Raw genomic sequence first — 72,089 nt, forward strand, 5'->3', positions numbered from 1 at the left:
GGGTAGTGCTGTGTCTCTAATGAGAGAGAGTGAGAGAGAGAGAGAGAGGGGGGGGGGGGGGGGAATTGCACCACTCAGTTCACACGTGTGTGATTTTTTAAGAACGACTGACATAGAAACATAGCTTTTTAAGAAAACTGTCAGGATGTAGAAGACATTTTTAGAATCTGATCTCAGGTCAGAATGGGTTAAAGAGGGGGGGGGGGGGGGGGGGGGGGAAATAGTAAAAAAAAACAATCCCAGGAAAAAAACAGGGGGAAAAAAATCGTATCCCCGCCCCTACACTCCCCCGCCTCAGTCCGTGGACGACATGGTGCGTTCCAGCCAGCCCAGGAAGTTGGTGACGCGCACGTAGACGCCGTAGAGGTCCTGCCGTGCGCAGCCCCGCCCCCAGCTGACCACGCCCGTCAGGAACCAGGTGTTCTTGTAGCGGGTGACGAGCGGACCGCCGCTGTCGCCCTGGCAGGCGTCGCGGCCGCCCTGGCGCAGCCCGGCGCACAGCATGTTCCTGGTCATGGGCAGCTGGGTGTGGGCGCGGCACTCCTGCATTAAAGGGATAGTTCAGATTGTTTTAATTTAAGCTGTATGAAATACTTGGCCCCAGTGCCCACCACAAAATGACCGGAACTACTTAATATTCACCAAAACAAAACCAGAGCAGAACTCCCACCACGGGACTCGGGCAATCAATTAATACAGTTGCAACCAATATATAAATGTAGTATTTATATAGTATTTCATACAGCTTATGTTAAAAAAATCTGAACTATCCCTTTAATGAGTACATTATAGGTCAGGGTACATTTGTATAATTGACTTATTTCAATCTGAATCCAACATATATTAAATATATATTTAAAGAAATTTTGTTTTTATTGTTGGTTCAATTTGAATACAGCAAACAGAAATGTGCAAATAATTGAGAAAAATCACAAAAATCTTGGCACCTTAATTATATTTTATATCCAGCAAAGAGACATTATTTTGTGAAAACTTTTTTTGTAACAAAATTACAAAAAATGGCACCTTAGTAGAATTATGCAGTATATACTTTGCAGTATTGTTACTTTTACTTATAAGTAAAACATTTGAGAACATTTTCCACCACTGGACAAAAGTAACAGTGTTTAAAACCCATTTTGGGCGGGAACCCCTTTTGGTGTTAGCATTATGTTATGATTTAGCTATTGAAAAATAGACCTACAAGCTCATAGCGCGCCACCGAGTGGCGCGCTACGAGTTTGTAGGTCTGCTATTTTTGAAAAATCGTGAAAATGTGCCTCAAATGTGGAAAATATATTTTTACGTTTTTAACTCAAATCTTTGCTTCTGGGGGGAGGTCCCTGGAACATCATATTTTCAGATGGGGGGGTCTCGGAGGCCAATTACAGATCATTTTTGGGGTCCTTGACATGAAATATTGAGTGATATATAGGCCTAGAAACATAGGTATTTCAGAAAACTGTCAGGATTTAGAAGAAAATCCTAATAGGCCTAAATGGGTTAAATTATGTATATATATATATTTTTTTAATTATTTCCGAACCCATACAGTACCTGCAGGGGGACCCTGGGGATCTCCAGGCGCTGGAGCAGGTTGGCGGGCGGTCCGACCTGCGCCAGGCGGCCCCAGCCGCTCACCGTGGACACGCGCACCGCCGCCAGCGTGCGGGCGAAGGTGCCGCGCGCCGCGGGCAGACACACGGGCACCACGTGGGGTCCCAGGGGCACGGCGGAGCGCAGACGCAGCAGCGCCAGGTCGCTGTCGGACGTCGAGACGTTGTACGACGGATGGACGATGGCCGAGGAGACGCGGCGGGTGTGCTCCGTACGCTCGTCTACCGACCGGTCATGTTCTCCTGGGAGGGGGAACATGTATAACATGTACAGTATATCCACTCTGTATATAAACCATCATGATTCTGAACAACACCTGAATCCATCGCACACATAACAAACGGATGTAGTGCATACAGAAACTTGTATATTGCTTGCCACGACCGGATTGTTGACCTAGTGTCTGATGCAGTTCCAATAAAGAAATCGTGTGTGTGTGTGTGTGTGTGTGTGTGTGTGTGTGTGTGTGTGTGTGTGTGTGTTTGTGTGTGTGTGTGGGGGAGGGGGGGGGGGTCTCACCCACGGTGATGTACAGGGTGTTGGGGCGCTTCCTCCACACACAGTGCGCTGCCGTCAGGATCCACTGGGGGGCGATGACGATGGCTCCACAGAGATACTTCAACGGCCTGTCGTCGTCTTCTACCGCGTTTATCGTCAGTAGAGGGGGGAGGCGCGGGGGTGGGGGGAGATGTTTACCTCTGACACTCACACGCTCCGAGAGCATGGCCTGGGGGGAGGGGGAGGGGAGGGGGAGATCAATCTGGATCAATCAGAAATTGATTATGCAAGCCGAGGCATTATTGAAGACGAGCTGGTTATTGTTGAGAAAAGAAAGAAAAAAAGACGGGTGATTGGATATACTGATACGTAGCGGGAGGGGTCTCGTCATCCTGCTTATTACACGTGCACACAATAACGAGAAATCACACCTGTATGAAGTGAGGGGCGCTCTTATCACCATATATCACAAGCCATGCTGCATGCTGGGAGATATAATTCTATAGACATGATGCGTGCTGGGAGATGTAGTTCTATAAAGGCACATGCTCCATGATGGGAGATGAAGTTCGAAAGACTGCATGCTGGGAGATGCAGTTCTACAAAAACACATTGCATGCTGGGAGATGCACTTATAAAGACACAACACTGTGCGTTCTGTGTGTGTGTGTGTGTGTGTGTGTGTGTGTGTGTGTGTGTGTGTGTGTGTGTGTGTGTGTGTGTGTACCTGCCAGGGACAGTGTCCTTTGGGACAGACATATCCGTTGACGACCCTGGGAGAGAAGTGGTGGACGATCCTCCCACACGGCACCGGGACTGGACCAACGGAGACACCGTTTAAAATGAATAATATAGAGCACCGCAGTCTGACGTCAACATCGCTAGAGGGCGCTAAGTCCACGGGTTCATGTACTTTTTATTTGCATTGTAATCCCCATAGGGGGATTTTAGATCGCCTCATATAAGAACTGTGTTTGAAAAATAAATCCCGGCCGTTTCACTCATATAGATATGAAGAATCAACTGACTGAGAGAAAAAGCTATTGTTACTGCTACTGAATTAGTTACATTTTCGCTATAGAAACAGACTGTATCAAATATAAGTGACTGACTGTCGTAAACGACACAGATCCACCTGCCGAACAATTATCGCCAGGACAGTGTTTATTTTTGGATCACAATTCTTATACAAGACGATTTTAATTAAGATCACCCCATGTTGACCCATGATGCATGTTATTCTCCATAGATTACTTCTGTGAACCAGCCGGGGATGAGCTCTAGCCAGGCATTTAACAGACTCTCTTATCAATCTAATAACATTCCATAAATAACATTCTGTACATTATGAAACTATAGGATAGCAGGTAAACAAATGAACCCATGCAGCATCCGTCCAAACAACCTTATGTAAATAACATTCAGTACATTGGATGGTATTTGAACGGGTCATCCCTGCTCAGTAGCGCCACCAGGCATACGCGCAGCACAAGCATCATGCGTTGGGCAACGAAATGGTCAGCGGGCGCCCCCGTCCCTGCTTCATTTAACCATTTACGCTAGCGTTTCTTCACCAAAATATACATCCCAGTGACCCAATAGGGCATGGTGATACTTGTAGAAAGAATGTCGTTTTAAAGGCACAAACTGCATGCTGGGAGATCATGAGATGTGTAGTTCTAAAGACACACTGCCTGCTGGAAGATGTAGTTCTATAGAAACACACTGCATGCTGGGAGATGTACATCTAAATACATGATGCATGCTGGGAGATGTAGTTCAAAAGACACTGCATGCTGGGAGATGTAGTTATAAAGCCATGCTGCATGCTGGGAGATGAAATTATATAGACATGATGCATGCTGGGAGATGTAGTTCTAAAGCAACAATGCATGCTGGGAGATGTAGTTCTAAAGATACACCATGCATACTGGGAGATAGTTCAGACCTTGAGGCAGACAGCTGGTGTTGTCGGCAGCCAGGCCATAACCATGGTGACAGTGACAGCCGTGCGTCGCATTCGGGGAATGTGTGCAGAAGTGTTCACATCCTCCGTTTTTATACAGACAACCGTAGGACGCCCTCACAGCTGAGAGAGAGAGAGAGAGAGTTACTATAGAGACAACCGTAGGACGCCCTCAGTGATTGAGTGAGTGCGCGCGTGCGTGCGTGCGTGCCTACTGTTTGCTAGACGTGAGTAATAATAATAATAAGGGTACTATTAGTATTAGTATTAGTATTAATATATTTAAAAAGTGTTTTGAGTATCAGATTACATTTTGTATCAGATTACATTTACCAGCGTTTGTGTCTGTAATCTCATCACCTTTGTCACAGTGTCGTCCCTGGTAACCATGGCGACAGATACAGATGTAACCTTTGACCTGAGGCACACAGGTGGCTCCGTGCTTACATGGTCTGGATTCACAGTGGTCCTTCACTGCAAAGCACACAAAACCACATTTACCCACATTACCCACAATCCTTCAACACAGCACAGCACACAAAACCACATTACCCAGACTCCTGCACTACACAGTGACGGCACAGAAAACCACATTACCCAGACTCCTGCACTGTCTACTCTACACAGAACAGAAAACATTACTGATGGATATTTTCTTTGGTATTTTATGTTCACATCTTATTACTATGTTAAAAATGACCTTGTATTTGGTGTACAGGACTGCCCTGTCACCCAGTGATGTTATATAAATATTTGCATTGTATTAATTCTATTATCAGCTGTCTCTCTGTCGCCCACTCCAGATTGAAAAATGGAGTACGACCTGACAAACAACTTTGCCCTAAAGATGAGGATAAAAACACCCTCTCACCCCATGAGATAAAGAGTCAACAGAATCCTAATCACGGGACGTGATTAAAGTCAAAAACAGGATTCAGACGATCGGACGCTCATGACACTGTACTCTGATAACCACCTCTCGACCTATTGCAATGGGACAGCTGAATTCTGTATCTATGACATGTTTTCCAGTATATATGTTTGTGCAAAATGATGTAACTAGGTTCAGAACACTTACAGTACAGAGAATTCTCTCTCCTACTTCCTTGACAATTCTTGTAACAACGCTTGAACCTGAAGACTTGACTAAAGATCTGACTGCTTACCTGGTATTCCTGTGTGAAATTATTTAAAGGTCTTTTCCTCTCTGGTTTCCCCAGAGAGAAATACTTTTGGGTGAATACTTTTGGGTGGTCTTCATTGATTGAGGTTTCTCATGGTTCAAAGGAAGAATAGATAAAGTGGAGTTGCAATTAACTCAACAATTACCCAGACGTCTGCACTACAAAACAGACAACTAGAAAAGCAGTTCCTGCAGAAACCCAAGGAAGCTCTGAGAAGGAAGTGAAGTGGTCACGTGACTGGGCTGCGCCATGACACTTTCATGGACACTTTCATGGGAGCCAAACTACTCGGAAGTTTGGCAGAATGCATTGTAGTCAATGAGAGTGTAGTATATTAAAATACAAGAGCTCAGTGACCAGTTCATGAACAAACATTATTTATGAACAATTGAGATCTTTTGTAAAGTAATCACTTCTGGAAAATAACAGAAGACATGCAACACATTATTGTCTGCTGTGTTGTTATTCGATGTGTACACTGTGTAATTTTTATAGAGGTATGGTATCTAAAGAGCACAAAGTACCACAAAGTATCGCAAGACTTCCCACCGTTTCCTGTCTGGCAGCCAAATATTGCGATACTTCGGAGCCAGAAACGATACCTGCTGCTGTTTAGATCCTCAGATAAAATTATATACTGTGCACATCGAAAAGTAAGTGATTAGAAAACAACCTGTGATATGTCTTCTGATATTTTCCAGAAGTGATTACTTTACAAAAGGTCTCAATTGTTCATAAATAATGTTTGTTATGAGCTGGTCCAGCCGGCTCCATTCACTGCCATGTATTCATTGCACTTCCGGTGTGAGTTTGGCTCCCATGAAAGTGTCCATGAAAGTGTCATGGCACAGCCCAGTCACGTGACCACTTCCCTTCCTTCTCAGAGCTTCCTTGCAGAAACCGCACAAAAACAATTCCAACTAGACAAAGTGCCAATCGGCACAGGTCTCCACCAGGGCAGGTCAGGTTGTGGCCTCATGGTGGCGCTATAACAGGCTGTTGAGGAAGATTTGGGCCGGAGGTTCGTGTTGGAGGGATGCAGGTACAATGTTTTTCCATGTGTGCATACATAAGTTGTATACAGATCGATGCAGTTATAGCTAAAAACAGGAATTGGCCTGTTATAGCGCCACCGTGAGGCTGATTTTGAGGAAAAAATTGTGGCATGTCGTCCTGGGCCTAGTGAAAATGTGCGTGTATAATTTAACGGAAATTGCACACTGTGTTTGTGATTTGTGGCCTTTTTTCGAAATGGACGAATCGTGTGAGCTTTGGAAGCCAATCTTAGCCAATCAGGATGGAAGATGGGAAATGGTGGCGCTCCGTGTTGATCACATGACTATGGAGATAGTGTATACCGATTTGCGTGCAATTTGGATAAAATGTGAAGGAGTAATAATAGAAAATGTGTTTGACATATGTCGGCCTCCTGGTGGCGCTATAAAGAGCAGATGTGAAAAATTCCAGGCAAAGGTTTTTCCTTGGCCTCTAGGGAGTTGGCATACAAAGTTATCCACAGATCCGTGCAGTTAGAGGTAAAAACACTTTTTGGCCAGTTATAGCGCCACCTTGAGTCTGAGTTGAAATTGTTCATGTGGCATTTCGTCCTCGGCGTAGTGGGAATGTGGGTGCACAATTTCACGGAAATCACGCGATGTGTTCATGATTTGCAGCATTTTGTTTGAAACTGAGCACTCCTGTGAACTTTGGAAGCCAATCTTAACCAATCAGGATGGAGTCTGAGAAATCTGAAAGACCAGTTTCGTTGAATGGCTCTATAGAGACTGTGTACCAATTTGCGTGATGTTTGGACAAAATCTGTAGGTGTACTGTGCAAAAACTTGTTTTGCACAAAGCGGCCTCCTGGTGGCGCTATAACAGGCCGTTCTGGAAAGGGGCAGAGGTTCATCGTTGGCATCCAGGGAGTGTGTGTGCAAAATGTGGCATCGACCGGGTTAACGGTGGCCGAGATTAGCTGCTCACGGACACACGGACGGACGGACGGACACACGGACGGACACACACACGGACGGACACACGGACGGACGGAGTGCAAAACATACTCTCCCCACATGCCTTCGGCCTGGTGGAGACAACTAAAATGGACCATTGGCCCGGCGCCGTGATGATGGATGATGACGTGTTCACTGCCACGCCCCCAGGAAGCGGCAGAGGTTTGAATGCGTTGTCATAGCAACCACAGATAGCACCTTCTATCAGTGGTTGCTATAAACCTAGAAAGATCTGACCCTTCCTCATGCAAACACTTTTACAAAAATAAACAATAACTGCATAAAGCTGAACATGTTGAAGTTTGAACTAGATTTCTAGCATGTGGAAGATGCCTCTGTAGAGAACAAGTGTGTGTGTGCTCGCTGCATGGGTGAGCACACAATACCTTATTGCGCTAGCATGAGTATCATGCACACACTCAATGAATGATCTACTGTACAATGTATGTATTGTAAAACTAACATCGTATGCATTTCTCTGAGTTTACCTGAGTATATTTTCCAAAACTCATTCTGCAGGAGAGAGAGAAACAGAACAGTGTTATTGAACATGTCATGTTGGGTGCAAACATTGATTTGGAGGATATGTGTAGTGGTCCATGTAGTTACTTCTGTTAATGAAATCTTTCGGAGAGCACTTATAACACAGTTAAACAACATAATGAGACGGACAGAGTATTGGAACCTTGTATTCGAATACGGAGCCAGCAATGAAGCGTTGGAATGGTCGGAACACCATGTACTGACTCAACACAACTCAGTCAGACTTCAGCTTAAATACATTCCTACCCTCCTCAGGGAGTAGGTGGGTCTTGACAACACATGACAATGGGAAGACCACACAAGTCACAGGTCAAATGTGACACAATCCAGCAAAAAGGCCCACAACTCGATTTTTACAGATTACAGATTTTTACAGATTATTAAAGTACAGAATGTAAGCTTTCATATGATGTATCATTAAATGAAATTGGACAATACTTGAAGGAGATATAACCATTTTAAAATGATTGGGGCCTTTCACCCAAAGCTGAGAAAAGTCCCTTTCAATGTTCACAACATTTTAACACCTAACACCTAACACATTTTTACAGGACAGTAGTGGGTGTGACAATGGGAGGGACAATAGGTACTTAACTCCACCCACAATGACCACCTTAGAACGTTTTAGCTGTCAACAGTGCAACACTAGAATTGACCCAGTATTTTAAATAAATAAAACCGACGCATCAGGCTATGATGCGTTGTGCGCTTATAGATTTGCTATTTAAAAAAAACAGATCTGCCAGTCATAATGCCTGGTTTCTATTTAGTGTGCAAGGCTTACATCCGGTTAGCCCCTCTCGGAACCCTCCATAAAGCTTTTCTGAAATGTTGATGTCGCTTTATTGTAGGGTCTCTGTTCATAACTATATTTTCGTATGGGAATTTTGGAACGCGGACATAAATATGCTCTCTAACATCGTATCTGCGGCGTTTGACGGCTTTTTTTAGTTTAAGTTATTCTGAATTCGTGAACTATAAGTACCTATACATCCCGCTGCGAATATCTCCTGTGGCGCGGAAGCCGTTAAGTATATTTAATCTTTGTTTGACCGATTTGGTCGCTTTATTTCTTCTTGTTTGTTTACCGTTTATTGTACCGCCTCCCGGTGTGCGGTTGGCTTGTGCGGCTACGTCCCTGCCTCTGATCTGCTGTGTCATAGCTATAGCGCCACTAGCTAGCCAGATAGGCGGTACAATGAGGTGTCAATAAACAAGGAAGGAAGAGAAGAATCAAAGCGACCAAATCGGTCAAACAAAGATTAAAAATACTTAACGGCTTCCGCGCCACAGGAGATATTCGCAGCGGCATGTATAGGTACTTATACTTCACATATTCAGAAGCCCTCACACGAAAAAATGTCGTCAAAGAGCGCAGACAGGCCGTTAACAGACAGAGCGCTAACATCCGGTCTAAAGCCCACCCACTGTATGCGCTGATTTCCATACACAATACATACACGATCCGTAATGTCAGTGGAGACAGAAAACAGCTTCCCATGGTTTAGTTTCCAATAAGACCATTTCTTACTGTTTGTTCAGGGAAGATGAAGACCTCCCGGGCCTCCTCGTAGGAGCATTTCTCCTCCAGACACTCTCTCTCCAGATCTGCTGCTCTCAGCTCCTCCAGGAAGTAGTTGGCTCGACGGGAACGCTGGAGAACACTGCTGGCGCCCTCTCTGTTCAGGAAGACCGGGGCTGACCAGGCAGGCAGGCAGGCAGGCAGGGAGGCAGGTAGACAGGCAGGCAGGTAGGCAGGCAAGGCAGGGACAGAAAGACAGTTCAAATAAACCTGAAAAGGTTTGAGAACCACTACAGCACTGACTTGAAATGACCCTACTCCCCTCCCCTCCCCTCCCCTTCCTGTTCAAAGCACAAAACGCATGGCTGACAAACAGGTAACATCCTTTTTTAAACACAAGAAGAAGAGGTGGTGTTCCTCCTCGTATAGGCCTACCTGTAGGAGCCCAGGTGCATTGTGGGATACACAAGAAGAGCCATAGGAGGGTCAACAGGTCTGTCCGTGGCGTGTCTGTGCGTCTGTCCGCTCTGCTGAGAGACTCCATTACTGACCGCTGAGCAAAGTTCAGCTGCAACAACCCCCCCCCCCCCCCCACACACACACACACACACACACTTCTCGCACTTTAGGCACAAACAAAAACATGAGCACATGCACACAAACACGCATGCGCACACCGAGCATGCACGCACGCACGCACACACGCCCACAGTTTGTCAACATCATGTCCGGGGACCACCAGGGGTCCAAATGGACCCTTACGGGCCCGTAACTCTGAGAATGAACAACGTCACAGTTTACGAATTATTTCAGTTTATTAATTATTTTATTATTATATCTTATAGTATAGCCAACACACAGAAACAATGCTTATATTGGTTTAAATGTTGAGGCCTTTTATTCATGGCACATTAATTCCCCAAAGTCAATAAACAACACACCTTCCCAATCGGGGCTTTGAAAACAAACAAGCCGCGGGATTCAAACCCAGGGATCATTGGACGACCCGCTCTACCTCCTGAGCCACAGCCGCTGTGGTGGCGAAAATGCGAAAACACTATGGTATTGATTCACTCTAATTACCACCTGTTCTTCACTGACAAGCTCATTAGAGACTGCCGACTCATGTGAACCTATTTCAAACTGTGTGAGACAACTATAGAATAGAGGCCATTTAAGGAATGACCTTCTCTTGTTACTCCTGAAACTCTGTACACTGCTGAAAGTATAGAATATGTGTGGGAGATGTGTGTGGGGAGTGTTGGGGGAAGCTCTGGAGGGAGACACGAGTCTCTCTCCGGTGTGATGACATATACAATAAAATCATTTTATTGTATTCGAATCCTGATGGTTGAGTCCTGCTCCTTCCTGATGTTGTTTACTTACTAATAGTAATATCAAAAACTGCGATTACACCGCCCATAGACGTGGACGTGTCTCTGTCTCCTCCTCCTCTGGGACGTGTGCGTCCTGAGAGGAGGTCAAACGCACATGGAAGCTCTGATCAAGCAGATCGCAAAAGCAAATTGGATGAATGGGGAGTCAATGGAGGGTATTGCAACTCTAGATTCAACTGTAGACCCGTGGGGACGATTTGTATACAAATAGCAGATCTACAAGCTACATGTCCACACACACACACACACACACACACACACACACACACACACACACACACACACACACACACACACACACACACACACACACACACACACACACACACACACACACACACACACACACACACACACACACACAGTAAAGTAACCAAAAATAGCCTCTGAGAAGTGTATTTTCAATATATTGAAAATCTGAAATACTCCAGTAAAAGCTTCATATCACATAACACAAAACAATGCTTCTCAGACTGAAATAAACATTGATTTTACAATATAAAGTGGGGGTCTCAGAGATAGAAATGCCATTAAATGGGGGGTCCATAGACTAATATGCATGTCAAACTGGGGGGGGGGGGTCCTTGAAATTAAATGGGTTGAGAATCACTGCTAGAGAGCCATCAAAATATTCTCATGGGGTCCCTGTCATATTTTTTCAATTGGGGGGTCCGCGGGCTAATTAGTGTCAATTTGGGGGTCCTTGGTATGAAAAGGTTTGGGAACGAGATACCTGTGTTAGGCTAATTAATTTACCAGAAGTCGACACAATTAGATAAAAAATATTTTTTATCAACGTTTGCATGTTATCTGTCCTAATGGTACCAACATCAACACAGCATGGAAGTTTGGACAAACGACAACAACATATTCTTTAGTTTTGGGTCTGAGAGGCTAAATGTCATCAAATCAAACTTTATTTCTACTTTATTTACAAAGACCAGACGGTCAACCAAAGTGCTGTAGGCTTAGGCTACACGAACATGAAACAAGCATACAATCAACACAAACAGCATAATAAAAACAACAACAAAGCAATTATCATTGCAAGCCAGGGAGAAGAGATGGGATGTAAGTGATCAAATGGTGGTTCCGTGGCTCAAATGCCCAATAAATAATGGGCCTTGATATGAAGAGGGTTGAAAACCACCACTGATCTAAATGTAGGCTACAAACGAACATACAGGAACAAAGTTTTCAAATAAATGTAGTAAAAGTAGAATATTTGGGTATTTTTCCACCACATACTTTAAAGACTATAAAAACAAGGACTAAGGACTGTATTAAAAATAGTTACTATAAATAGCTTCGACAGCAGAGCTATGATACTGGGAGCTGAGAGCTCCGAAACACCGGAACTCTAGAAATACTTTTAGAAGTAATCGAATTACAATAATATATACTCAGCTTAGCTTTAACCAGGATACTTTAAGGAAATAGCCAATATGAAAAATGTTACTTTAGGAGAATTACCTTCTAAATACCAAAATGTTTACCTTGAGTCCACCACAAGAAGAGAGGTCCATTCAGAGTGAGGTTTTTAGTCATATTTTATATTGATTCAGAGAGACAGAACCGGATCCACATACAGCATAATAATTTACAATCAGATTAGACAGACCCTGCAGGGCCGGTCCAACGTGGTCTCTCCACGCCGTTCCAAAATGGCATGGGGTATTTTTACGGTTTCAATACAAAATGGAGAATGGTACAAAATAGACATGGCAATACAGAAGAGCATCCTAACCAATGTAATGGGATATGTAGTTTTGGGAATGACCTGTAGTTCATAATTCAAGTCACTGGCCAACCTAGCCCTCCAAGCAGAACCCAAATGCTACTGAAGTTTCTGACATTTTGTTGACACAGATAGCATTGGGTCCTGTTGCACTACTACCATGCCACCTGGGACGCACCCATTTTAAAACATAAACAACATGTTTAGCGGCTCCCCACGCTCTTTGACGATATTTTTCAGTGTGAGGCTTTCTGAATATGTAAAGTATAAGTACCCATACATGCCGCTGCGAATATCTCCTGTGGCGCGGAAGCCGTTAAGTATTTTTAATATATGTTTGCCCGATTTGGAAGCTTGGATTCTTCTCTTCCTTCCTTGTTTATTGACACCTCATTGTACCGCCTATCTGGCTAGCTAGTGGCGCTATAGCTATGACACAGCAGATCAGAGGCAGGGACGTAGCCTCACAAGCCAACCGCACACCGGGAGGCGGTACAATAAACGGTAAACAAACAAGAAATAAAGCGACCAAATCGGTCAAACAAAGATTAAAAATACTTAACGGCTTCCGCGCCACAGGAGATATTCGCAGCGGGATGTATAGCTACTTAAAGTTACCGAATTCAGAATAACTCAAGGAAAATAATGCCGTCACTTGGCGCAGATCCTATTTTAGAGAGAATTTCTACATCCGTGTACTGGAATTTCCATACGAAAATATAGGTCTGACCAGGGACCCAACATAAAACTCATCAAAATTTCAGGAAAGCTTTATGTAGGGTCCCGAGAGGGGCTATGGCCAACCCAGAAGACCCTAGATCGAGAAAGCACAGAGGCTGGCGTTGCCATGGCACCCGGTTGATAAGATTCCCCGGCACTAGAGCAAGGTCATACGCAGGCAGCAGACGGTAACAAGAAGACTCACCCCGGTGCGTGCCCGTCTTTCCTCCCGGAATTTTCCCCAGTGAGGGGGATAACTTTAATATGCTATTGGCTGTTTGTATTCTTTTTGGAAAAATATAAAAAGATACTCCTGTGGAAAGGCTATATTATATTACTTATATTGACCCTATAAAGTATAAACAATTTAGTATTATTTTGTGTAAGGTTTTGCCCCCTCAAATGGTACCTCGTCAGATAATCCCCACATATCCTACAACAACTTCTGTGAACAGACTTCACTGTAGTAGCTTTTCATAAATTATATTTGTACTTAAGCTGTCTGCTGTCATGAAAGTTTATAGTTAGAGAAATTCAAAATCCAGCCGTCTGCTGTCCAGCCTCTCCCACCCCTCAGTGGGGAAAACTCTGGGAGGAAAACAGAAACGGGGTGAGTCTTCTTGTATTCCAGCAGACACCTCTCATTATTGCGAGTTTAGTGGCTGAGGCCAAACAAGGCCATAATTCAGCAAAACTATGGAATACCGGGTCATAGGTCCCAATAGCCCTCCAAGCAGAACCCAAATGCTACTGAAGTTTCTGACATTTGTTCGACCCAGTGCATTGGGTCCTGTTCCACGTCGTCCATGCCACCTGATTAAAACATTTACTGGCTCATGTTTACATGTTAAAACGCCTCCCCGCGGCATGTGACGCCATTATTTTCCTTGAGTTATTCTGAATTCGGTAACTTTAAGTAGCTATACATCCCGGTGCGAATATCTCCTGTGGCGCGGAAGCCGTTAAGTATTTTTAATATATGTTTGCCCGATTTGGAAGCTTGGATTCTTCTTGTTTATTGACACCTCATTGTACCGCCTATCTGGCTAGCTAGTGGCGCTATAGCTATGACACAGCAGATCAGAGGCAGGGACGTAGCCTCACAAGCCAACCGCACACCGGGAGGCGGTACAATAAACGGTAAACAAACAAGAAGAAATAAAGCGACCAAATCGGTCAAACAAAGATTAAAAATACTTAACGGCTTCCGCGCCACAGGAGATATTCGCACCGGGATGTATAGCTACTTAAAGTTACCGAATTCAGAATAACTCAAGGAAAATAATGGCGTCACATGCCGCGGGTCCTATTTTAGAGAGAATCTCCACATCCGCATTTAGGAATTTCCATACGAAAATACACTAGCGAGCAGGGACCCAACGTAAAACTAAACAAAATATCAAAAATGTTTTACGTAGGGTCCCGAAAGGGGCTAAGGTCCCAATGACAATCTCCTCCACCAAAACAACCGATCTACAAAAGAAAAATACCTAACAGATGTAGTAGGTAAAAGTGAAGTAAAAGTCCTGGAAATTGAAATACACCTTAAAATATTCCTTTTCTTTTTTTACTGTTGTACTTACGATAAAATGATTAAATGATGGGCCTTGATGTGTAAAAGGTTGTAAAGCACTGAGCTAAGCGAACAGGTACACCTGCAAACACTGACTCACCTGAGTTCGATGATCAGCTGATGATCTGTTTAGTGTTTCCACAGCTTCTTGTAGAAACGTTTCTTTTATTTGTCTAGTTTTTCACCAGCCTGGTAAAAACACCGTCGACTCTCATTAACTCCATGTCAATGAAAGTTACATTCCGAGGTGTTTAATATTAAAAGTAAAACAAACGGCTTTCTGTAACAAACACTGTATAGCAGCGTGGCGTGCTTGTTTGGGCGTGTGTGTCAGTGACTCTGTCTGTGCGCGTGTGTGGTGTGGGTGTGACCAAGAGGTGGCGCGCACGACCCGATGACAAATACATGCACGTGCGTCATTATGGATCCCAGTCTCACCACAGCTCAAGCTCAATCCCCCCCCCCCCCCCCCCCCCCCCCTCACTCAGAACCCCCACTGCAAAGACGCACGCACGCACGCATCACGCACACGCGCACAATCTTTTTAAATTATTAATATTTTTATTGACTGACGTACGTTATCTGGCTTGATTGAAGACTAGGCCTATATGATTCAACTTTGAACGTTTGATATTGTTTATAATTGTTTTAAAATGTTAGAGTGATATATAGGCATATATGTTTGCTGGTTTCAAATTGAACCAACATAATAATACTAAAGGTGCCTACTACGAATTTTGTGATTTTTCTCATGCGTTTGCAGCGTTTTCAAAAAACACAAAAAAGGGAACTCTGAAAATGTCTGTTTGCTGAATTCAAATTGAACAAACAATATTTTGTCAAAAACATCACTTTCTCCTAGAAACTCCATTCATACTTTATTATATTCAGCTTACTGTGTGGACACACATGCTGGAACCTTTTGCTTTGAAATATGTTGTAGTTTCTGAGTTATTTAACTTAAACGCCCAATGCATTGTCAATGGCAATAGCACACAATTAAAAATATAGGCATTTATCAGACACTCTTAATCCAGAGCGATTTAACATTAAGCAAGAAAATAAAGCATGGCAATACATAAGAATTAGTTATCAGGAATCATACATATAAGAACGTAATGGTGGAATATGTATATAGATCTATATATCCATAATTAAACTATGCATATATACTATATAGTGTCTACATAAAATGCTATCTAACTTACACCAGAGTAAGACACCTGGGGGCGCGTGTATACTATGCATCCGTCTGGGTGACAGCAGACTGCTGGGCGAGCGCTGGCATTTTGGGTCAGATCAACATAGGCTATATGGAAAGAATTCTGTACTGGCCATATATGGAGCCTTGAGTGTGTACAGGGTTTGATGAGGTCTGATCAACATAATGGAATGTCAGAACAGATCAGCTCCATATATGGAGATCTAAGGGTGGCAGTTGGGGCAGTGTCTTGAGTGTACAATTTACAATTCAGGCATTTAGCAGACGCTCTTAATCCAGAGCGATTTACATTAAGCAATAACAAAAACATGGCATACATCACATATATGAAAAGTAGTTATCATGAATCATGTAGCCTATAAACTAAGAACGTAACAGTGGAGTATCTATGTAAACTATACATACTATATATACTATAAAGTGCTATGACTACATAAAATGCAATTCTAATGCTGTCTACGTAACAAGCTATAAGTCTGTTTAAAATATATCTAAGTTTACATAAAGTGCGGGCCAGCCGGGGCGCCTGATGGAGGGGAAAGGAACTGGTTGGAATAACGTGTTCCCTCCACGCGCTACGTCCAACCAGGGAAACTCCCCCTGTCAGGTGTAAAGGAGCAACTTGGACACTCAGGCATGAAGGAAGCATGAGTTCAAGTCCGTTGCTCTCCCCTTGTCCCCCATATATGGGGACTAGGTTGGTGGAGGGTGTGTAGAGCCCAGGATCACATTAGATGATTGACACAGGGGTGAAAAATGGGTTACAAAATCGTGCGATAAAAAATATATTAAAGAAGATAAAGTGCGGGCCATGGTGGAGTCTGAAGAGGTGGGTTTTCAGACTACGGCGGAAGATTGGGAGTGAGGCTGCAGTTCTGACTGTGATGGGAAGTGCATTACATAGTTTTGGAGCCAGAAGGGAGAAGAGTTTGGTACGTGGGGTACAGGGTTTGATGAGGGCCCAGGTAAGGCCGGGCCTTAATTTTCGGGCCCGATGAGAACTCTAGTGTGGCAGCGGGGGCATGCAGTGTCTTAAGTGTACAGGGTTTGATGAGGGCCCAGTCAGACTGACATACGTGACCATATATGGAGATGTGATGTCACAATACGTGACCATATATGGAGGCTTGGGTGACTCAATATATCCATATATGGGGTATTATGTCACATGATGTCACGTGTCTGGTGGGTAACAGGTTTGGTCGCCCCTTTTCCATCTCGCCTCACTACTCTACCTAGCTGTAAATAACAAACATAATTCATGTTGGTGATTATAGCCTATAAAAGGTATTATCATATTAATGTATCATTGTTAAGTTCACTCTGTATATCATCCAAGGGCATAATAGCATGATGATGCCATTACAAAACATGGGTTTTACATGGAATAAATGTGTTTCTTTAACGAAATTAACTGCTAGAAGGTCCTATTAAAAATTAACTTAATTAAGCAGTCACTTATAATAACTGTGTCAGTTAATCTTTCTTAATTTTGTATATTATATCGACTACTATACAATCAAATAAATCTGTATACAAGATAATTTCAGATTTCAGAGAGGGAGCTATAGGGAAATACAGTAAATACTAAATTAACTGTAAAGGGGCGAGTTGGTAAAGGGGCGAGTCGTTTGGTAGAGACAAAGCGAGCAAAGCTCGATTTGTATTTATATATGTGCGAATGAAGTATGTATATATGTGCGAATGAAGTATGTATATATGTGCGAATGAAGTATTTATATATGTGTGAATGCAGTATGTATGTATGTACAAGTGAAGTATTTATGTATGTGTGAATGAAGTATGTATGTATTTGCAAGTGAAGTATGTATGTATGTGCGAATTGAGTATGTATGTATGTGCAAGTGAAGTACCTAAATGTATGTGCAAGTGAAGTATGCATGTATGTGTATGTGAGATATGCATGTATGTGCAAGTTATACCAATATATATGTATGTGCAAGAGAAGTATACATGTATGTGCGAGTTGACTATGCATTTATGGCCTAAACGGCTTCCCATATTTTGTAATAATAATCTAAAATCTACAAAGTAACTATATTGACTAAACTTTTAAAATAGCACATACAGAGAGTAATGGCACCACAACGCCACAAGAGAGCGTATTATACCATATAAGTGAGATCTGTCGGTAGAGCGCTTCTTCCCAGCACACGGGGTGGGTCGGGATGGTCGGGACCTATTTGTGGGTCGCAGAAAACATTGTTATGGGTCCCTTTATTTTGTTTTTAATGAATATTTCAATATTACATAAATAAAATAAAATAAATATAAAACATTCCCCCAAAAAATCTATGTATCATGAATTAAAAACAAATGCAATGATTTCTTCAACAATAATAAAGAAAAAGGAAACATTAAAGAAATTGTGAAAATTAGTAGTGAAAATTGCCGATCTACAAGCTCACAACGCGGCGCGAAGCGGCACGTTGTGAGCTTAGATCTGCAGCTGCTATTTTCACTAGTTTGGGTCATGGGGGAACCCCTGACTATAAATCTCAATAGCCAATATGAGATATGAGGAGTGGTCCAAGAGTGGAGAGATTCCTCCCTCGACCAATAGAAACGTTTAGTGGGTTGGACCAACATCCCTGTGTCTCTCACTCTCCCAGTTCAAAGTTTCAAATGAAAGTGTAGCTACACATATATGATATAACTACTTTATTAAACTGTAGCTATAGGGCTATATAGTATTGCTCATGGAGTCCCCGGCGGTGACAGAGAGTGAACCAGCAGCCCTGTTCAGCGCAGTCACAGTGTATTCTCTGTTGGCGTGCGGGCTGCAGCTTGTCACCGGCTACTGCTTCGCTCGGTACTGGGGCAGTAGATGTTCGTCCACCGACAGATGGGTTCTGGTCTGGTTGTTCTACGATGCTATAGTCCACATCACACTGGTGAGAGTCTTACCTGCATGCTTGAGCAGCTTGATTGATTGATTGATTGATTGATTGATTGATTGATTGAATTGTATTCACAGTTTGTAGAATGGGTACAGTAACAGTTCAAACCAAATGAAGTAACTTCGTTTACTACATTTTACTTTGAACAGTAGGCTAAGTAGGCCTACCCATTTTACAAACGATAGATAGATAACTGTAAAAATAGCTGCTTGTAAAAGATCTTTGAAACAAATGACAGGATTTTGCAGTTTGTATGTTGATGTGTGGGCACATTTTGTGTAATTTTGCATGAATAATTATGGCTGGTTGATTGATTGATTCTTCTGCAGGAGGGTCCGTTCGTTTACATGTCCTTGGTTGGAACCGTCGCCACGTCAGAAGGAATGCTGGCAGAACTATGTGAGTTTTGATCCGCTTAATTGCAATAATTTAATATCACTTACCGGTAATTTATTTATTTCACCAGTTCCTTTCATCATAGCAATTACAGAGCTACTGTGCTATGGGTCGACGATAGCACGGTTGCAATAGCATTCTATAAGAGTTGGTAAAAAATTGGTATGAAAGCATTATCTCATAATTCTTTAGTTCTTCTGATACAGTGATTCCCAGCCTGTGGCCCTGGCCCAGGCCCCAGGGCCCACTATAGTGGCCCACAGGATATTCAAAGTGGGCCCCAAAATTGGCAAAACAGGGAGGCAGTTTAGAGACCAGGATTACTGCATGTTTTTTGTGAGGGTATGGCCACTGATGATGCGGAGGAGAGAACATGCCCCCAGCGCCCACAGCGGGAATCGAATCCAGGACCTTCTAGCTGTGAGGCAACAGTGCTACAGACTGCGCCACTGTGCACCCATGCTGTTTACATTTCTAACTAATAAAGTATTCAATCGTGGACCTCTCTCTTTCTGTCTGCCCCCTCATAGGGAAGGAGTATGGGAAAGCAGACGTCAGATGGCTGCATTCTGATCCCACCATCGTCTCATTGGAGTTGTTGACGGTGGTACTGGACAGCTTCCTGGCTCTAGTGCTGATCTATGCCATCATCAGAGACACACACTATAGGTACAACACACACACACACACACACACACACACACACACACACACACACACAGCGGTGCAGACACCTAAACCTAACCTCTATATGTCTAATCCCAACCTAAATCTTTTTTTACTAACTGCATATTCTCATTTAGCCAGACAACTTCAATCCAATAGTCTGGAACTACTTGCGAAAAGCAACAGTCTGACCACGCAAGACTAACTGCAAGACACACACACACACACACACACACACACACACACACACACACACACTTGAAATCATTCCTAATGGTAAATAAATGATAATGAATTCGTATTTTCTGCTGTGCCTGCCGCCGTCCAGACATTTTGTACAGGTCAGCCTGTGTGTGTGTGAGCTGTACGGAGGCTGGATGACGTTCGTGCCGGACTGGCTGGCGGGCAGCCCCAGCCTGGACACGTCCCGCTGGCTCTACCTGTGGGTGTACCTGCTGTTCTTCAACGGGGTCTGGGTAGTGGTGCCACTCCTGCTGCTGCACCAGTCCTGGGCGGCGCTGAGACGAACGCACCATGCCGCGCATGGCGGACCGACCAGCACATCGCACGCAAAACACTCATAATTGTCATCACGTGGATTAAAGCAGTGGTTCCCAAACGTTTTCATTTCAAGGACCCCCAAATTGACACCAATTAGCCCACGGACCCCCATTTGAAAATATATGCCAGGGAAGAGAAGATTTGTATGGCTCTAGCAGTGATTCTCAAACCCGATTAATTTCAAGGACCCCCCAGGTTGACATGCATTAGTCTACGGACCCCATTTAATGGCATTTCTATCTCTGGGACCCCCAATTTATATTGTAAAATCAATGTTAATTTAACTCTGAGAGGAACCAAATGGACACTCTGAGTTACAGACCCATAAGGGTCCATTTGGTTTCAAACTATCATTTAGCTGGGGACGCCCTGGAACTCCCTCCACTGAGCCAGTGGGATTTATGTGACACTTGCGTTGGCATGTTTTGTCATGCAAATGAAGCTCACTTTTATTGAATTGCTAGAGTTTACGTGCAAGTGGTTAACGTTGATACTTGATATATATTTTTTTGTCTAGAATGCATCTTCTTTTTGTGCTGTATAAGTGAAATTATCTACATAATGTAGTCTGTTGTACAGATGCTTATGGTACACTTACCAATACTGTCTGGTAAATGTCCATGCAAAATAAAACACGTATGTATGTACAAATGATAAAAATTGTCAAATTGCAGATTGAGGCTTTACCCTTTGCCCATTATGAAATATCCAAGATCATTAGGGCTTTCTGGAATGATTGAACATGCTGTATGCAAATTATGCTACTTTGACCACTTCAAATAACATAGATCTTTAATCTTAGTAAATCTAATCCATCAAATCAGCTCTCAACACGCCGTGACACATCTAATATTTTTATATGTCCTATAGTCGCTTTTGTTGAGGCTTGTTTTCACAGAACACACAGTAGACAGGAGGAGACATAGATAAAGTTTTATTCTGGCAGGTACCCAACCGGTCCCATTCCAAAAAACACATTGTTATTATGTTACTACACAACCCTAAGTAAAAAAAGAAACCTGCTCATTTGACTGCTTTTTAAACTCGCACACAATGGCAGTGACATGATACATCAACTAACTTTATACACACACAGAGCATACATTAAAATAAAACAGTTAAAATGATGCACATGATATTTACAATGGCAAGTGTGTGTGTTTGGCGTGTGTTTGTTGTGAGAATTCATGAATTGTCTAATAATAATGTGAAATATTGACTGAATCGTTATTACATTTTCAAAAGAGAATAGTGAAAATAGCAGCTCTGATTTTGCTTGACACCATGGTGTGACAAAGTGTTAAATAACACTAAACTAACTAAACTAAAATTGATTTGTCAATAATTCATGGAATGTAACGGCTCTGTACGTGGTCTGCTCTTTTCACCCCCTCTACACCAAATCTCTTCACAGAAAATAGCTGATCTAAATAATTCACGAACATTACATATAGCTGTCATTTATGGATTTGAAATAAGAATAGGCCTGTATAGGGTTTAAGATGTTAAAACCAGTTTACCAATAAATAAATAAAATGAAAAAGCAAAAAACGTAAGAAAAAAGATAACCTAAATCTTTGACCTCTGGCCCCTTTTCCATCGGGGTTGAAACAGTTCCGTTCTTTCTTCCCAACCAAATTAATTAGTTCAGCTCTTTGGAAGATGCAGTCTATGTGTTATAAACCATCATTTAAAAAAGAACGGAACCAAAGTTATTTAGGTGGAAAAGGTGCCTCAGTGGCATTTTTAACACCTTTGAAGTATTTGTATTTAAAATACATTAATGTAAGACTTATTTAAATGAGAATTCCATGCTAGAAGGCTTTCTAACTTTATTTGTAGTCGTTACGTCCCCACCAAAGAGTTCCAGGTGTTATTTTGCGCAAAAGTGCATTATTGGCTATTTCCCCTGATATAAGCCCTTAATGGGGGTTGGGTTTTTATGTTAATTCGCTTATTTCCATCGAAATAAGTAGTAAAGTGTGCCGTTTGGGATACCATTTCCATTATGAAGAGAGGATATATACAAAAAAAATGATTTTTGAGCGATGGAAATAAGCGAATTAGCACAACACCCCAATGCCCCATTCAATTCAATGCAATGCAATAAAATTAATTGAAGGCTTATGGTAGAGGAAATAGCCAATAATGCGCTTTTGCACAACATAACACCTGGACCTCTTTGGTGGGGACGTAACAACTACAAATAAAGGTAAGAAAGCCTTCTAGCATGGAATTCTCCTTTAAGGAGCCCTGGTTACGTGCTTGACCTCCTCTTCCTCAGCTCTTCTTGATGAGCTTGCTGACGGAGAGGAAGGCCTGCGTGAGGCCCAGGCCCTTCAGAGCGCTACACGCCTGGATCTCCCAGTGGCGGTTTTTGTAGCTCGGCAGATCCAGCTGTTTCGACACCTACAATTCACAATGTAGGCATTTAGGCCAGTGGTGGAAAAAGCACTACTCACATGTTTTACATAAGGTAAGTAAAAGTATCAATACCGCAATGTCAATAAAAAGTACAAAAGTATTGGTATCTAAACATACTTAAAGTACAAAAGTAAAAGTACTTATTATGCCGAATGTCCCGTTTCACAAGTTCAACATGTATACAAATCAGTTGATTGTACAAGCTCACAATGCGTCGCATCGCAACACATTGTGAGCTTGTAGATCTGCCATTTTCCAAAAGAAAAGAAAAGAAACACACACATTCCATCATTCTGTAATGCGTTTGTTTTGTCCTGTTAAACAGTTTCATTCTGTAATGCGTTTGTTTTGTCCTGTTAAACAGTTTCATTCTGTAATGTGTTTGTTTTGTCCTGTTAAACAGTTTCTGTGCTTTATCTCCTTTAGTTTTTGACAGCCCTCCTACTGTTTGCCCAGCTTTGTGTGTACCCCATAGTGATGATTTGATTGGCTGAGCACGGAATGTGATGTAGACTGGATGCGTTTTTCGGAAAAACTCTGCTAAAAATCCAAAAAATGCAGACACCTTTATTGTGTTGTTAAAATGGGTGCGAGTGGCCCAGGCCGTAGCGTAACGGTCTGGGCACCGGACTGGTAATCCAGTCGCAGTGTGCCGCGGGTTCGACTCCCGGACCCGACACGGCCTTTACTGCATGTCATCCCCCCATCTCTCTCCCGTTTCCTGTCAGCCTACTGTCTGTCCCTTCAAAAAATCAATAAAAGGCGTAAGCCGCAAAAAAATATCTTATAAAAAAAAAAAAAAAAAAAATGGGTGCGAGTTATTAACGTTTTAAGATTTTTGTTGTCGTTGGCTAAACAGGCAGGGAACATTTTCGCTGAAATGTCACTGTTGTGCAACACCGAGGATTGCGCAACAAGCAAATCTAGGCTGTGGAGCGATGCGGTTTTGATATCACTAATTTGACGGAGATTAATCAATCTCCGTCTCGGGCACATGACCATGCACTTGATGGTGATTTACGTCATGGGCCATTAAACTGTTAAATAGCTCTACCTGTATATGGAGTGTTTGTTCAGGAGTCAGGAGAGAGTATAAACAAGTGATAAACAAGTGAAATTGGAAGAGAGACAAAATTGACAGTTGACTCACAAAGTGGTCACTGTTTTTAGTACTGCGACAATGGCCCCCAGAAATTGGCATACCCCTACCGGAGGTAGGACCAAACACAACATAGTTTTTCCTCATCTCTAAGGCCTCCCATACATGAAATGGATTCTTGTATAAAAATATTTTACTGCAAAAGTGGTGAAATTGTTATTTAAAGTTATACACCTCAAACTAAAAATAAAGCCTGTCCGTCTGGGGGTTGAGGCACTTAAAGTCATGTAGATTCACAATGGAAGCTCTGAGAGGTTCAAAACTTGGCATACTTGAAGCCAGAACATACCTCTACATTCTAGAAAAGACTGAACGTCAATATCTGAATGTCAATATGAGATATAGTCATTTGAACACATACCTACAGTAGGTGGAATTGTACATCTATGTAGATGTCTTCTCTACTTTGTAGTGACTCTGGAATGGATTGTCATAGCTACACATATGAGGGCTTGTAGGAAAGGTGAGGTTCTACTGAATCCAGCAACTGAATCCTGAATCCAGCAATTATGTAAATGTAGCTTGCATAATCGTGGAGTTATGCCACAAAACATATATGGTGTCCCAAACGGGGGGAAATAAAACTAATGAAATCTACAGTATCACATTAGTTTTATTTTTACTTCACTTATCAAGGGTCGGAAAACATAAAAAATTCACTTGAGTAGAAGTCCCTAAAATGTATGAAATGTCTCAAACTTGAGAATTGAGAAATTGTGAACAAATAGATGCCGCTTCAACAATAGTACAGAGAAATATGCAAGCCTACAGTGGAACTACTAACTATTATTATGTTGCAGCACATGACCTGGATGTTCCCTCATCAAGCTCAAATCTCAATATTATCCTCATAAATATAAATAATCAAGTTATTAATTTCTGTTATTTGAGTTATTTGGTTACAGTCAATTTATACTACAGTATTTGGCTCCACCTATGTGCATCTTATGTGATCTTATATGTGAAGTGTATCGGAAATCGGGGCCGATCATGCCATTTTTAAATGATCAGATCGGGAGCACAAAAATGTGATTGGGACATCCCTAGTATCAATATGATATCCATATCATGATATTAGACTGGATATTGTCCGTGATTTGGGATATTGTACTATTGTGATATTGGAGGAGTTGCATAAAAATATAATTTTCGGATGGGGATAATGTTACTAAATGTTGCAGAGAGATGATGATGTTCATAAAACCATGGCTCTATATACAGACAATATGCTGCAGGAATGAGCAAGTTGCAAATGTTGCCTGCACCAGTCTCATCAAGAAGACTGAATAGGGTTGATACAACATTGTTTAACATACAAAGAGATTTTTCATTTTTGTGAAGGCCAGTACAAGACCAGAACATCTGACAGCCATTATGGCTGGTACTGGTATGTGTACCAGAGACTTAAGGTCCTTCATGCAGCATCAGAAAGGTTGATGAAGTTGTACATCATCTGCTCCTCTCGTATCCAGATCTGTTTGTGTACGATGACAAATATACAATATATAATACCGGCGGTAATATGCCGGGGCGGCAGTGCCTCAGGGATAGAGTGGCCAATAGAGCGGCTGGATGGAGAACCGTGAGGTTCGCAAGACACATTTTAGTGTGAACTAACAATATACCGGTAGTACTATATCATACCATATTCTCAGTTCGATCCAGGGCTCCCCCAGAGTTAGACTCTGAACCCCTAATTGATCCCGATGTGCAGGTCGGTGCCTTGTATGGTTTCCTCTGCCATCGGTGTGTGAATTAATGTGTGAATGTAATGCACAATCTATGTAAAGTGCTTTGGATAAAAGCTCTATATACTGTAAATGCACCAATTTCCATTTACGGTATATAAACTCCTTGACTGTTATGACATACTGAAGACACTGACTCTGAGGAAGAATACGATATTGTCTAAATACAAACCCTGGAAACATACAGCATTACAATTTGTAGAACATGGAAAGTCTGATGTTGCCTGCTCTAAAAGTGTGCCATGGGAAATGGGCACAATGAGTGTTGTACCCTATTCAGTCTTCTTGACGAGACGGCATGCTCTCACTCTGGTCTTACTGGAGTAGTTTTCTCAACATGATATATGATGAGGAGAGTATATTGAATTTGGGTTTGCCAGGGTTTTATGAACATCATCTCTCTGTTGAACAACAGTTAGTATGTGTTGAAGGTCTTCTGCCGTGGTCTTTATACATTATGGGTCTTGTTTCGTGTCTTTTTCTAACTGTTTAGCAAAGATGATACAAAGATTTGGATCCAATATTCCATTTTGGTAAAATTTTAAAGATTCACTTCAGAATTTTACAGTATCTATGTTGTGCATTGCGCGCACTATTTTTAGGCTATAGTATATGTGCAGTAACCATATTACAAGTGATACTAATTAAGTCAATTTTCCATTCTGGTGAAAGAGTGTCAGGGCAGGGTTCTGCTATTGTCAGTGTAGACTACTGGACAGGCAGTAGGCTCTGTTACACTAAAGATAACTAAATGCTAGGTCACTCTCCACTCCAGTCAGCTAAATAGCTACTTGATTTGATAATCTTTTCACATTCCAAAATATGTGAAATGATACCTGTCATTTTATGAAGAAAGCCACATACTGTAGGCAATAAGATGCAGGTGGAGCCAAATACTGTAGTATAACTTGACTGTAACCAAATAACTACAGAAATGAATAACTTGCTGTTATGAGGATAATATTGAGATTTGAGCTTGATGAGGGAACATCCAGGTGCTGCAATATAATAATAGTTAGTAGTTCCACTGTAGGCTTGCATATTTCTCTGTACTATTGTTGAAGCGGCATCTATTTGTTCACAATTTCTCATTTCTCAAGTTTGAGACATTTCATACATTTTAGGGACTTCTACTCAAGTTAATTCTTTATGTTTTCCCACCCTTGATAAGTGAAGTAAAAATAAAACTAATGTGATACTGTAGATTTTATTAGTTTTATTTCCACCCGTTTGGGACACCATATATGTTTTGTGGCATAACTCCACGATTATGCAAGCTCCATTTACAATTGGTATTGCTGGATTCAGTAGAACCTCACCTTTCCTAGAAGCCCTCATATGTGTTGCTATGACAATCCATTCCAGAGTCACTACAATGTAGAGAAGACATCTACATAGATGTACAATTCCGCCTACTGTAGGTATGTGTTCAAATGACTATATCTCAGACTATATCTCAGATATTGACATTCAGTCTTTTCTAGAATGTAGAGGTATGTTCTGGCTTCAAGTATGCCAAGTTTTGAACCTCTCAGAGCTTCCATTGTGAATCTACCAAGCTTTATTTTTAGTTTGAGGTGTATAACTTTAAATAACAATTTCACCACTTTTGCAGTAAAATATTTTTATACAAGAATCCATTTCCTTAGAGGTGAGGAAAAACTATGTTGTGTTTGGTCCTACCTCCGGTAGGGGTATCTCGAAAACTAAAGCACTTTTTGACTGTTTGTTGCAGGACTATTTTCCTTTATTTGCAGATGGGTTCTCAGATTGCCAAACAGCTGAGTCTGAAGGGACAGGGATAGGGGATACCCCGGTTACTGTGTGTGTGTGTGTGTGTGTGTGTGTGTGTGTATGTGTATGTGTATGTGTATGTGTATGTGTATGTGTATGTGTATGTGTATGTGTGTGTGCGTGCGTGTGTGTGTGCGCTGTGGTTCACCTCTCGTATGGTCATGGAGTTGGGCAGGTCTTTCTTGTTGGCCAGGACCATCAGAGGAACTCCTTTGAGGTTCTCATCGTTCAGGACTTTCTTCAGAGCTCTGTGAGCTTCAGGCATCCTGCCTGCGTCGCTGCAGTCCACCACAAACACCAGGGCCTTGCAGCCTTCCAGGTAGAACCTATATATACAAAATGTTTAATACCAGGTGGAAATGTAATCCGGTCTGGATTAATAATATCTGGATATGAGACACAAGTTGATAACTTTCTTCAGCCAAGCGTGGCCTCAAAATTAATGTTTACTTTAGGAACACTATCCACAAAGCTCAGGTCGGCCACACCATGAACTAGAGATGATTAGTCATAGTCATGCCTTTGTCTCATCACACCTGGACTTTTCCAATCCAGACCTCACACTACTCTGGAAACCAGACACCTCACTAACACTACTCTGGAAACCAGACACCTCACTAACGCTACTCTGGAAACCAGACACCTCACTAACACTGGTCAGGAATCCAGACACCTCACTAACACTAGTCAGGAAACCAGACACCTCAGTAACACTAGTCAGGAAACCAGACACCTCACTAACACTAGTCAGGAAACCAGACACCTCAGTAACACTAGTCAGGAAACCAGACACCTCAGTAACACTAGTCAGGAAACCAGACACCTCAGTAACACTAGTCAGGAAACCAGACACCTCAGTAACACTAGTCAGGAAACCAGACACCTCAGTAACACTAGTCAGGAAACCAGACAAACCTCCAGTTGGCTCTCATCCGGTCTTGTCCTCCAACATCCCAGATGGTCAGAGACGTTTTCTTATCCAGGTCCAGAGTCCCTATGTTGAACCCTATGGTAGGAGATGTATCCATCACCTGCACGCGCACACACACACACACACACACACACACACACACACACACACACACACACACACACACACACACACACACACACACACACACACACACACACACACACACACACACACACACACACACACACACACACACACACACACACACACACAATGTTTAAGATAATGTGCTTTCTTTTCAAATTTGATGACATGTGAATTTACGTCAATTCAAATTCAAAGTTAGTTTTTTTTCAGCTTGTTCCTCTTCCCTGCAATTAAAGTCTTGAGAACGAATGCTCACCTTCCCCGTCAGGAGTCGGGCCAGCAAGGTGGACTTCCCAGACGAGTCTAAACCCATCAGGATCACCTGGAGAAGCATGCACGGTTGTTTAATTGCAGAAGTTAAAGTAATGCATGTCATGTCTTAGGATGTGTGATGATGTTACAGTTACATTCATTGTACTGTACATGTCTATGTAATTGTCTCCTTCCTCATAACATGCGACCATCATCACAGTGGCTTCACAATCATCTCAAACAGCCTTTGCCTCCGGAGTCCAGACACACATGAGTCTAGCCGCAATTTGCAACAATAGATTCATCATAATGAGTTGCATTGCATTGTTCCAAGAATCAGGCACCGCTTTGCAGCTAACATGAGCCTAGCTATATTAGATTAATATTATCCACACTTGAGCCCTTGTATTCTGAGGGAATCATTGGCCAAAAAGAGCAGCCAACAAGGGTTTTTTAAGCAGTTAACAACCTGCATTATAGCATTATGCATATGAGCTGTTTGAATTTGTAAGACGTGTCATTGATTGATTGATTGACTGACTGACTGACTGACTTGGGTTGCAGTGTGATGGCTATCAGTGAAATTGAGGAGCACCTGGGCCTGGGTGCAGAAAAATGTGAGCCTCACACCCCTTTTAAAGCCTGTCCTTGCTATGTAACTGTTCACTATTCAAAAGTACAATATTCATAGTATAGTATCCAGAAAATACAAATAATCAAGCCAAGTACGGATAGTTATTAGTCTGATAGTCTCACCTGTGGAGGATGTTTGAAGGACTTAGAGAAGAAAAGGCCCATGGCAAGACTCTGCCCTCCTCACAAGGATAGGAGGATTATCTCTGTCCTAATTTTATTCTGACTCGATTGATCCTCCTTTCTGTAGGTACACACTGATCAACTCAACAGCTGTTATATCCTCCTCACTGCTTCTTCTTCATGGACGACTTATAGTTATGACAGAGAGAGAGAAAGCCCTCCTCACCACAGAAAAGAATGTTGACAAACCAGTTGCTGGGTCACATGACCTGGTTTCATTGGTGGAAAACTGCCATTTTGTGGCTCTGAGCCCAGCCCACACATATCTGTGAAGATACCTACACACACACACACACACACACACACAGAAGAATCACATGGAAGGGTAATTTCATGACTAGCTGGGAACTTCCTACACTCTCAAATTGTACTCTATCCAGTCACTCTAGTCTACACCAATATGGGAACCCACTAAGAATATGTCTTGAGAGATTACTTGACAGTGACACTGGTGTGTGTGTGTGTGTGTGTGTGTGTGTGTGTGTGTGTGTGTGTGTGTGTGTGTGTGTGTGTGTGTGTGTGTGTGTGTGTGTGTGTGTGTGTGCGTGCGTGTAAACCATGAAATCATAGTTTGAGGCTAAATTTAAATTACACGTTTATTTATTCTTTAGCCTAATGATTGTAATGCTTGAATAGAAAAAGCTACATCAGTGAAAAAATCCATTTTGTGAAGTTGATATGGAACCAAAGAATAGAAATCACGAGAATGTGGAATGACCTACCAAAACCCATTAAAGATTTCGACTCCCTACCAAAACTGAAAACTAATCTTAAAATTAAAATGAGCATTGTTTAACTAATTGAGCACCTCGATAGTAGTAGCATCCTCCAGACCCACTGAGTTTTCTTCCAATATAATGTATTATTATTATGTATAGCTGATTAATTGAGTACAATGGCATCAAAGGTGATCAAGAAAGTCAACCAAAGTTGCAGTCAAAAAAGCTTCAAAGGGTCTCTCCTATACCCAAAGACAGAGACACTGAAGGAGTAGCGAGCAAGCCAAAGTTAAGAGTGCCGTGATTCTTTTCCCCCCTAAAACATGATCATCGGGTAGGCTACTATGATTATACTAGTAAGATTTCTTTCAAAAAAGTGTACAGGAAGTGTTAAAAATTATGTTATTATGTGGCCACACCCACCACCAGTTCATTAAGTATACCTGGTTTTCACCTTAGCACCAACCACCATAACTTGAAGTCTCGCCCACAGCTGTGTTGTATGATAATAACTCAAAGGCTTTCGACGAAACCAAAAATACACAGGGAGGACATATTTGAATATTCTAGAAAAAGTACCAAAATCACGGCACTCCATCTTTAACAAATAAACTAGACTTGTATAGTTTCTCAGGAAGCAGCATTGGCTTGCTGTGACGTCATTCCTTGAATACAGCAAATGAAGGAATTGAGAAATGGTATTATGAATTGGGAGGGAAAATAAAAAAATCACACATGTGTGAAGTGAGCGGTGCTCTTACATCACGTGTATGCCGGCCAATCACAATTGGCATCCTCACTTTTCTGTCATTCCGGCCAATCACAATTGGCATCTTTAGTTTTCTGCCCTCACTTTCTATCCTCAATATGTACTTTGCTCAACCACTCAGCCAATCAAATCATTGCTAATACGCTATGATTCACACAAACACACAAAGCCAGGCATAGAAAAACATGAAAAAAACGTATGCGTGCGTGTGTAGGTGTAGAATGGCCTCATATATATATATATATATATATATATATATATATATGAGCCTATAACAAGTAAATTGAGACGAAAATAAAAAGGGAACTGCAAAAATAACTCACTGACAGGCATTTGGACCTGCACTTGCCTTTCATCTTTTTCCATGTTGAGGCAAACCTCACCACGGAAACATTATGATGTCTCTCGAGGACGTTCAGGTGGCGAGTCTTTAAACTGCTCGATGAAAACCACACCGGACGGAGCGTCAAGAGGACTGCCCGATACAGCTGGAGGACCTCCTGGAGGGCGGCCAGCCCCGGTCATGTCCACAGCGCAGGGACTGTTTACCCCGACTCTCCCTTCTCTCTTCCACTGCCCTCTCCCTATCCTCCACGTCCATCATCGCTTCCTTCACCTTCTTCTCCAACTCCTCCACTGCCTTCAGCCACTCGCTTGCCATGGTCTCCCACTGGTGAACCTGCTTCTCCCTGTCGCGAAGCACCTTCTCCCACAGCTCCAGCTTCATCTTCTTGTCTTCCACCGTCTTCTTCCTCTCCTCTACCTCTTTCTTCCTCACCTCTACCTCCTTCTTCCTCTCCTGCTCTGTCCTTTCTACCTTCTGCTTGATCTCCCTCCCCCATTCGGTGACCTTCCTCACCTTTACCTTTTTACACTCGTCTACCTTCCTCCTCACCACCTTCCTTTCCAGCTCTGGCACCTCCATTAGATTCTGCTCCCCCTGGGCCTCCGCTATGCCCAGGCTTTCCCCCTCCTCCACCTTCATTAGATCCTGCTCCTCCTGGGCCTCCCCTATGCCCAGGGGCACCTTCATTAGATTCTGCTCCCCCTGGGCCTCCCCTATGTCCAGGCTTTCCCCCTCCTCCATCTCCTCCACCATCTTCTCTTCCTCCGGACTAGCTTCCAGATCTTCAGGAGACGGGGAGAACATATCGATGGGTTGAGGCTCCCACAAGTGCAGGCTTTTGTTCTCCTCCACCTCCTCCTTATTCTGCTCTTGTGGTTTCGCTTCCAGCTCCTCCGGAGACAGGGAGAACATATTCATGGGTTCTGCGATTTGGGGATCCCACGTGGATAGGCTTTTCTTCTCCTCCTCCACCATCTTCTGTTCCACCTCCTTATTCTCTTCATATGGTTTTGATTCCAGCTCCTCCGTGGACAAGGAGGTGAACATGTCAATAGGCTCTTCTACATGGAGCTCCTTCATGGGCAGACTTTCCTTCTCCGCCGCCACAGCCTCCAGTTCCTCCTCATTCTCCTCCTTTGGCTTTGCTTCCAGCTGCTCATCAGTAGACATGAATAACATGGAGAACATATTGATGGGCTTTGCTAAATGGGGCTCCCATACGGAGGGGCTTTTCTTCTCTTCCTCCGCCACAGCCTTGTGGTCCTCCCCTGGAGGAACCAGAGAACACTGCTCCTCTGGTTTATGATCAAGCTCCCCAGGAGACAAGAAAAAGGCAAACATACTGATGGGCTCGGCTAAGTGGGGCTCCCATGCAGGCAGGCTTTTCCTCTGCACTATGATCTCCCGTTCCTCATCTGCCTTCTCATTCTCTTCCTCTGCTTCTGTCTCCAACTCCTCAGGAGGCTGGAAGAAGAAGGAGAACATATTGATTGGCTCTGATAAGTGGGGCTCCCAAGCTGACAGGCTTTCCTTCTCCTTCCCCTCCATCACCAAATTATGTTCCTCCGCCTCCTTATTCTTCTCAGGTTTCGCTTCCAGTTCCTCGGAAGACTGGAAGAAATTATTAATGGGCTCTGTAAAGCGGGGCTCCCATGCGGGCAGGTTTTTATTCTTTTTATTCTCTTTCTCCACTCCCGTCCTACATTTCTGCTCTAACTCCCTGTTCTTCTCTGGTTTGGCTTCCAGCTGCTCATCAGACAAGCAGAAGGACACATTAATGGGCTCTGCTAAGTAAGGATCTGCTAAGTGGGGCTCCCATGCGGACAGGCCTCTGCCTTCCACCTTCATCTCCTTTACCAACTCCTTCTTACCGTCCTCCACCCTATTCTCCTCTGGATCCCTCTCTTGTTCCTTCGTATTTGACTGCTTTGTATCCTCTACCCTCTTCTGGTGCTTTACCTCTGTCCCCACAACCTCTTTGACCACTTGCTCTGGACAACCCTGTGGAGCTTTATAAACGTTGTGGCCCAGAGCTGGGTTGACGGGGTGGTTGCCGATCTTGCTGGCAGCGTAGATGTCAGGGGACATACGCTGCTTTCGAGAAGACCTGGGAATGTCCCGATCTTCCATGTGTCGTCTGGAGGTTTGTCCCATGTGTGGCTTCCATGCAGATGTGTGCATATCTTCAGGAGTTCTCGCTGTTGAATTCTCTATATGCTTTTCCTCTTCTGTCTTCTCATATACTCTCCAGTCCTGCTCCTTCTGCTTTCCAGTTTTCACCTCGTCTACTTTCCTCTCATGTTCCTTCTGCGTCTCCTTCTCCTCTTTGGACCCATCCGGCACCACGTCCTGCTCTCTCTTAACCCTTCTCTTCTTCTTCTTGTTCTTATAATACTCTTCTATCATCTTTTCAATCTCCGTTTTCTCCTCCTGTACTTTGCAATCCTGCTCCTCTAGTTTCTCCGTCCCCATCACCTCCACCTTGGTTGCAAGGCCGGGCCAATCCTGTGGAGCCGTATGCACGTCGTGGCCCTGAGTTGGTGGCCGGACGGGGCGGTTTCCGATCTCTCCGGCAGCATCGGCTTCCGGGGACGGACGCTGCTTTGGAGAAAACCTGGGGATGTCCTGACCCTCCGTGCATCCCCTAAAGGTCTGCCCTGTGTGCCACATAGATTTCTGTTTCATGTTTTCATGCGTTCTCATTGTTGATATCCGTTTTTCCTCCTCTGGCTTTTCTTTTACTTTGATCCTCGCCTTCTGCACCTCCATTTTATCATCCACATTCCTCTCGTGCTCTCTCTGCTTGTCCCTTTTGTCTGCCACCTGCTCTTTATCTTTGTTCCCTTCCTGTAGCGCAGTCTCTTCTCTCTCCGGCCCCCCGTTACAATAATCATCCTTCATCTGCTTTTCCTCCTCTTTTCTATCATGGTGTACTTTTCTCTCCTTCCGGTTCTCCACTCCCATCTTGGATAACAGCTCGGGACAATCTAGTGGAGCTGTATGCACATTGTGGGCCTGAGCTGGCGGGGCTTCAGATTCCATATGCATGGTTCTTTGGGAACTGCCTGTGTTCTTAAAGTTATCCTCTGTGCCAGGTATCATCTGAGTTGTAATGCCAGTTATCTCAAAAGATTGTGTATGAGCATTGCCATCGTACAGTGAGTTAGAAAGGTTCCCTAAGTGTGCAAGTAATTTCTCTAAAGTAGAATAGTAAAGCACCACGGCTTTTCCATTAGCATCTTCAGTGGCCTGTTTGTTACGTGGGTTTGGATCAAATACAGCAAACCAATTGTCTTTCTGAATGACAGCACATGTATTTTCACCAAATGTTACAAGACAAGCTTCGAAATTCAACAAAGCGTTCTGAAGTGCCTCATCGAAAGCCATCGATGATATTTCTTCATCATGATGCTCGACCTTAATCTTTCCAAGAAAGGAATTTCCTATGTGGACTGAAAATGTACCTTTCCTGGTCTTATACGTATCTGGCAATTCAGATATCACAATGTATCCAGTATTGCTCTTTATCTTATGTTTACTGAGCATTTCATTATAGAATGTTGTTCCCTCATCTAAAACATTATCAATATCATTTGTTGTCCATGTGAGAATATTCTTCATCTTACTCATCATAATTGCTGCCAAACTATTAGCAACACAGTGTTTGCCCGCATGACTTCTATAGTGCTTGTGTAATCGATGTGAGCATTGTACAGGTGGTTGATTAAAATCTTCGGCGTTGTATTTTTTCACCCTAATCTGCTTCTTAACGTACTCTATCTGCTTTTCCTCCTCTGCTTTCTCCTCCTGTACTTTGCTATCCTGTTTCTCCGTCCCCATGCCTTCCACTTTGGCCGCCAGCTCTGGACAATCCTGCGAGGCTGCGTGCACATTGTGGCTGTGAGCCGGCCGGGCGGGCCGGTTACCGATCTCTCCGACAGCGTAGGGGTCGGAGTACAGACGCTGTTTCGGAGAGAACCTGGGAATGGGCTGATCCTCCATGTGCTCCCTGAAGGTCTGTCCCGTGTGAGGCTTCCATGCTAATTCCCATGCAGATACCGGTATTTGTTTCAAGTCTTCAGATTTCCTCATTATCGAGGAAATCCGAGGAAATGATCTTACTCTCGTCTGCTCTCTGTTGTAGCGTACCTATGACTAATGAATGTCTAACTAACGAACATCGACTGTTAATGATTTGGCTGTGCTGTTCTGCTGGCTTGCTATATATGCACAGCCGCAGTGACGTATGATTCATACGTCACGGGAAGACAGGTCAGCATTATGACTGTAAGTAAGCCATTGCCAAGCCATGAGGCCCATAGGGCAGCTTGTCCACCCCCTGGACATGACGCTAGTACAGTATGTCGCAGGGACTTAACCCCAATCCAACCCTTGAGTGCTAAGCAGGGAGGCATTAGGTCCCATTTTTCAGAGTCTTTGGTATGACCCGGACCCAGACACTCAAACCACAAGGCCACTGAGATGGCATTACGAATGCCATGCATTATTGTATTATGAAAAAACAACAATACAAAGATAAGTGCTATTTTAAAAGAAATAACAGGTTAAAGGAGAATTTCGGACTAGAAGGCTTTCTTACCTTTATTTGTAGTTGTTACGTCCCCACCAAAGAGGTCCACGTGTTATTTTGTGCAAAAGTGCATTATTGGCTATTTCCCCTACCATAAGCACTCAATGGGGGTTGGGTTTTTGTTCTAATTTGCTTATTTCCATCAAAATAAGTGTGCCGCTTGGGATACTATTTACATTATGATTATTTACATTATTGATTTTTGAGCGATGGAAATAAGCGAATTAGCACAAAACCCCAAATTAAATTAAATTCATTGAGGGGCCATTATGGTAGGGGAAATAGCAGAGACATCTTAACTCGTCTCGACCTCAGCTGAGAAGAAATAGCCTGAAGAGGTAGGTTTTGAAGAACGGGAAGGGGCAGCAACAGAGAGCAACAGGGCCCTAAAAATGTGTTATTAGCCAGATTTAGCTACTATACACCTGTGAACTTCCCCTGCAAACTGCTAACCTTGCAGCCGAGAATGCAGCTGCAAGAGATGGTTTGCGAGGGATATGGGAGCACTTGTTTTCCTTACAAGGCCGAAGTCCCTCGGTTACTCGCGAAGCCCTGCATGGCAGGGGCTTAAGGAAAGCATTACCCTTCAATCATTCAGCTACAGATACTCTGGGATCACAGTAAAAACAAATAATGCACCTGTTATTGATAGGCTGATCTAAAGAGTTGATTATAGTGTCCACAGACGACAGAGATAACATTTAATATTGATATTTCATATCATTATGAGTATTGAGTTCACTTGCCTTATTTCCTTCCAACAGTCTCCTAATAGGTGGGTGCTGTCTGGCAGCAAGATCTTGCGGACGTCCTCGCGAGTGTGTTGACAGGAAAGGTCGATAACAAAGTTTCTCCTGATTTGTCACTCTGAAAAAGGCCATTTTAGTATCAGAATGTTGGGGAAAATAATCGTTCTTAAGTTCACGTTCACCTTTCCATTGGAATTAAACAGGGAACAATAGACTCCAACCTGCTTCCAGTCATGCAGAAATGGGAAGTGAACGCCAATTGGGCTGTCTTTGTTTTTGTCTTGGACTTGATGGGGGACATACTTCCACTTCCAGTTCAAGTTAGTTTAGACTAGAGGAGCGAGGACAGAGCATGTTGAATAAAAACTGAACTCACACATCCAAGTTATGTGCAATTGTTTCAAATTTTAATAACAAAATATTGGCATTACCATGCAGGGTCAGTTGGAGTTAACTAAATACTGACATTATATTTATGAATGAATGATGAATGAATTCATTCATTGATTCAATCAATTAATTAGTTTGTTTGTTCTTTCATTCATTGACAGGGTGATATGCTGAACCCAGGTCAGTCTCCGTTCACAGAAACTCATCCTTCACTTTATTTTTTATTTTACTGAGATTATTGTTACTGAGATCCAGTATAATCACCTGAGGCCGATTCTAAAAATGCCTTATAAATCCTGACAAGGGGTTCCTGTCTTGAAAGGTAATAACACCTAAAGGTTTCCCCATCCTAAATGGGATAAACAACATTCAACTAATGCAATGATTTTAGTCAGTTGGCAATTTACAAACAGTACAAGTATGAAGGTATACTAGTATATCAATAGTTTATATTATAATTAATGTTTATTAATCATTATTGTGAGATTGTCGACGTGTTTCTAGGCGAAGCCTTCTTCTACCGTCCAATCAGGTCGTTCTAAGAGCACCGATTGGTGGATGTGGTCTAGGGGCGGGACATTTGGAGAACTCTCTCCTCCAATCGGGCGTAGCGTTTCAACATCCCATCAACCACCTGGAACACACGCACACACAGAGATCTGCTGTTATTGCTGAATTGTCTGTGCATTGTGACATGTGGTTAATGTTATGTGACACTTTGTATGTGTGTGTGTGTGCGCACTGCGCGCACGTGCGTGTGTACCTGTTGTGCGCCAGGCTTTGGGGTGGCAGCAAGTTGTGGTTCTGCAGCGTTCCGTACGACATCAGAGAATGACGCACCTGACTGTGCACGCACACCTTCACACACGCACACGCACACGCGCACACACACACACACACACACACACACACACACAGTTGGAGTTTAACAGCGCCACCTGGTGGTCACCAGTTCACCAGGTCACGAAGACACATTTTAGTTGACGATTAATTGTCACTCAAATAATTGTGATTTAATTGTGTTTTTGCCGTTGAACATTGGACAACATATGAATAAATAATTAATTTCTGATTGCCTTAATTTACTAAGAAATTACCGGTAATATTATAAATATTATTATTAATATTTAAGAATTTTATACAAACAAATAGCGGAAATAGGCCTCATCTGCGATTTCTGCATTTTAAATTTTGACGATTCTGAAAAGATAATTGTGATTATCTGAAATAATTGCGATTAGACGAGTATGTAATAATTGTGCCATCCCTACGTGCATGGCACAGCCCAGACAGGCTGATCTGAGTTCAGATCTTACCGTGCATGGCTCCGTAGGCACAGTACAGAAAGGCTGATCTGAGTTCAGATCTTACCGTGCATGGCTCCGTAGGCACAGCACAGAAAGGCTGATCTGAGTTCAGATCTTACCGTGCATGGCTCCGTAGGCACAGCACAGAAAGGGTGATCTGAGTTCAGATCTCACCGTGCATGGCTCCGTAGGCTCAGCACAGAAAGGGTGATCTGAGTTCAGATCTTACCGTGCATGGCTCTGTAGGCACAGCCCAGACAGGCAGAGTTGGAGACGTCTATACAGTAGACTGGAGCGTTGAACACGTCTGATAGAACCTGGAGAGAGAAAGAAGAGGAGTTACCATCTCATAGCTGTAGGCAGTGTTCCATGTATGAGTGTGTTCAGGCATGATGAAGTAGCCGAGAGAGCCAGATGAAGCAGATGAGCGAGGGTGACACCTTTCTGGAACACACTCAAGTCATTTCCCCAAATCCAAGGTGCCAAAAGTCAACTCTGAACTTGGTAGATCGATCTGTGTTTAGCTTCAGTGGCCCCAAAACCTGGAATGACCTGCAGACTACATTGAGATTAACCACTTTGGTATGCTTGAGTCGTTTTATAACCTTGGTGGCATTACTGCAACAAAAGTATGCCTGATCAACAAACTATACTCTTAATAACTCTGTAACGATCATGTTATTTGATGTAGTCTGGAAGCCATTTCTTGTCATCATTTCAGCTCGTGTCCAATGGTATGACTTTGCCTGCTCAGGGAAACCTCTGACTATCTGTGTTAAAAGCAGTTGATGCCCTTCTACTAATGCATGCACGCACACTCACCTGCAGAATTTCTTTGTTGGATGAAGCCCCTCCCGTCGCCAGAACTCTTGTACCAGGAACTAAACACACACACACACACACACACACACACACACACACACACACACACACACACAATAAGCGTGTGTGACTATAGCCAGGTGTACAGTACATATCTGCCCTGTGTGTGTGTGTGTGTGTGTGTGTGTGTGTGTGTGTGTGTGTGTGTGTGTACATTTGTCTTACGTATCTTGTATCCCAGGCTCTCAGCATGAAGTCTCTTAGACAGAAACTGTCCCTCCACCAACGCCCTGACCTCCTGCTGGGAGCCGAAACATGACACCTGACAGACAGACAGAGAGATAGATAGACCGACGACAGACATTAAAAGGTACGAAAAAAAAATCGCTGGCACTGAGTGAATTAATAAAGTACTCAATCAATCAATGAAAACTCCTGGTGGGTGCTACATGTGTGAAAGGCCAACACCAACACAGGACATTCCACGGACATTCTCCAGAGTTCACGTCAGTTCTCTAGCAGTACACACCTGGTTGTCGTGGGCATCGAACCTGTGCAGACCAACAGCAGCGGGCGTTATCTCCACCACGTCATAATAAAACCCTGCAAACATATCAACCAATCACAATCAACCATAAAAGCCTGGGTACCGAGGCTACTTGTTAAAAGTCTGGGTACCGAGGCTACTTGTTAAAAGTCTGGGTACAGAGGCTACTTGTTAAAAGTCTGGGTACAGAGGCTACTTGTTAAAAGTCTGGGTACCGAGGCTACTTGTTAAAAGTCTGGGTACCGAGGCTACTTGTTAAAAGTCTGGGTACCGAGGCTACTTGTTAAAAGTCTGGGTACAGAGGCTACTTGTTAAAAGTCTGGGTACCGAGGCTACTTGTTAAAAGTCTGGGTACCGAGGCTACTTGTTAAAAGTCTGGGTACAGAGGCTACTTGTTAAAAGTCTGGGTACCGAGGCTACTTGTTAAAAGTCTGGGTACCGAGGCTACTTGTTAAAAGTCTGGGTACAGAGGCTACTTGTTAAAAGTCTGGGTAATGAGGCATTCATTTAGGGAAAAAAAAAAAAAAAATGGAGATACAAGGTTTCTGCCCAACAGCGACAAATTGTGACATGTCAATTATTATATTATGTGATAATGCGACCGACCTATGTTGCCATAGTTTCCGAGGGGCGTATCTCTCAGGGAGGCGGAGAATACTTCCCATGATCCTTTGGCACACTCGTTCCTGATTCGTTCTCTGGTCAACGAGCCGTTCTTAAAACTGGAAGATAGCACACACACACAAATTGATCAGTGCAGGAGCCGATACGCATTTTCAGTCAAAATATCTAAGATTAACAGTAACACAAACAAACTACAAAACAAAATGACCTTTGAATGCATTTAAGAATATTTATCCAAAAAGCAACGTAGATGAAGCAACATATTTGTTGTTTTTGTCTGTCAAAACACTGATAATCCATCATTATAAAAAACATGAATATCGAGGCCGATAATCGGTGGTTGCCGGTCTATTCCTATTATCTGTGTGTGTGCGCCATGTATTTGTGACAGTCCACTGTGTGTGTGTGTGTGTGTGTGTGCAACTGTGCACGTGTGTGCGTGCCACACTAAAGCCATGGATTTGTGACAGACTGACAGTCCACTGGGTGTGCGTGTGTGCGTGCATGCGTGCGTGTGTGCGTATACCACAGTAAAGCCATGTATTTGTGACAGTCCACTGGGTTGGTGAAGACGTGTCCTTCAAGAGACGGACGCGGATCCTCAACCCACAGGAAGACTGTGTCACTGGTTCCTAGAGACACCTGCACGCACGCACACACACACACACACACACACACACACACACACACACACACACACACACACACACACACACACACACACACACACACACACACACACACACACACACACACACACACACACTTGAATATTGAATTGAATATGAGTCAGAAATGTAAACATCACAAGGTAGACTTGAGAGTTTTCACTCACGGCAATATCTCCTTCCTGTAGTCTCATACCTGCTAGAGATGCTGACACACACACACGCACACGCACACACACACAGATAAATGGTACCAAATCATTAAAATGAAAGAAAATACAGAAAATCTATCTTTTTTTAATGAACCTTCATGACACGCACGCGTGCACACACACAGCGACCCCCTGTTGTTCCTTACCTGGATTGTCTCCAGTGAAGGCCACAACCTGACAGTCTTCATGGAAACCATACCGAGAAACCAAATAGGATGAGACTCCACCCTGTGGACAAAACAACACACTGCATCACAGTTTATTAAGCCATTGCCAGTGCACTTTCTATATCAGGGGTCTTCAACAGGGGGTCCGGGACGCCTAGGTGTTCCTCAGAGTTACTACACAGAGGCCTCCAAATCTTTGTGTGATAGGATTTCTTTTTTGAGAGGTGCACGCACGCACACACACAGTACTTACGAGCACTGCAGTGGTTGGCTGAGGGTTTCCCAGCAGTGTTTGGAGGTGAGGAGACGTGTTCTCCATACACACTTCAGACCAGCTCAGACTGTGAATGTCCAACAGATTCATGGCTGAACCTGAACACGCACACGCACACGCACACGCACGTCTATATACTGTTGCCAAGTCACAAGTCAGAGTGTAAATATTGATAATTATCCATTATAGAAAGATGACTTGTTAGCTGATTAGTTAGTTAATGAACTAACATTTGTCACTATTTTCACAATTTAACGACCAAAAATAGATTGTCTGATAGTGACAGACAGACATACAGTCTGATAGTGACAGACAGACATACAGTCTGATAGTGACAGACAGACATACAGTCTGATAGAGTGACAGACAGACATACCAGACCAGACCAGACCAGACCAGACCAGACCAGACCAGACCAGACCAGACCAGACAGACAGACAGACAGACAGACAGACAGACTTTACCATCACTGTAGTCGATAGCCGCATATTCACCCAGGAAGAGAGATGCAGCAAAACTGCTGACCAATGAAATCCTCTGAAAACACAAACACACGTTTGTATTAAAGAAAAGCGGCTTCCAATCATATGCACCTGTGACCCTGAGTTCCTGCTTCTGGGCCGTTTTAAAAGGCTGTTTTCTCTGAATTGAGGCGGCGTCCGCAGTAATTGAACACAACGCAGCCGTTCTGGGGTCATTTCTGATGTCATGCTGTGTCGAGGTTACAACATTAACGCTGACGAAAACAAATCACCTTTTAGACAGACGCAGTGACTAATGGCGGATTTGAGAAAGAATGAATGAATGGATCGCAGTGCAATTTCTCCTGTGAGGAACAGGAAATTATTGTTCTCGCAATGTCTACTTCTCACATTCTACTATACTTGTGTGTGAGATGAGACTGCATGGTGACAGTGTCTGTATGCATGTACTTTACACACACACACACACGCACACACACACACCTCAGTGTCTTCATACTGCTGTGGTCTGGTCTGGTAGAACTTAGAGATCTGGTTCCCTGTAAAACGCTGGGGAGAGAGAGAGAGAGAGAGAGAGAGAGAGAGAGAGAGAGTCATACAATGTAAGTACAGAGTTCTCAACGGGCCTGAAAATTAAGGCCCGGCTCTAAGTTGTACGGCCCGACTAATTAGCATACATTTTAGGCCTGGCCCAGCCCTAAAACGTCAGGTCGGGTCGGGTTTGGGCAGAATTTGAGGGAGTAAAAGCTAAACGCCAGCCAGAACCATCTTCATAGATAGAGAGAGAGAGAGAGAGAGAGAGAGAGAGACAGAGAGAGAGATAGAGAATGACATGTCACCTCATAAGCTCTGGATCCTGTGACGTCAGCGAGTCTCTGAGCTCCTCCTACTGACGACTCTAGGTACTGACACTGCTGAGTTGTACTGGAGTCCATCCATACTGGACTGTCAGAGACAGAGAAGCTAGACTAAACACATGTACGTACGCACACACGCACACGCAACACACACACACACACACACACACACACACACACACACACACACACACACACACACACACACACACACACAGTTTGTATTACTATACTTGTGAGGAAATGTTTTAATACATATTTGATTTGTTTTTCCAGAAAACTTATGTCAGGAGGAATTTTCAGAATGGCCCTCAGCCTGTATACCCAAGGTTGCTTTACATTAAAGGAAGGAACCAACAACAACAGTATAACTACCTGTAGTATTTGATGCAGGGGTTTCTCTGGATCCAGTTGTCTGAGGGTCTCACAAGCGCCTCTCCTCCAATACACACTACCATGTTGCTGCACGCACGCACACACGCACACACACACACACACACACACACACACACACACACACACGCATGCACGCACGCACACGCACGTTTATTTAGTGAAATCAATAAATAAAGTTGTATCTAATGGCTTATTAAAATGATGTGCTTGAAGGGGGGGGGGGGGGGGGGCGCGTGTCTCTCACCTGTCCACTTCCTGAGAGAGCCCTGACACGTGAGAAGTCAAACCCCACCCCCTTCATCTTGTCCAATAGCAGGTCTAGGGCCTGACGACACACACAAGCAGACCAATCAGGGATCAGACAAACAGGACATGGAGGTCAAAAGGTTAAACTGTCTGTCTGCTGATTCACTGTGACTATAGCGCTGTGTGCGTGTGTGTGTGTGTTACCTTAACCCACATCAGTACAGGAGAGGTGACTGTTAGTCTGTCATCATGAATATGAACTCCTCCCTCAGTCCTAGAGAGAGAGAGAGACAGAGACAGAGACAGACAGTTATGCCAGAACGACAAAAAGTGTCGGAAAAAACAAAACAAAACAAAACAAAAACAAATATAATAGGGTGTCTACCCACATCCTGCTTGGGCCCATAATAATAATAATAATAATAAGATACTAGTATGTTACCTGAACTCAGGCAGTTCGCTGTCAAAGTGGACATTGTTCTGATGAATCACATTGAGGTTTCCATCCATGGCCACCACCTTTAACTGCAACACGCACGTGCGCGCGCGCACACACACACACACACACACACAAACACACACACACACACACACACACACACACACTTGTTAAACAACACAATACAATAAATCATCTAAACAACACAACAGATAACCTTCACAGACAACAGTTGAATGTGTGGTATCCATGAAAAAGTGAAAGTGTTATTATAGGCCCTATTGATTCACACAAAGCTGTTAAAGCTGCAGCTTGTAAACAACAACAACAACAACAAATTGATTGTAACCAACATGTTAACATTACAGTAATAAACATAATGAACGTGTATGTGTCAACACTATAAACTTATAAACTGTTTTCTTCATAAGAAGGACCCAGATGTAAACAAGTCTTAGCTCTGGTCCATTAGTGCTTTTCCTGGTTTTATGTAGCAGTTATTTGTATTGACCTGTACTTTCGTTGAAATTTTAATTGAAATGTACCCAGTCTACATACTGTGAATAAAAATGTCCAATCAATCAATCAAACTCTTTTTCACGTTGCAGGACCTTTCTCCCCCCTTGGTGTGCGTCATGCGCGCGCCTTTACGCGCGTGACGCGCCTTCTAAAAAAATAACCCAACTGTGATTAATTAGCGACGCGTTTATGATGATAAAAATAATAATCATAATCATAATATTAAAGCGTTATACCTGCTGGGTGCTGAAATCCAACCCCAGGAACACTGCAGTGTCTGCGGAAGCCATGATGCTGCACTCTGGACTCTGGGCTGCTGGTCATAGAACCTTTAGATCGAGGCGTTCATTCATTCATTTACATATTTTTAAAGTTGTTTTCTGAATCCATCAATACTTTTACGCCACAGACAGGGCTGTTGATTTGTAGCGGTGTAACCCCAATCACAGTCCGGCAAAACATTTACAAAGTTATGTGGTTCCTTCCTTCGGATACTTCCTTCCGATGAAATCCTTGAAGTTGAGGCAAAGTCGGAAAATAATAAAATATAATAAAATACAAATTCAGTTGAGTTTGTCGTTGTGCGCGGCTTGTGCCAGTAGAAAACTATTTGGAAATTAAATTATGGCATTATTGTGGTGTCTCTCCTTCACGCGGTTATTTGACCTCTATAGATGTGCAAAATTGCAAAATTACGTTTTACTGTCATAATCTGAAAATAAACAGAAGCATTATATAATGATATGCAGTAGGTGGCGCCAGAACTGCACCATGGGAATGCACCATGTTGGTTTCAAACGTGTGATCCACTGAGCCAGTTATACTTTCTGCAGTTCAACACTTCAAAGGTCGTCCTCCTCAGCAGCAGGCCGGGGGTTGTTCATCAGTTCATGTTTACTCTGTAGAAATGTTTAAGATCCAAAGGTCACAATAATAAGGTTGTCCGTGTCTCTGCTGCTTCCAGGAAACAGTGTATTACACAGTCAGATCCTATACAGCAGTGGTTAACAAAGTGGGGTCCGGTGACCCCCAGGGGTCCTTGAGGGAGTCCCAGGGGGTCCCCAGCTAAATGATAGTTTGTAAACAAATGGACCCTTATGGATCATGGTTCTATAACTCTGAGAGTGTACAAATGTACACTCTCAGAGGGGGGTCCCAGAGATAAGTAAGCCTTGCAGAGCAATGAGGCCCATAGGGCAGGAGCTTATCTCCTGTTTCTTTAGCGTGAGGCAGCTTGATGTACAAGTACACCCCCCGGACATGACGCTATATGTCACAGGGATTTACCCCCAATCCAACCCTTGATGCTGAGTGCCAAGCAGGGATGCATTGGGTCCCATTTTTATAGTCTTTGGTATGACCCGGCCGGGGATCGAACCCCGACCTACCAGACTCAGGGTGGACACTCTAACCACAAAGCCACTGAGCTGGTCCCAGAGATAGAAATGCCATTAAATGGGGGTCCGTAGACTAATGCATGTCAAACTGGGGGTCCTTGAAATTAAACGGGTTGAGAATCTCTGCTAGAGCCGTAAAAATCTTCTCTTGGCATATCTTTTCAAATGGGGGTCCGCGGGCTAATTTGGGAGGTCCTTGACATGAGAACGTTTGGGAACCACTTCTATAGTGTTCAATTATCCACTTGTATACTCACTACTAGAACTGGTTCAGTTCGAGATTCTTGGAACCTGGTGCTTTCATGGAACCGGTGGACATTTTTTTGGTTCCAGTTCCAAACCAATCTGAACCAATTTATTTTCAGTGGAAACACTAGTCTGAACTGGTTCAATATTAGGCGGGAGAAAAGAACCGAACTGGTTCAACCGGTTCAGTTCCGTTTACTACTTTTTCCCTATTAATATTGAACCAGTTCAGACTAGTGTTTCCACTGAAAACATCTAATTTCTCTTTTGGGTCACGGGCCAAGTTTGGGAACCAAGCTGCTGTAGAACATATTCATGGTAATGAGCTCAGAACAATCCACATGTGGGAGTCATGTTAAGTTTCAACACTACAGCATGTTTCAGTGCTATAAGTGAGTTTCGACTGAAACTGCAGTAGGCCTCTATCAAAACACCTAATCTGGCATAGCAAGTGCGTATGTGTGTGTCATGTATGTGTGCGCGTACGTGTGTGTCGTGTGTGTGTGGCGTGTGTGTGTGTGCGTGTGCGTGTATGTGTCTGTGAGTGTTGTCACTGCGGTTGTCAGGATGACTTGTCCAGGTGACACGTCTCTAGGAGACGTTCCCTACAGGTGTGTCTGTCGTCTCTGAGGGAGAAGAGAATGCGGGGCTCCGTGTTGATTTCATACTCAGAACAACACAGGGTTGTTTCTGTGTTTTTCCGTGTCTGGGGAAAACTGCAGTCTCTAAAGAAAGTTTGTGTTGTGACAGACACTGATTATATGTACAGGCCTTATTTCGGCCGCAAGTCCATATTCAAAGGACAAATCCTCCCATTTCTTCTCTGTAACCAACCCCACAGGGTTTGTTAATAATGAATGATGATGATGATGATGATGTTGATGAGGATTAGAAACCGAGGCACTTCAGATGGACCTCAAGGTGTACAATCGTTCAGCGTTCCGGTCACATCATGGCTTCTGGTTGCTGGCTGCAGCCAATTCCAAACATGGTGATGACCTACAAGGTCAATCAAGGTCATGACACCTGTGTACTTTCCCTTCACTTACAGATCAGAGGATCACTGATCCTAGACCCGTCTCTTTGTGAAAACTCACCTCTTCAAACTCTACCTCAGCTCCCCCTAGCACTCCTCATTCATTAGCACCTTATCGTCTAGATGTCTGATGGATACCTGGTAAGTGGTTACTTGTTCACATTATGTTGTGTATGTTAAATGCTGTATTATGTATATTCCATGATTGTATTCCATTATAGACATGAAGTTTGTTTACCTGGTGGCCTAGTAGTTACTTTAGCACCTAATTGATTTGTTTGCACTCTGTTTAATTGACCATTTAGGCCGGTATCCTGTCTCGTACTGTGATCTTGCACTTTGTAAAAGCCTAATTTGTCAAAGTGATCGCTTCCAGTTGGACAGAACCGAAATGCTCCCTGGCAGGATTCCTTTCTTGGTCTACACAGTGTCTGTCTGTCTGGGTAATAATCGGCATGTGTGTGTTGTCTGCAGAGGCAGCGTGGTTAAGTCAGTCAGTCAGCCAGTCAGTGATGGAAACACACACAAGGGGCTGATTGATAGGAGTATATGGCACGTGTGACAGCAGCAACGCGTGGCTTTTTCGGCGACAAAAACCGGTCCGGGAAGACAAGAGGGTTTGCATGCAGAAACAACAGCAACAGCGACGTGTTTGTTTTGAGAGGAGATATGGTTGCAATGTGACACGCGTGCATCCCCCTTTTTGTCGCAGCCACAGATTCAGTTCAATAGGAGGACACTTCCTACTGTGGTCATTGTGACAGCAACACTGATCGTTGTCTGAGATGAGCAACAAGTATTCTGTTTATAAAGAGCCTTCGTTAACTCTACAAAGAGATTACAGACACAGTGCAGTACAGAAACAGAATCAGAATATATTCTGTTTAATTCAATTAGGGATCTGAATGAATGGGCACATTAGGTTTTCATTCATGTCCGTTTGTCTCCTTTCTGGTGTGGCACCATGCAGGATAGCGGCCATAAAGAGGCCACAGAAAGCCCCAGGTTTAAGTTCCGGCCCTGGTTGTGTGTCGAGGTGTCCATGAGCAAGACTCTTCTTAACCCCCCGAGCACTCACTACAAGTATACAACGACTGTACATGAGCAGCCACCAGCTGGGTGAAGCTGAACATTTTCCTCACATTGTCTTTGTCTCAAATGATACTATACTGTATACTGGTGCATACATTTGGCCCTCACAGAAATAGTAATATGCGCACGCACGCACACACACACACGCACGCTGCTTAGTGCCTCATGGACAAATGAGTCACAAACCAGATTTAGACACCAAACAGTGAGTGACGTGCAGTGTGCGTGTGCGTGCGTGCGTGTGCTGGAATACTGCAGCGCCAAGACATGCTGAACACAGACGTGCAGATGGGAATAATGGGCAGAATGGGATGGAGAAGCAGGCTCACATGTAAACAGAACCCCACTGTTACCCCACAAAAGTCCTCTGGCTCAGAGAAGCTCTAATGATAACGGGCTGAGGATCAGCCATCTGTGTGACTGTGCATTAATGATGATCTGTGTGTGTGTGTGTGTGTGTGTGTGTGTGTGTGTGTGTGTGTGTGTGTGTGTGTGTGTGTGCATGCATGTACAGTAGATTAGAACGTGAGGGAAAAGACATGCGAGAACGATTTGGATGGTCCATTGGTCCTCACCACCACCACCACAACAACAAAAGCAGTGGTGGTGAAAGTACATGCGTGCCGTTTACCAATTAAGTCCAACAGTGCTGAGTTTTCTGGGCCTGATGACCCTGGATGAGAGTTCAGAACAATACATTAAAACTGAGGAGATTAAAACACACCCACGCACACACACACGCACGCACACATGCACACACACCAGTGAGAGGAGAGGGAGGGTCTCCTTCTTACCATCTCATCTCATTAAGTCATTGGTCTCTGCTTATGAAAACACATTTGATACCCTGATAGGCTGCTGCAGGGGTTCTCAAAGTGGGTCTTCCTATTGGTTGACCCACATGACATCACAGCCCTGCAGGGGGAAAACCAGACAGTGGCCTTGTGGTTAGTGTCTGAGGAGACTGGGAGGTCGGGGGTTCCATCCCATCCTTGGCTGGGTCATACCAAAGACTGTGAAAAATGGGACCCAATGCCTCCCTGATTGGCACTCAGCATCAATGGGTTGGATTGGGGGGGTCAAATCAACTAATGCCGCTGTGTGACTAACGTGTACGACTTTGACTTTGGCCCCGGCCTGGAATAATATAGATTTACCATAACGATATAGTTAGTGGACCCACAATTATTTGCAAAGAAAAGAATAAGACCATTACTGCTTAAACAGTAATCAACAAACTATACTATAAAAACTGGTCAAACATTGGCCAAATTGTCAAATAATATAAGAAAGTGGCAAAAATTGTGAAAATAGCAGATCTACAGTACAAGCACACGCCTCGCAACGCGCCATCCAGGATACAAGGTCCACTTCTGCTGTGTACATGCCTAATATGTAGCCCGAGTGAAAAACAGGCTATTCCTGTTGGCTGCAAAAAACACACTTGAATGACTGTAAGGACTGTAATACTAAATAATAAACAATCACTAAATAAAACACTGACACATTCATAAATTGCCTGTGCTTCTGTCTGCTTGCCGTCCTGGTATTATTATCCCGCTGTCTTCTATACACTAATTTCAGACAAATGACTTGTTGTTCAAGTGCCAACAGCTGTGTAGGTGTTTCTGTCACTGCCAAGCAAGTGGCCGCACAATGGTGGAAAGTAACTGTATGCGTGCATCAGAGCCATTATAGTAAGACAGAGTTACGAAAACTCCATTCACTTCATGGGGCCAGTCCAATGGCGGCTCTCCTACATAGACTCCTATTGAGATAAGGACAAGCCCTGGACCGGAAGTAGGCAGAAATGCATTGGACCCAGGCAACAGCCCAGCTTTAATTATCTTAAATCCCATTATTGTCTCCACCAGGCCGAAGGCATGTGGGGAGAGTATGTTTTGCACTCCGTCCGTCCGTTTGTGTGTTTGTGTGTCCGTCCGTCCGTGTGTCCGTGACAGGCTAATCTCGGCCACCGTTAACCCGGTCGATGCCAAATTTTGCACACACACTCCCTGGATGCCAACGATGAACCTCTGCCCCAAACTTTCCAGAACGGCCTGTTATAGCGCCACCAAGAGGCCGCTTTGTGCAAAAACTTCACCGTTAACCCGGTCGATGCCAAATTTTGCACACACACTCCCTGGATGCCAACGATGAACCTCTGCCCCAAACTTTCCAGAACGGCCTGTTATAGCGCCACCAAGAGGCCGCTTTGTGCAAAACAAGTTTTTGCACAGTACACCTACAGATTTTGTCCAAACATCACGCAAATTGGTACACAGTCTCTCTAGAGCCATTCAACGAAACGGGTCTTTCAGATTTATCACACTCCATCCTGATTGGTTAAGATTGGCTTCCAAAGTTCACAGGAGTGCTCAGTTTCAAACAAAATGCTGCAAATCATGAACACATCGCGTGATTTCCGTGAAATTGTGCACCCACATTCCCACTAGGCCGAGGACGAAATGCCACATGAACAATTTCAACTCAGCCTCAAGGTGGCGCTATAACTGGCCGAAAAGTGTTTTTACCTCTAACTGCACGGATCTGTGGATAACCTGGTGGAGACCTGTGCCCGGAAGGGCACTTTTTCTAGTTTTTACATTGTTTTGTAGTATTCGTACAACATAAACATTACAGAGACTTTAGTTGTTACTGTACAATACTTTAAAACAGTTGGCATGTTGCACACATGCCTACAATTCACCCTTTGTCAGCCTTCTGATTGGTCCCTGACTGACTAACCAGCAGGCTCTTCTGCCTTGTTCCGCCTTGTTTATGTTGAATTTGCTAAAACATATTTTTTGAAAAAAACTAAAAACAAACATGATATGCCCTGTCACCATGCTGCATCTGTGTTGTTCCTTTTTACTGAGACCAAGTTTAAAATAAGAATTGAACGCACAATATAACTCTTCGTAACTCTTCTATTAGATGGCTCTGTATGTACTAAAGTATGTGCTGCACTTCAGCAGCACCTTTAATAATAATTCTTCCTCTTGTTTCTTTTTTAACGTATATTTACATCTTAGAAAGCATAGTCTTAGCTGGGGGACGGGGGTTTGAATCCACCGCGGTGCAGACGGCCTCTACGTATATGAACACAATTGTCCTGTGTTTTGGTGAGGGAAGCCGGCCGGGGAGGTTCATAATTGTCACTGCACACATACATAGCTTTGGGCTGGTGGTGGCAGCTGTCAGCAGGGAGTGTTGGCCCAGAGGATTAGGACAGAGGCTGTCCTCACCTGTCGTTGACTTGAGCCAATAGGATACAACAGCAGTGAGAACACATGTGTGTGGGCAGGAGGAAGGACTAAATTGTGGAGAACAAGGGTGTAAAAAAAAAAGGAAAGAAAGCAAAAACATCAAAGTGAAATTGCGTTTGAGTAATGTTTCAATTTGATTCATAAATGATATTGTATTTCAAAGCCCTTAAACCTAACATTTAATCATGTGAAGCCTTGATGTGTGACAAGGAAGGCGCTTGCCGAGCTTAATTAATAGATGAAAGCAATTAGAGTATGTTGGTATTTTATCTTGTACACACGTGCAAGTTGGAAATTTAAGGCAGTGGTTCTCAACCTGTGGGCCAGGTCCCGCTGGAGTGCCTTGGAGCCACAGTTGTTGACTTCAGCAGTTGCAGGGTCAATAGGTCCTACTCAGACAGGGGTCAAAGGTCCTATCCCCAGACAGACAGACAGACACACACAGACACACATGTGCATTGGAGATGGTGTGCCACCGCTCAAAAATATGCTCTGAAAATCCATGCAGCAGCAGCCCACCCATCTGACCATTTAGAACGACAGGGCTACGAAAAGGTCCAGCGATCTGTGGCAATTTATCAAAGTGAAAGAAAACTCCAAATGAGGAAAAGCTACATTACAGTCTTCTTCTGCTTGTCAGAGATAGGCAGTGGGTGAACAGGTGCTTCCAATGATGTGCATCACTTTGTTAAAGTAAACCCCTTCCACCAGCCAAGTGAGCCAACCAAGCACAAGAGAATGCGAGCAGCAGATAAATAAGATGGATGGATGGAATAGAGTAGACAGATATCCTAAGGCCATGACAGCCCAATTGCTTTTCCTTCGCGTTACTGCACGACATACAGTCAGTAGGTGTCTATCATTCCAATGGCAGAAATGAATGTGACGTGCACAGCACAGCACAGCTTCGGAAAGATTCTTCAGCCCCATCGATGTTCACGAGCCAAAATCGCACACGTCACCGTCACACAATATTCAGAATGTTTTCCCTCTGAAAATGCTTTATTTTCTCCACAGAGACAAATCGGGAGAAAATCAACGTTGTTGTCGACCTTTCTCACCTTTGTTTGTCCCAGCAACAAATTGTCCTCATTTGACGTATGTCCTCCTGAGATCTGCCGTCAGACACTTAGCAGACCATTTGTGTACCATTTCTTACATGGTGGCAAAGCATACGGGGTTGGCCGGGGCTATCTTGCTGAATTACGCATCTTTTCCTAAGGCCATATTTCAGCAACTCAGGCAAGGTTCCAAGATGCTTCCTTCCCTGCTAATCTGTCATTGTGAGCTGTCTGGTTTATCTAGAATAGATTACAACACATGGCTCTGCTCCAGATTACACCCACATGGCTCTGTTCCAGCACTTTGACAAGTTGCTTTGATTCATTATTCTTCCCTCTGCCTTATCTCGCTGATGTCAATGTCTGCAATTTTGTAAAAAATCACACCTGTGTGAACTGAGTGGTGCAACTCCCCTCTCCCCCTGCCTCTCTCCTCTCTGTGTAATGAGTAGGCAACAGTGCAACACTATCTCTCAATCTGTTTCTGGCACAACAGCGCCACTTTTGCCCCTACTGGTACTCTAATCGGACATAGTCACATTAGGACATAAAGTAGGTTGGGACATAGGGACATTGCTGTTCTTTGGAGTGGTTGCACCACTCAAAAACTGTAAATACACAGACAAGCAACAATAAAGGTATGGGTTGAAGTATAAAGCTTTATTAGAAATGTGAAGGGACCTGTTGTAATTCTATTCGTTCTGTTAGCGTGATAAAACATGTTAATTTGCTGTGTGTGCACAAACAAGCTTGATGTAACATGCATATAGAGATTGAATCGAACGTGACACTGTGGAATTTACTAAACAAGCTGACAGAAATGCTCAGCTAAGCTATAATCTTAATTAAAAGGCTAGGAGAGGAGAGGTGAATTGACTCCAATACTCCTCTCTCTTCATCCATAAAGCCTGTATTACACTTAACTGAGCACCAAAATATAAACGTGTCATCCTACGTTTTAACAGCGAGCGAACAGCGGCGACTCTGGGCGATAGAACTCTCCTAGTGGGCGTGGCGTGCCTGCTGTCATCACTGTATGTAATGTAAACGTATCACCGTTCTGCATGGAGGGTAAACAAAGCAAGGCATACATTTGATTGGCTATCAACGGACGATGCCGTCAAAAAGTGTTTTTGAACAAGGTTCCTCCGCCCACTTTTCGACTATCGCCTCTTCGCCAGCTATCACCAGTAGTTGCCACGTCCCATAGACAAATAACGCACTTCCAGAAAATACACCGGGCTGTCGCCCGCTGTTAGCTCGTACTGTCACACTGCAACGTATTGTGAGCTTTTCTGTGAAGCTTCCCCCCCCCCAGCATACGGATGCATACGGGGTTTTAAGTGATTTCGTGATCATTAGACTCACGACAAGTGGCATTGAAATGACAACATCAATCACAGAACTCTTAATAATATACAAAACAATTCAAAAATAAATATGTCTCGTCTCCCTGTTGCTTTGTTTAGAGAGAACAGGTGTTGCAATACAAAAGCACACATTTGTGTTTTTTTCAAGTTGGCAACCATGGCATTTTTTTTTGTCAACATTAGAAGAGTCATTGTTGAAGAGTCACTCGATTTAGTGGTAGTTGTCGTTAATTAAAAAGAGCAGTGTTGCAGCATAATTCATCCAGAGGGGGCTTTAATGATCCACTTGGTTTTTGGTCTTGTTTGTTTGTCTGTGGAACGACAGAGGTGGCGAGGAAGATGCAAAAGCATTTTTGAGTGGGCCCTGATCCACATGGGAGCTGCATGCCTTATATCTTATGTTGTGCTCATGTAATTTCTGACAGGCTCAGGAGCAGACTACACAGGGTGTGTAGTAGGCTATATTATATTACTATACTGTATCATATAGTACAGTATGTGAACAACTAACAGTTGTAACTGTGCTCCTGTGGAACACAGCAGCTGTTATTCTGCCGTGTTCATCCCAGTTCTGTCTGTCAGCTTCAGTGTGTCCACTTAACCACTCTATAGTAAACTGGACATGAGTTGCATCTGTGAAGAAATGCTATTTTGGGGTGAATGTTCCCCGACCCGAATAGGAATGCTTGGTTTTAAGTGGGTTTTTGTGTTTTGATTTTTTTAGTTGAAATTCCATTTCACTCACTAGTTAGGGGAAGATCCTTACAGCCAGCCGGGCCTGTCAACGTTGCGCGGGAATCGATGGACGGATCAAGATGGAAACCGCAGTTAAGAAGAACAGATCCACTCCGATATGATGCGATCGTCATCCTCATCTCACCTGGAAACAAAAGCGAGGAGAGAACATTAATTCATCAAACTGTCTTGGACTCTCCTCCCCCATTCTGGTTATATATATTTCTCTTTCCTAGGGCAAGACAGCAGCACCGAGATCAAAAGGAGTGATGATGGTGATGCTATAGTTAGCATCAGAGCCAGCAGCAACCCATCTTCCATGCGGTGCTGGTTGTTGTTTTCTTGTTAATTTCTTTTATTTATATATATATATATATAATGTGTCTGAATCATTTATAGACATTGATTTCTAAAATGTCACCATGGGGATAATAACAAGGAGAAAGATGTCAAAATAAACTTGTCATTTGCTGTCATGCCATGCTTTGGAGGTGGTTTGAATGGGCCTTAATGAGGCCGCTTGTCATCGCTGCCCAGGCAGAAACCTCCTATCTCCCATGTTTCCATCATACAATGAGTGCTGCACAAATCCAGTGAAAATAGCAGATCTACAAGTGCACAATGTGTCACGGTGTGCCTCATTGTGCACACGTATCTGCAATTATTTTTACCATTATAAAAGTTTTGTTTAGTTTTACGGACATACAAGGCTGCGTTGCCTGGCTGCCTCCATCCCTTTTCATGCCTTTGATCAGTGCCACTTCCCATAATGCTTTGGTTCTCGCTTTCAGAAGTGCAGCCGCGGCAGGCTTCGACATCACAGGCGCGTCCTGACAGGTTTATAGATCCAATCAGTGTTGTGATGTCTTCTGAGGTCGCCTCACATTTGTGCTCTCTTTGGAGCTTTATTCTGGCATCGGTGCAGGAAAATGAAGACGGTAAATTGTAGTGTTTATTTATTTTTTGCTCTAACATAAGGTCTGTTGTACACCTCAGTCGCAAGTTTTTGAGCCCCCCACCACACGTATAAATGCACTTTTTGGCTAGAAAGGGGATTACTTTCGATCAGTTCAGCTTAGGGGAAAAAAAGAGCTGAACAGCGAAACACAGATGAGCAATAAAATAATAATGGTGCTTTCACTTGCCTTCGCAAAAATCGAAGAATACTGTCGCTTCCTAAAAAGAATGGCTGCATCCCAACCCCTACACTCCTACAGTATCTAGGTCCATTTTATTAAGTGCTTGTTTGGCAGCAGGCCCGTTACACTTTAACTTTGACTACTGGACTACTGGAGTTGAGTACTTTGTTGAGTGTAGTACTCTGTGCACTAGCAAAGTACTCATTCTCTGCCACATCACCTTTTTCTGTGAATATATCTAGTTCTGCTTTTAGTGCTGATATGTAAAGTATTCTATGTGTTGATGAATTGAGTACAATGGACGACAATGGATGGAAGCACGCTCCCGGGGGGCTTTTACCCGGGTCTGTGCTGCCATTTCCTAACTTGCTAATAAAGTATTCAACCAAATCAATCAATCACTACTACGTACCTTGAACACCTTGGCAGGTTATCCGGATGGGGAGCGAGCAGCAGATTTGGACCCGCCTGTGTCATGGTGTTTGGGTTATTTCTCCTTGCTTGTCTTCACAGTACAGTACAGTACAGTACAGTACAGTACAGTACAGTACAGTACAGTACAGTACAGTACAGTACAGTACAGTACAGTACAGTACAGTACAGTACAGTACAGTACAGTACAGTACTGTTCAAAAGAATTCTCCCTGCTTCTGGTACGTAGGTTCTGAACACCATGCGACGTCTTAACTCTTCTAAACTAAACCCATCTAGTCTTAGAGAAGCCGACCTGAGTTGCAACTGTACTTGGACCGCTTATTTACCCCCAAAAAATGGCCAATCTACAAGCTCAAGTGAGCTTGTAGATCTGCTATTTTCGGGGGGCCTAATGCCGCCGGGTTTCAAGTGTCTTGAAGGTTTACCTTGTGCTTCTCATTTCTTGCAGTGTCCCCAAAAGTCTCGTTCACATTTTAAAGTGCTTTCAGAATCATTAATACTGTTAAGATTTCCTTTTGTTGCTTTGAGTTCACGTGTCATCTTGCTGATGGTTAGTCCCGTTATATTGTCAAAAAAACCTGAAAAATAAATTAAAATAAAAGGCTAATCATCGCCGTCATCTCCGGCCTTAACACCAGCGCCACTTCTCTCGGTATGCATGTTCATAGGAAATATGTTTTTTTAATAAAGCACCGGCCATCTGTGCACCACTTACAAATGCAAACAAAATAGTGGCTAGCTGCCCGTTGCGTTTTGAAAGGAGCCAAAACACGGCTTGTCCTCACAGCGGCCATGTTCACATGTTGAACTCATGTTCCTGTCAGCCCCTGTCAGCCTGTCAGCCCCCCGCACCGGTCTCTGGGGTGCAGTAGGCCCGGGGCACGGGGCCCGACCCGCCCAGGCACCCTGTCCGGGCCCCGGGGCCCGGCCCCCCCAGGCACCCTGTCCGGGCCCGGCTGACATGTGGACGGTTGAATCAGAAAGTCGGTTTGGAGGGGTCACTCAGCACGGGCACACATTGACAACAAAGGGCGCAACTGCCCTTTTACCCGTCTGTAAAAAAGGGTCCTCTCCAGACCCATGAATGCAGCATTTAATCATGGTGAAAGAAATGCAAACGGCCCTGTCCTTTCCATCGCATCCAATTGCCTTTTCCGAACTCTCCTGATGTTGAATGCAGCGTTTTATGTCGAAAGAATTGCGCTCCGTGTTTAAATCCATGGCATATGCCACGTCTCCGGAAAAAGGCTTACTTAGTTGAACGTGGTGTCGCATACCAAAAACAGGCAATCTACAAGCTCGTAGATTTGCTATTTAAGGCCCAAAGTGCCCTTTTTATCAATTTCAGCCCCCTGCCAACTTTAACATTCTCTGCACGTCCGTGGGCGAGGGGGGGAGATGGCGTGCTAAGCTCTGCTGAGCTGAGGTTGATCCACATTGCCATTCCATTCTCTTCACTGTGAGGGCACTCGTGCATATATATTTTTTTTTCTGGAATGGAAAAGTTTTGAGAATCGAAGCCTGCATGGGTCCAGAAATCTAATTTAAACGCTATTAAAGGATTGGCAAAATATGGAATCGAATCCCTCTTTTTCAAAAGTTCAGTCAATGATGTTAACAGGACGAAACCCAATCGCTGGACTTTTGTTTTTGTCATCAATTAATGGATTGTATCCCCCCCCCTGACAGGCACAATGTTTTAGTCCTCCCACCACAGGGGGGCGATGGATCTGGCCAGCTTAGAACATCCTCCATCATGCTCCTACACAGAGCTCTCGTCGGGCCGGGGCAGCAGCAGCTGCGTGGTGGTTTTCCTCTTCTCCAGGATGCGGTTGAGCTCGTCGGTGAACGAGTGTCCGAGAGGGACGGCGGTACCGGTACCGCCGTTGGTGGGGCTGCCGCCGTCGGCGGGGCTGCCGCCGTCGGCGGCGGTGACGTCCGCGTCGCACTGCCTCAGAAGCACGTAGCTGTTGCCGTGCATTCGGCGCAGGACGCTGGGCAGCGTGGCCGACAGGCCGCTGGGCGGCGCTCTAGTGGCCACGCCCGTCGTTAGGCCGTTGGGGAAGAAGGAATCACACTCCGACGGGGAGGAGGAGCCGGAGAGGAGGAGGAGCTCTTGTTGTTGTTGGGGCGGAGGGAGGGGCGGGGCCGGGGGAGGAGGCGTGTCCACGTGTCCCTCGCCTGGCACGATCTGCAGTAAGCCTCCGTCCTGCAGCGACAAACAAAGGGCTGCGGTTAACGATTGAATTTGTTCATTTTTGTTGGGGGGGGATACTGGAATGTATAAATATTACATAATGTGTTTTTTTAGGCCAAAACAGGCCATAATAAGATGGGCTAGCGTGTTTTTTTTTTGGTTTTTTTTTTTAAGGAGGCATTTCGTAGAATCGGCCTCAGGTCTATAACCCATTTTGGGCGGGAACCCCTGTTGGTTTTTTAAGCATAATTTATGTTATACTTTTAGCAATGGGGCGGTCAAACTCCGACTCTTAAAGTGAACGCGTATGGTGGCACCTGGAACTGGGATTTATGCTAACAGCTAGCCGCAATAAAAGAGGTAAAAGCCTCGAACAAAGCCAACAGCCGAGTTGACAAATCGGGCCGAACCAATAATTAGAAAGAAGGAAAAACAATCATCAATCATCTGTTCCGCCCAAACAAATTTATTGTCATGATTTGTCAACTCGGCTGTTGGCTTTGTCCGAGGCTTTAAAGGTCTTTAAATAAAATACTTTTTGAAACCTCTATGGGGAAAATGAATGTGGAATAATTTCCTGGTGACGCTCTATTGCTGCAATAGCCTGCAAGTTTATAACATCCTGCAGTGCGCTCTGCTTTTCATAATAAAGTGTTACCCGCCCACGTTTAGTTCAGTACCGCCTGTCCCCGACCGTACCCGTGAACTTAAAGTATATTTTTCACCCGTCGAACTGGGACACCCGCGGTACTCTGCCGTACGTACCTGGAACTGGGACACCCGCGGTACTCTGCCGCACGTACCTGGAACTGGGACACCCGCGGTACTCTGCCGTACGTACCTGGAACTGGGACACCCGCGGTACTCTGCCGTACGTACCTGGAACTGGGACACCCGCGGTACTCTGCCGCACGTACCTGGAACTGGGACACCCGCGGTACTCTGCCGTACGTACCTGGAACTGGGACACCCGCGGTACTCTGTCGTACGTACCTGCGCGTCGTCATCGTGGTGCTGCTTGGACCCTCCGTTACAGCAGACGCTGCCGTTGGAGATGGTCTTCAGCTCCATGTTGGAGGAGGAGGAGCTGCGGTGCATCGCCTTCTTCCTGTTGTGTTTCCTGCGGTGGTCCGCTGGGTACGCGGCGGCCGCGGCGGCGCGCAGAGAGTACTTCCCGCGGTTGCCCGCCTGCAGGCAGAACCCCACGTACAGCAGCACCACCGTCAGCACCACGCACAGCCCGCCCAGGATGGTGATGAGGGACAGGTACATGGCCTCCATGTTCCTGTCCAGGACACAGAGAGAGAGAGAGAGAGAGAGAGAGAGACTATGAGGTTATGAGGGACAGGTACATGGCCTCCATGTTCCTGTCCAGGACACAGAGAGAGAGAGAGAGAGAGAGACTATGAGGTTATGAGGGACAGGTACATGGCCTCCATGTTCCTGTCCAGGACACAGAGAGAGAGAGGGAGAGAGAGACTATGAGGTTATGAGGGACAGGTACATGGCCTCCATGTTCCTGTCCAGGACACAGAGAGAGAGAGAGAGAGAGAGAGAGAGAGAGAGAGAGAGAGAAAGAGAGAGAGAGAGAGAGAGAGAGAGAGAGAGAGAGAGAAACAGAGAGAGAAACAGAGAGAGAGAGAAACAGAGAGAGAGAGGCTATGAGGGACAGGTACATGGCTTCCATGTTCCTGAGAGAGAGAGAGAGAGAGAGAGACAGAGAGAGAGACAGACAGAGAGAAAGATAGACGCAGGGTTATGAGGGTCAGCTACGCTAATACTGTGTCCGTAGGAGACAATTTCCTAGGGCGCGCTTCAATTTAATATTTTAGTTATAGAGGGCAATTATAATGTATTAAGGCATATACGGCTTATATGCCAGGGAACAAATCAACCAAATTAATTGAGAACAAAAGGTCAAAAAGAAAAGAATGAAAAACATAATCGCAAAAACAACCTTGGCGAGAGGAACTCCGACCGGGGCAGGAGAGGAGCCGGCGACCACGGTGGTGGGGGCGGTCTCTCCGAGGAGGAGGAGGTGAGGAGGGGGGGCTCCGTGGTCTCAGTGGTGGTGGCGGCGGTGGCGTTGGTGTTCTGAGGCGGCGAGGAAGAAGGGCCTTGGGTGGGGTCGACGTGACCTTGGGTGGGGTCGACGTGCTGCGGGGGACGGGGAGGGGGTGGCGGCGGGCCGGGAGCGTCCAGGCGCACGCTCACGTCGTAGACCACTATGGCCACCTTCAAATCAAATCAAACGTTTGTTTTATGAAGCACATTTTTAAAACAATCACAATCATTGGAGCAAAAGTGCCGTTACAGAAGATTTCATCATTTTCATTTCAAACAAAAACAGTAAGAGCACATAGAAGCATACTGAAGTCATCATAAAAACAATGGAGTAAGAGCAACAACAACAACAAAAACATATTCGGAGCATTTAAACGCTTGCAAGTTTTTTAGCCTGGATTTTAAAACGTCAATCGATACAATAGCTCCAGGTCCGTTAACCCATTCTGAACGGGAACCCATTTTGGTGTTGGCATCATGTCGTGCTTTAGCTATTTAAAAATAGCAGATCTACAAGCTCATATCGCGCCACCGAGTGGCGCGATACGAGCTTGTAGGTCTGCTATTTTTTTTTTAATCGAAGAACGACTGACATTTTTAGAATCTGATCTCAGGTCAGAATGGGTTGATCAGACCAGTGTGTGTCCAGTGGAAACCTCGTATGAATCTGATCTCAGGTCAGAATGCGTTAACCTGAGGTGCGTGCCTAGAGTCTTCTCGGTACCTTGACGCTGTTCTCCAGGGCGTAGCAGGTGTAGCGTCCGGCCTGGTCGGGCCGGGCGCCGATGAGCAGCAGGCCGTCCGTGCCCGTCCTGAAGCCCGAGTCCAGGCCGTAGCCCTGCAGCTCGCTTCCGTCCAGCGTCCACACGGGGGTTGCCAGGTTGGAGCTGAGCTCGCACTGCAGCAGAACGTCATCGCCTGCCATCACAGAGCGGCTCCGCTGGACCGCCGGCTCTGGAACAACACCATCATCATCGTCATGGCAACGCCACACATGAAAAACGTCATGTTTCTACAGTATGTCAAGGAGCCCCAGAATTATATGTAATTGGCGGCCGACATCTGAAAATATGTTATTCCAGGAACCCCTCAGAAGCAAACGTTCGCTCTGAAAGAATATATTCAAAGATTTGTGTCGCTTTTTCACGATTTAAAAAAAATAGCAGATCTACAAGCTCACCCGGTGCCGCGCTATGAGCTTGTAGATCTGCAATTTCTCAACAGCTAAAGCATGAAATACCAAAAGGGGTTCCCGCCCCATTACGCAAAGTAATTCATTTTCAATGAGACCTGCCTTTTTTTTTTTTTTTACGCACAGAGAAGTCGAGGGGCGTGTACGCAAGCGTGAAATTGCAGTGTGGGTGCTCGTTTCGTGCACGTGCCCGCAAAATATTATGCTTGCATTGTCGCGCCCCCCTCATGAGCACACCTGTTGTTCATCCACGCGACAACGTCTGCGTTAATCGATGCGTTGCCCGTCTACAAGTACCTCAACTCTGAAGCAACATGACAACACTACCAGACATGAGACTATCTCAGAATCCAGGTCTAGTCAGTCGCGGGCGTGTGCACGAAACGAGCACAACAATTTTACAGGACCGCGCCCACGTAAATACGCTTGCAAAACACAGGTCTCATTGAAAATGAATTACTGGCCGCGTTAATCGCTGCTCATCTGAAAGGACATTAACTCTGAAGCAACAAGGCAATACCAGACAAGAGGCTAGCTCTGAAACAACATGGCAACACCCGACATGAGACTACATAGCAGGTCTGAAACAATGGAATAATTAAGGACATAAGGACATAAAATGGGTTGAGGGAACTTGAGTACGCTTCGCTTATACCGTTCTAAAATTGTAATGAGGCAAGACAGACCACTTATTTGGTTGGTCCCAAAGGAAAGAAGGATGAGCTCTTTAGTTTGAAAACACTTGGATGAAAGCATAAGTATCAAGCTTATGGTGCAAAAAAAAGAAGAAAGAAACCCGCAAAAGAAAGAAAGGGTATTTAATATTTATTAAGTGAGGATTCTATGATGTGTGACAGTGTACCTACCGTCTGCGGTGCTGTTCTCACATCCTCTGTTCCCATGCTGAACGTCCTGGATCAAACTGGCTCTGTGAAGATATGCAGAAAATATCAATTATCAGTTATACCAGTTATCCAATTGCTGAAAATAGTTAAACAATGTCCTTGAGTGGGCTTTGGAATAGTGATAGCGATGGTGTTACATACTGGATAAGACTAACGCACTTGGAATGGGAAATACAGAGGGAACATTTAGCATTGGTATGGTTTACTTGCATGTATAACAGGCCCTTTTTGATGTCAATCAAGTCACCTTAACACAAGTGGCAGATAATTAATTTAAATAAGATATTTTTAGGGGCATGTCATGTGGTCTTTATGATCTACTGGTAGATCACAATCTACCTTTTGGGCACCCCTGACATACACAATACAAACAGATCACACAATACATTGACAATAAAATAAACAAAATACTAACGAAAGGCTACCATGCAGTCATAGTTCCAAGAAGCATAGTATTGCATTACATTTTATGCACAGAACTGAGATGGGGCCTGCTTGTTCATGCGTCCTATACAGGAACAAACCATCTTGAAGCCCTAGCCTGCCCCCGATGGTAAAAGATGGTATTGGCTGTGGAAAGCAAGTACATTCACTCAAGTACTGTAACTGGAGTACGATTTTGAGGTACTTTTTACTTTACTCTAGTCTACACCATTGTTCAACACTTTATAATACTTTATAATAACACTTTATAATGCTCCACAACATCTCAGTGGCAAACATTGTACTTTTTATTTCACTACAATCCTTTAACAGCTTCCGTTACTAGTTACTTTGCATATTTAGATCACTACAAAGCTATTCGGAGATAGCCGGTCTACAAGCATGCAACGATGCAAGTTTCAAATTGTGTTACTTTTATCTACTACAAATACTATTAACATTGAGTGAATGTATTTTCTTCCTGCGGTGAAATGTCCCTTTAAGGGTTTTGATTGTTGTTTTTTAAAATAAATTATGACCACCCAACTTAAGAAGTACTAAAAAATAGCAGCTTGTAGATCTGCTATTTTCGGTAGTTTGGGTCATGGCCGGGCCAACGTCTAATTTCTCTTTAGGGTGTTGAGCTCAAACGTTTGGGAAACACTGCTCACTGCTGTAGTGCATTCTATCCTATTTTATTCAGTAGAATATTACATAACATCGTATGTACTGTATGGAGATATCTTTAAATGTATGGCACCGTTTCCATTAGGGACCTGCTTGTTGATATTTCAGTGTACATATTTGCATAACCATGGTTTATGGTTCCAGTCGACAGGCGTCCTGTTTTCGGCTCCTCATTACGCAACAGTTGTCATGACAGTGTGACAGTCACAGGGGGCAGTGACACGCACAACCCAGGAGGTGAGGCGCGCACACACACACACACACACACACACACACACACACACACACACACACACACACACACACACACACACACACACACACACACACACACACACACACACACACACACACACACACACACACACACACACACACACACACACACACACACACACACACACACACACCAGAAGGTGAGTCACATCGCATCACAGACATCACACCACACAGACACACGGGCACCAGCACACAATCAGCTGATCCAATCATGCATGGTTGATTGGACAAGCGGCCACCCACACGCACGCACACACGACGCACACGCTTTTATGTCAACCCAGCCTCGACTACTGGAATACACTTAGTGAGCTTGTAGATCAGACCTGCTATTTTCACAATATTTATCTGTGGAACAAACTATAAATTGAATGCCTCAACTCCTATTCCCACGGCACACTGCCAGACTTGGACTAAGTCTGGCAGGGTCCAAGGTGCCTGGACCGCTGAGCCACAGCCCAAGCCTGCTCACGTGACTTTTAATCCACCCTGATAGTTTCGGATAGCCAACGTGCCTTAATATGCTATTCTTGCACTTATTTTATCTCTTTGGATATTTACATTGTATATTAAAATTGTCACGTGTTTTGTAGCATGTCTTTATATGTATTTATTAATTTATTAACTTTTTTATTGTTTTATACAGTTTTTATTATTTCAGATTCTTGAGTGGTGCCTAACCGCTCCAATAACTGGCCCTGTCTGTCTGTCTGTCTGTCTGTCTGTCTGTCTGTCTGGGGCACGAACAGCTGCAATACCGCTGGGTGACCTAGCTCTGATCATGAGTCAAATATAAAGCAGAGGTGACGCCTCCTCCCCACTTCCGTTTCGTCTTTACAGTCGCACAAATGTATCCTAATATAAATAAAAATGATCCAAGCGTATAATATATATCTCTTGCTGCTTAGCAGAAATGGATATAAAAACATAAAATGTAAAGATATAGCTAGGTTTGTGAACGGAAATGACAAACAGATTTGTCAACAGCTCGAATTTTGGGAGACATAGGTAGTCCCAGACTTTATATATATAGCATTCGGAGATTGTGTAATAGTTTGGCTATACGCAAACACACCCACCTGTCTGCGTGTGAGGTCACGTCCACACACACACCCACCTGTCTGCGTGTGAGGTCACGTCCACACACACACACACACCCACCTGTCTGCGTGTGAGGTCACGTCCACACACACACCCACCTGTCTGCGTGTGAGGTCACGTCCACACACACACACACACACCAACCTGTCTGCGTGTGAGGTCACGTCCACACCCACCTGTCTGCGTGTGAGGTCACGTCCACACACACACCAACCTGTCTGCGTGTGAGGTCACGTCCACACACACACACACACCAACCTGTCTGCGTGTGAGGTCACGTCCACACACACACACACACACACACACACACCAACCTGTCTGCGTGTGAGGTCATGTCCACACACACACACACACCAACCTGTCTGCGTGTGAGGTCATGTCCACACACACACACACACCAACCTGTCTGTGTGTGAGGTCACGTCCACACACACACACACACACACCAACCTGTCTGTGTGTGAGGTCACGTCCACACACACACACACACACACACACACCCACCTGTCTGCGTGTGAGGTCACGTCCACACACACACACACCCACCTGTCTGCGTGTGAGGTCACGTCCACACACACACACACACCCACCTGTCTGCGTGTGAGGTCACGTCCACACACACACACACCCACCTGTCTGCATGTGAGGTCACGTCCACACACTGGGCTCCGCTCCAGCCACAGTAAGGGTCCCTGGCGAACACACACTCATGGCAGGAGGCGTACCTGTGGCAGGTGGACAGTGGAAGCTGTACCAGTCCCACTGGAGAGGCCACGTACACGCTCATCTACACACACACACACACACACACACACACACACACACACACACACACACACACACACACACACACACGCTATTAGTTTTTTCCTTTAAAACCTAAAATAGGTAACTTGACACATTGCCTGCCGGGGGCATGCCCATTCTACCTTATGTATCTTTCTATATCAGTGGCACTGGTGATCAAAGCCATTTTATGGACCCCCAAAATTATATATATTTGGCTGTTAACCCTGAAAATATGTTCTTCCAGGGACCCACCCAAGAATCAAAGATAAGAGTTAAAAATGTTTGCTGTGAAAGGATATGAACATTCAAAGATTTGAGACACATTTTCATGATTTTTCCAAAATAGCAGATCTACACAAGCTTGTAGATCTGCTATTTTTCAACAGCTAAAGTTTAAAATAATGGTTAAAGTGGTTGAAAGCTATATTGTGACGCAGATGGGTGCCAGGTCTTAATGGGTTGGTTACCTGTGATGAGCAGGCTATCTTACCTTTGTGGTGTCTTGGAGATTTCTATCTCTGGGACCTCAATTTATATTGTAAAAATCAATGTTAATTTAACTCTGAGAGTGTACACATACCCATAAGGGATCTTACCTGTGTGGGGGAGATGAGCAGGCCGGTGACGGGCTGAGCCTCCATCTTACCTGTGTGGGGGAGATGAGCAGGCCGGTGACGGGCTGAGCCTCCATCTTACCTGTGTGGGGGAGATGAGCAGGCCGGTGACGGGCTGAGCCTCCATCTTACCTGTGTGGGGGAGATGAGCAGGCCGGTGACGGGCTGAGCCTCCATCTTACCTGTGTGGGGGAGATGAGCAGGCCGGTGACGGGCTGAGCCTCCATCTTACCTGTGTGGGGGAGATGAGCAGGCCGGTGACGGGCTGAGCGTCCTCAAACAGCTGCAGCTCCTCCACGATGTGCAGCTGGCCCTCCAGCGCCACGGCCCGGTGCAGCCAGCCCTCATCTGTCCATGTGCGTGCGCAGCCAAGGAAAGTACATTTACTTTAAAACCCCTTATTTGTATCGTAAATAAGAGAAGAGAGACCCGACGTCTGAGCCGTTTGTAAAGTATAGCTGAGAGAGACCCTACGAGTGTGCTGTGTGTGTGCGACGCGTGCATGCGTTTCAAATTTCAAATGTTTCTTTCTTGCCTTCATATCCTAAACCCAGCCCCCTCTCTTCTTCCCTTTCTTTGGAAAAATAACACAATGGGAACTATATCCACAAAAACAACATTTCTGGTTCTCTGGCCCCTGTTCCACCAAAATAACTTTGGTTCTAGAAACTGGTTCCCTTCTAGATTATTGGAACCTTATTGCTGCTGTCATGGAAACGGCAGCCTTTTTTCCCTTTTTTTTTTTAAAGTTCCGGAACCAGGGGCCATAGTGGTTGAAAAAGTACTCTGATTTGACAGTTGGACTGTTGTGCTAACGAACGATGGCTAACGATACGATCGGATCAAAACATGGATTAAAGAATATAAACCCCTGGATAACGTGTCTGGCAGGCTTAGACGATTAATTTAACACCGCTTTCAACGGTTCTGGTCGGGCTGCGTGTTAAGTAAATGTACTTATAGTCAGAAGAGCGCACCTGTCCCCAAGAACAAAACATGGTACGTGTGTCCGTCCAGGGCCTGGACCGCGTGCACCGCCATCTGGGTGTAGTCCGTGGTCCTCCTGAACAGTAGGGGGCGTCTGTCTGCGGGACGGACCTGCTGGGACATCAGCGGGTGCCTCCTGACGAAGTCCAGCACGTCGTCCGGCAGCGAGGTGGAGAAGTTGATGCCCCGTGACCTCAACGCGTCTGTTATGCACTGCAGAGAGAGAGAGAGAGAGACACACAGAGAGAGAGAGAGAGAGAGAGAGAGAGAGAGAGAGAGAGCGAGAGAGAGAGAGAGACACAGAGAGAGACTGAGGAATGACTCGCTAAAGGCGGCATGTATTTCAGTGATCCATTGTGTGACCTAAAGTACTGAGGTGTAGGACATGGACTTTTAACCCATTTAGACGTGAGGATGATTCTACAAATGCCTTCTAAATCCTGATAGTTTTCTGAGAAACCCGTGTTTCTATGTCAGTGGTTTTCAAGGTTTTTCATGTCAAGCATCCCAAAAATTATATGAATTTGGCCATCTGAAAATATGTTGTTCCAGGAAGCAAAGATTTGAGTTAAGAACGTTCGCTCTGAAAGAATATATATTCAAAGATTTGCGCCACATTGTCACGATTTTTCAAAAATAGCAGATCTACAAGCTCGAGTGCCGCGCTTACGAGCTTGTAGATCTGCTATTTTTCAATAGCGAAAGTGTAACGTAACGCTTAAAACGCCAAAAGGGGTTCCCGGCATAGTGGTCCCCCATTTTCTGAAGCAGTCCACAGATATGAGCGTTTGCAGCTCTGCAGTACACACATTGGCATAGAATTGTAGGTGACAACAATATAAAGTAGCCAAGGCGATCGGAGTAAGTAAGAAAAACATTATTGACATATGGATATATTGGGTAAATAGGCCTACCAAACAGTAAGTAAAAAGGTTATTCATATATGGGGTAAATAGGCCTACCAAACAGTAAGTAAAAAGGTTATTCATATATGGGGTAAATAGACCTACCAAACAGTAAGTAAAAAGGTTATTCAACGCGCGTGTGAATTTGCGAGCGTGTGCGTTCCATTCAGTGTTGATTTTGACAGCAATTATTTTATTTAGTTTTTTCACTTTCTTTTGAATACAACTTAAATTAGTTTTTGTCATATTTTAGTCATCTGAAATATTTTAGTTTTAGTCTAGTTTTAGATGTCTAAACGTTAGTTGACTTCATGTATTTTGGCAGGCCTTGATAGCATTGTTGTAATGCCTGATTTTACAGCCATTTGGTTGTGGCTGAAATTAGCCGATCTACAAGCTCACTCACTCTGCTATTTTCACAGTGCAACACCCAAGCTCAACTAAACATAAAAATTGCAACTGTACATCCCTGGCGAAAAGGTGATTATTCTCCCGTGTTACTGTCTGCACCTCAGGGGAGACCAGTCCAGCGGCCCCACTGAGCGCTGACATGTCGAGGGGCTCTGTTATCTGTATGAGCCCGGAGAAGGGAATACGTTTTCCTTTTAAACTTAGACTTTACCACACACCCTCTCTTAAGAGGCTTCCACACTCCCCACGTTTAAATACCCTTCCAGCTGCCCACAGAGTTTAACTTAAGCTCTATGAAGTGTTGAGGCTGGATGGCGGCTGCTGTCTGCTATCATCACAAGTAGCTTCTATACAGTAAAGTAGCCTGGTGTTTTTAATCACAACGGAAATGGGTTTCAAATGGCATACACGATTCCGATAAGAGCTGCTGTCGTAAGGTTGTTCTCTCTCTCTCTCTCTCTCTCTCACTCCTTCTCTGTGCCGCTCCGTGCGCTCCGGAGCAGATAGACTGGACAGGAAGATTTAGAAGCAATTCTTCTTGTGCTTCATCTCACAAGCGCTGACTGTGGCTGCGCTTGCCTATTGCTATTAGAGAGGACATTAATACCAAACGTGTGTGCGTGCGTGCACGTGTGTGCGTGCGTGCGTGTGTGCGTGCATGCACAAGCGCAAACCTTTCTGCGCCTCACAAGATAAATGGTTGTTTTTCAGGTTAGGGTTAGAATGAGTTGTTAAGTCAGTTTGGAGTTAATATGCTTGATTTATACTTACCTATGCAACTACATAGGTAAGCTAGCATTACAAATGGCAAAAGAAGAATTATAAAAATGGCATTTATAAAACTGCTATCCTACTGTATGTTATTATAGACATACCAACGTGTGTGGGTGTGTATACTGTCTGTATGTATACGTCTGTCTCTGTGTGTGTGTGTGTGTGTGTGTCTGTGTGTGCATGTGTGTTTGTGTGGATATCTCCGATATCTGTGTGTGCGTGTCTGTGTTGCTTCCTTTGGAGAACAATCAATCTTTCTACATTCTCTAATTGTGTAGAAATTAAGTAATGGAGATGTTTAACAATAATTTAACTCCTGAGGGCGCAACATTAAACATTATTTTTACATAGTTTTCCACTCGAGTCTCGAGAGTTAAAGATCTAACTAGAAAATGGTGGCGCAATGTGGAAAATGCAGGGCAAAGGTTTTGTCTTGGCCTCTAGGGGGAGTGAGCATGCAAAGTTGTATGTACACAGATCGGTGCACGTATAGGTAAGAACATTAATTTTCCTGTTATAGCGCCACCATGAGTCCGCTTTTTTTCAAGTGCCATTTTTTCCTCTGCCGAGTGGTAATGTGTGTGCATAATGTCACGGAAATCGCACTCTGACTGTGTTCATGATTTTAGGTATTTTGATCAAAACAGACACATCTGCAGAACTTTAGAAGGCAATCTGAGCCAATGGGGATGGAATATGGGGAAGCGGAGTGGTCCGTGGTGATCACATGACTATAGAGATGCTGTATACCGAGTTGCATGGTGTATGGAGAAAATGTGTACGAGTAATATGAAGAAATGTGTTTTGCAAAAGTCAGCCTCATGGTGGCGCTATAACAGGCTGTTAAAGAAATTGGGGCAGAGGTTCATCGTTGGCATCCAGGGAGTGTGTGTGTAAAGTTTGGCATCAGCCAAGAAGATTAGCTGTACACAGACGGACGGACGGACGGACGGACGGATGGACGCACGCACGCACGCACGCACGGAGTGCAAAACATACTCTCTCCCCATGCCTTCGGCCTGATGGAGACAATAAAGGTCCATTTGGTAACCAACTCTCAAACACCTTTAGCTGGGGACCACCTGGAACCCCCTCAATCCACTGGTGGTCCCCGGACGACTGGTTTAAAACCATTGGTCTATACGTCTGTCGATGTGTGTGGGATGTATGTGTGTGTGTGTGTGTGTGTGTGTGTGTGTGTGTGTGTGTGTGTGTGTGTTTCTCTCACCATCCCAGGCCGTGGCTCAGGGATCTTGCCTGTGTATTCCTGCCATTTGGAGCCAGAGTTGTGGCTCTCCATGTAGGGACCCTGGAAGACCTGCTCCACCTCAGGCAGAGAGAACCGACACACTGCAGACGCCTTCACATTCTTCCTGAAAACACACACACACACACACACACACACACACACACACACACACACACACACACACACACACACACACACACACACAGTGAGAAAGAGCAGATCACAAGCCTGGTAACACAACAGTACACCTCCAGTTTCCATAGAGACGGTGGTTGTGATGTGCACACGCGCACACACACGCACACACATGCACACACACACACACACCACACGCACACACGTGGGTTTAAAGGAAGGACAGGGATGGAAGCGGAGCGGCAACACAGGAGGAGAGAGGAAAGGAAGCAAAGGACGAGAGATGGGAGGTAAGGTGCGAAGGATGCTAAATTAGTCACAGCTCACAGATCTATGATGTGTGTGTGTGGGTGTGTGTGGGTATGTGTGTGTGTGTGTGTGTGTGTGTGTGAGAGTGTGTGTGTGTGTGTGTGTGTGTGTGTGTGTGTGCGTGTGCGGTTCAGGCCGAGCACTGCAGAATGCAAACAGAGAAGAAGCTATGAGCCTTGAGGAAGAGTCACACACACATGACCGCATGTACTTTTAGGCTACAGAAAAAACCATGCAAGCCCAAAGTTGCTTAATAAGCGGACTGGGTGACACTGTTTAACATTCAGGCCATGAACCCTATTGAGAAACTCAAAAGCCCTTTAGACTCAAACACGTGCAACGGAATCTAAATTGTCAATTTGTATTCACTCTCTG

The 72,089-nt window shown here is 44.3% G+C and overlaps 5 protein-coding genes across 6 annotated transcripts in view; 1 reads left to right on the forward strand and 4 right to left on the reverse strand.

The window, feature by feature from the left end:
• Window positions 1-294: 294 nt before the first annotated feature.
• f7l (coagulation factor VII, like) lies at window positions 295-9,886 on the reverse strand (the record flags this gene model as incomplete). Its single annotated transcript, XM_083774952.1, has 9 exons — window positions 295-543; window positions 1,558-1,859; window positions 2,137-2,344; window positions 2,843-2,931; window positions 4,064-4,204; window positions 4,442-4,555; window positions 7,766-7,790; window positions 9,352-9,518; window positions 9,778-9,886. The coding sequence occupies 9 exons, from the start codon at window positions 9,884-9,886 to the stop codon at window positions 295-297; spliced, it is 1,404 nt and encodes a 467-aa protein (XP_083631078.1).
• An 8,786-nt stretch (window positions 9,887-18,672) lies between these two features.
• Window positions 18,673-20,820, forward strand: ebpl (EBP like). The gene is made up of 4 exons (XM_083775210.1): window positions 18,673-18,907; window positions 19,243-19,312; window positions 19,840-19,978; window positions 20,304-20,820. The coding sequence occupies exons 1-4, from the start codon at window positions 18,713-18,715 to the stop codon at window positions 20,557-20,559; spliced, it is 660 nt and encodes a 219-aa protein (XP_083631336.1). The 5' UTR covers window positions 18,673-18,712; the 3' UTR covers window positions 20,560-20,820.
• Window positions 20,821-22,816: 1,996 nt separating this feature from the next.
• Window positions 22,817-29,899, reverse strand: arl11 (ADP-ribosylation factor-like 11; the record flags this gene model as incomplete). The annotated part of the gene is made up of 5 exons (XM_083774510.1): window positions 29,730-29,899; window positions 28,978-29,043; window positions 28,577-28,692; window positions 27,810-27,987; window positions 22,817-22,945 (listed from the first exon to the last, which is right to left on the reverse strand). Exons 1-5 carry the CDS (start codon window positions 29,769-29,771, stop codon window positions 22,817-22,819), a joined length of 531 nt encoding a protein of 176 aa, XP_083630636.1. The 5' UTR covers window positions 29,772-29,899.
• Window positions 29,900-37,370: 7,471 nt separating this feature from the next.
• xylb (xylulokinase homolog (H. influenzae)) lies at window positions 37,371-45,331 on the reverse strand. Of its 2 annotated transcripts, XM_083774335.1 has the most exons (19): window positions 45,150-45,331; window positions 44,398-44,480; window positions 44,160-44,229; window positions 43,954-44,034; window positions 43,689-43,775; window positions 43,296-43,424; window positions 42,940-43,005; window positions 42,439-42,511; window positions 41,954-42,072; window positions 41,680-41,761; window positions 41,489-41,529; window positions 41,180-41,295; window positions 40,636-40,751; window positions 40,012-40,085; window positions 39,708-39,804; window positions 39,483-39,541; window positions 38,890-38,977; window positions 38,117-38,211; window positions 37,371-37,987 (listed from the first exon to the last, which is right to left on the reverse strand). In XM_083774335.1, exons 1-19 carry the CDS (start codon window positions 45,201-45,203, stop codon window positions 37,919-37,921), a joined length of 1,599 nt encoding a protein of 532 aa, XP_083630461.1. In that variant the 5' UTR covers window positions 45,204-45,331; the 3' UTR covers window positions 37,371-37,918. The 2 variants fall into 2 exon arrangements, with proteins under 2 accessions (XP_083630461.1, XP_083630462.1); XM_083774336.1 differs by lacking the exon at window positions 44,160-44,229 and having other exon boundaries at window positions 45,150-45,184.
• An 11,560-nt stretch (window positions 45,332-56,891) lies between these two features.
• Window positions 56,892-72,089, reverse strand: part of LOC310866218 (semaphorin-4G-like) — a 40,309-nt gene continuing 25,111 nt past the window's right edge. The window contains exons 9-17 of the mRNA XM_083775705.1: window positions 71,250-71,394; window positions 67,922-68,144; window positions 67,177-67,292; window positions 66,174-66,328; window positions 63,013-63,074; window positions 61,679-61,908; window positions 60,848-61,125; window positions 59,884-60,175; window positions 56,892-58,902 (exon numbers count right to left, since the gene is read on the reverse strand). Coding sequence (XP_083631831.1) covers window positions 58,456-58,902; window positions 59,884-60,175; window positions 60,848-61,125; window positions 61,679-61,908; window positions 63,013-63,074; window positions 66,174-66,328; window positions 67,177-67,292; window positions 67,922-68,144; window positions 71,250-71,394 — 1,948 coding nt within the window. The 3' untranslated portion in view covers window positions 56,892-58,455. The remainder of the gene's footprint in view (window positions 58,903-59,883; window positions 60,176-60,847; window positions 61,126-61,678; window positions 61,909-63,012; window positions 63,075-66,173; window positions 66,329-67,176; window positions 67,293-67,921; window positions 68,145-71,249; window positions 71,395-72,089) is intronic.

Source organism: Protomyctophum parallelum, assembly GCF_964188405.1.
Source record: "Protomyctophum parallelum genome assembly, chromosome: 10".
Lineage (NCBI taxonomy): Eukaryota > Metazoa > Chordata > Actinopteri > Myctophiformes > Myctophidae > Protomyctophum > Protomyctophum parallelum.

Excerpts from the sequence above, each read along its gene's own strand:
- ebpl (XM_083775210.1), top strand. The coding sequence starts at position 18,713 with ATGGAGTCCCCGGCGGTGACAGAGAGTGAACCAGCAGCCCTGTTCAGC. Across the intron at positions 18,908-19,242 it reads CTATAGTCCACATCACACTG|GAGGGTCCGTTCGTTTACAT; the intron begins GTGAGAGTCTTA and ends ATTCTTCTGCAG. Across the intron at positions 19,313-19,839 it reads AGGAATGCTGGCAGAACTAT|GGAAGGAGTATGGGAAAGCA; the intron begins GTGAGTTTTGAT and ends GCCCCCTCATAG.
- xylb (XM_083774335.1), bottom strand. The coding sequence starts at position 45,203 with ATGGCTTCCGCAGACACTGCAGTGTTCCTGGGGTTGGATTTCAGCACC. Across the intron at positions 44,230-44,397 it reads AGCGAACTGCCTGAGTTCAG|GACTGAGGGAGGAGTTCATA; the intron begins GTAACATACTAG and ends CTCTCTCTCTAG. Across the intron at positions 39,542-39,707 it reads GAGCCTGGGATACAAGATAC|TTCCTGGTACAAGAGTTCTG; the intron begins GTAAGACAAATG and ends GTGTGTGTTTAG.